Source organism: Anomaloglossus baeobatrachus, chromosome 1, assembly GCF_048569485.1.
Source record: "Anomaloglossus baeobatrachus isolate aAnoBae1 chromosome 1, aAnoBae1.hap1, whole genome shotgun sequence".
Classification (NCBI taxonomy): Eukaryota; Metazoa; Chordata; class Amphibia; order Anura; family Aromobatidae; genus Anomaloglossus; species Anomaloglossus baeobatrachus.
Window position 1 is genome coordinate 944,965,609 of NC_134353.1, and position 71,909 is coordinate 945,037,517.

Sequence of the window (71,909 nt, forward strand, 5' to 3'; positions counted from 1 at the left end):
AATGGCTCCTCTGTCCTCCGCTCATTACCTGTAGTAATGGCTCCTCTGTCCTTCACTCATTACCTGTAGTAATGGCTCCTGTTTGAACTTGTTATTAGTATAAAAGACACCTGTCCACAACCTCAAACAGTCACACTCCAAACTCCATTATGGTGAAGACCAAAGAGCTGCTGAAGGACACCAGAAACAAAACTGTAGCCCTGCACCAGGCTGGGAAGACTGAATCTGCAATAGGCAAGCAGCTTGGTGTGATGAAATCAACTGTGTGAGCAATAATAAGAAATTGGAAGTCATACAAGACCACCGATAACCTCCCTCGGTCTGGGGCTCCACACAAGATCTCACCCTGTGGTGTCAAAATGATCACAAGAACAGTGAGCAAAAATCCCAAAACCACATGGGGCGACCTAGTGAATGACCTGCATAGAGCTGGGACCACCGTAACAAAGGCTACCATCAGTAACACACTACGCTGCCAGGGACTCAGATGCTGCGGTGCCAGACGTGTTCCCCTGCTTAAACCAATACATGTCCAGGTCCGTCTGAAGTTTGCTAGAGAGCATTTGAATTATGCAGAGACTATTGGGAGAATGTCATATGGTCTGATGAAAGCAAAGTAGAACTGTTTGGTAGAAACTCAACTCGTCGTGTTTGGAGGAGACAGAATGCTGAGTTGCATCACAAGAACGCCATACCTACTGTGAAGCATGGGGGTGGCAATATCATGCTTTGGGGATGTTTCTCTGCGAAGTGACCAGGGCGACTGATCCGTGTACATGAAAGAATGAATGGGGCCATGTATGGTGAGATTTTGAGTGCAAACCTCCTTCCATCAGCAAGGGCATTGAGGATGAAACGTGGCTGGGTCTTTCAGCATGATAATGAGCCCAAGCACACCGCCAGGGCAACGAAGGAGAGGCTTCATAACAAGCATATCAAGTTCTGCAGTGGCCTAGCCAGTCTCCAGATCTCAATCCCATAGAAAACCTTCGGAGGGAGTTGAAAGTCTGTATTTTCCACCATAATTTGCAAAAAAAAATCTTCAAATCAGACGCGGTGATTTTCTGGATTTGTTTTCTCATTTTGTCTCTCATAGTTGTGGTCACCTGTGATGTCAATTACAGGCAAATCTCATCTTTATAAGGGGGAGAATTTGCACAATTGGTGGCTGACTAAATACTTTTTTCCCCACTGTATTATTTGCTGCTGACTGTTGTTGACCCAATAAACTCTTGCCGGAGCATTGTAACCTCACCTTGTGTTGTCTATGTAGTGTTCTGCCCACGGGAAAGTAGTACGAGCATTGAGTGGGTTGAGCCCTGGTTTGTGTGGTCTTCCTAAAGACTGCAAGGCCAGCGGAAGAGAGCACCCACTGACCCTCAGGTCTCCACTCATTACAGACAGATTTATACAGTCACCACTAGGGAGAGCTCCCTGTATACAGAGATACATGATGTGGTGACTGCAGACAGGATCTTATCATGTGTCTCTGTATACAGGGAGCTCCCCCTAGTGGTGGCTGCAGACAGAATCTTATCATGTATCTCTGTATACAGGGAGCTCCCCCTAGTGGTGGCTGCAGACAGAATCTTATCATGTATCTCTGTATACAGGGAGCTCCCCCTAGTGGTGACTACAGACAGCTCCCTGTATACAGGATCTTATGTATCTCTGTATAATTGCCCATTTTTCTTTACATGTGAAGCTGTAATACATTTTTTTTGGGAGAAATTCTTAATTTTCTGGAACAATATCAAGGGTACCAACACTTTCAGCCATGACTGTATACCACAAGCAGAGATGCATAAGTTTCTTTGTATACAGGGAGCTCCCCCTAGTGGTGGCTGTAGACAGGATCTTATCATGTATCTCTGTATACAGGGAGCTCCCCCTAGTGGTGGCTGCAGACAGGATCTTATGTATCTCTGTATACAGGGAGCTCCCCCTAGTGGTGGCTGCAGACAGGATCTTATGTATCTCTGTATACAGGGAGCTCCCCCTAGTGGTGACTGCAGACAGGATCTTATCATGTATCTCTGTATACAGGGAGCTCCCCCTAGTGGTGGCTGCAGACAGGATCTTATCATGTATCTCTGTATACAGGGAGCTCCGCCTAGTGGTGGCTGCAGACAGGATCTTATGTATCTCTGTATACAGGGAGCTCCCCCTAGTGGTGGCTGCAGACAGGATCTTATGTATCTCTGTATACAGGGAGCTCCCCCTAGTGGTGACTGCAGAGAGGATCTTATCATGTATCTCTGTATACAGGGAGCTCCTCCTAGTGGTGGCTGCAGACAGGATCTTATCATGTATCTCTGTATACAGGGAGCTCCCACTAGTGGTGGCTGTAGACAGGATCTTATGTATCTCTGTATACAGTGAGCTCCCCCTAGTGGTGCCTGCAGACAGGATCCTATCATGTATCTCTGTATACAGGGAGCTCCCCCTAGTGGTAGCTGCAGACAGGATCTTATCATGTATCTCTGTATACAGGGAGCTCCCCCTAGTGGTGGCTGCAGACAGGATCTTATCATGTATCTCTGTATACAGGGAGCTCCCCCTAGTGGTGGCTGCAGACAGGATCTTATCATGTATCTCTGTATACAGGGAGCTCCCCCTAGTGGTGGCTGCAGACAGGATCTTATCATGTATCTCTGTATACAGTGAGCTCCCCCTAGTGGTGCCTGCAGACAGGATCTTATCATGTATCTCTGTATACAGGGAGCTCCCCCTAGTGGTGGCTGCAGACAAGATCTTATGTATCTCTGTATACAGGGAGCTCCCCCTAGTGGTGGCTGCAGACATGTTTGTCTATACAGGGAATTTGAACCTGGTCCTACGAAGATGCAGGAAATTTTAGAAAATCTGTCCAGAATTTTCTTATTATCAAGGCTGTATGTCAGAGTTGGGGAATCCGGTGTATTATGACTATAGCCCTTACATAGCTCCTAGCCCTGAACTTGAAGATTTACCATCTCAGACCAGTATTATAAATCAGTGTTTATTTTCACCTCCCACATAACATCCTGCAATAAACCAAACAGATTAAACTGTATAAACAAAAAAAGAAAAAAAAAAAATATTCCATTCATTAGACACCAGATTTGCAGATACAGTAAATTCCGGAGATTTCCCTATATGCAAAATTAAAGAAAAAAAAAAAAAAATAATAAGCGGTGAATCGAGAGAAGCGTCATAGCCCAGTGCTCAGTAAAATGTGCAATTAAGAGTTTGTCAACCTGAAGAGAACATTATATACATTAGACTTCTGCTGACGAGGGTCCCCAGAGGACGAGGGTCCCCAGAGGACGAGGGTCCCCAGAGGACGAGGGTCACTGCTGACGAGGGTCTCCAGAGGACGAGGGTCACTGCTGACGAGGGTCTCCAGAGGACGAGGGTCTCCAGAGGACGAGGGTCACTGCTGACGAGGGTCCCCAGAGGACGAGGGTCACTGCTGACGAGGGTCCCCAGAGGACGAGGGTCACACATTAAGCTTAAACTTCTATGTGCAAATAGCATTGTTGTGATGTGGCTTTCAGCTCTGGTATTTTGGGACTGGATTAAGACTGGAAGCATTTGGCTACAAGTTACTGCATGTTTATTGCTGGATATGGCGTCGTCGCGTCCCCGTCTACCGCGCCAGGATCTTTATCAAGTTTGCACACATCTCAAAGAACTCTATGGTATGGCTTCCGGGCCGGGGGAGGGAGTCATTGCTGGAGGAGTCTGCGGAGGAGGTCAGCGAGGAGGGCACGGAGCCATCAGACGACTTGGCCGCGGGTTCCGCCTCGCTGTCGCTTTTCTGGCCGGGGCGGACGTTGCTCGCGGATCCAGAGCGTCTTCGGGGGGCGGCTTCAGGCTTGGTCTCAGTCACTTCATCTGTTTAGGGAAAGGAAAACCATTAGTGACAGGCAGGAAAGAATCTCCCGGCCCCGGGACTGAGAATGCAGCCTGTGGCTGGAGCATCACATTGTTCTAGGAAAAGGAAGTGGGGGAGGGGAGGGGGAGGAGTGGGGGAGGGAGGGGGGAGGGGGAGGGGGGGGGGGTGACCTGCCCGGGGTAACATCAGAACTATGAGAAATGGGGGAAAACTGCAATTACACCATTTCATTTTTTTTTATACCCTTCCTCAAAGAACTTCATTTTGGCATTGACAGCCATATGGGCTGCTACAAAAGCTCCCCCTACACCCCCCTTCCTGGGCCCTGCTTACACCCCTCACTATAACTCCTTATGCCCTTCATTACAAACCCCTTCACTCCTCCCCCTAATGCCCCTAAATGCGCCCCCTTGACCCCTCGAATGTTCTCAGCCATGCCCTTTACCCCTCCCCCTAATACTCCTCCCCCTTAGCTGTGCCCCTTCACCACTCCCCTAATGTCCCTCACCTCCTCAACCCTTCCCCACTATGCTCCTCACCACTCCACTTATGCCCCTCACGCCCACTCCCCAGTTTGCTCCTTGCCACGCCTCCTACACCCCTCCCGCTCATGTTCTGCCTTCCACTATTCTCCTCGCCGCTCCCCCTACTCCCTTATGCCCCCTTCCCCACCATGCTCCTCAGTGCACCCACCTACACTCCTCCCTCTTCTGTCCCTTGCCATCCCCCCCCTCTACCCTTCCCCACTATGCTCCTCACTGCACCCACCTATACTCCTCCCTTATCTCCCTTGCCATTCCCCCCACCTCCCCTCTACCCTTCCCCCACTACACCCCCCCCCACACTCCTTCCCCTTATGTCCCTTGCCGTGCCCCCCTCCACCCCTTCCCCTTGTGTCCCTTGCCGTGCCCCCCCCCCCTCCACCCCTTCCCCTTGTGTCCCTTGCCGTGCCCCCCCCTCCACCCCTTCCCCTTGTGTCCCTTGCCGTGCCCCCCCCCCTCCACCCCTTCCCCTTGTGTCCCTTGCCGTGCCCCCCCCCTCCACCCCTTCCCCTTATGTCCCTTGCCGGTCCCCCCCTCCACCCCTTCCCCTTATGTCCCTTGCCGTGCCCCCCCTCCACCCCTTCCCCTTATGTCCCTTGCCGTGACCCCCCTCCACCCCTTCCCCTTATGTCCCTTGCCGGGCCCCCACCTCCACCCCTTCCCCTTATGTCCCTTGCCATGCCCCCCCTCCACCCCTTCCCCTTATGTCCCTTGCCATGCTCCCCCTTCACCCCTTCCCCTTATGTCCCTTGCCATGCCCCCCCTTCACCTTATGTCCCTTGCCAAACAAACACACTCCTCTCTACGATCCCCACCCCCCCCCATGCCTACCGTCAATGCTGCGGAAGTCGAGCAGGAAGGTCCTGCTGTCCACCTGGTACAGCTGCAGGCTCATCTTGGTGTACATACTGGTCACTGGGTTTTTTCTCCTGACCCTTAGATAATATGGATTCACCACCTGCAGGAACCAAGCATCAGACACAAGCTCCATCAGAGGCAGAAGTACCAGGAGCATCCGCAGTGCAGGGCCCGGAGATGTGTGCACCGTCATTATATGTGCTGTGTAGATCATGCAGCTGGTAGGTACATACCGTAGCATTAGTCTAGTGCCACCTGGTGTTCAGTGTATAGCAATGCGCACAGTCACTGAGGTGCTGCTGGTCGCACGGGCTGATTTTCCTCCCTGCAACCAAGTCTGTCAGTGATCGTCTGAGGAGAGTTGCAGGAATGACTTGAGTGCTTTCTGTCACTGCTCCAGGCTTAATAGTACAGTTATTTTACCTGCTTGTGAACTTGCTGCCAGAGGGGGAAGGACACCAACAAGAAATTTACAGTGGCCTATATTATTTCCAGAGGGAGATCACTACCAGCAAGAACTATATATGGCTGCCAGAGGGGCATTTCTCACATCTGGCAGCTGGGAATAGAGACTTCCCACGGCCTATATTTATTGCTGCCAGAGGGGGAAGGAGCCTGATCTTTGTATGCAAGTCATTAGGAGGTGCTCAGTAGGAGGAGACATCATATTCATTAAGAGGCATTTTCCTCTAATGGGATTGTCCACAACTTGGATCAAGGAGGGGTTGTCCCAGCAGTGCACCGCCCCATGAATTTGGAGAACATTTCTTGCAGTGGTGCACAACTAAGATGCCCCATCCAGGGTTGGAGGATATAACTGGGGTAATTTATGCCACTTTAGTAAGCGGCGAGTTCTCCGCCCGCACTCGGCCATGCTGCCTTCCGGCTGAACTCTGGACTCCCCACTACAAGTTGTGCAAGTCTTTTGCAACATTTCAAACTGTTTTATGACAGATTTCTGCGAACAGATGAAGAATCCGCCCCTATAATTCCAGCTGACAAGAGAAGACTATGGAAGACTTGTCCAGGTTTGGCACGCACTGTCAGCACTCTGCGATGTGCATTCACCTGGCCACATGCAGACTAGACGTGCCCTGTGTTGCGCAATAGTAGTCAATTACGTGAGGTTGTGCACAACCATACTTGCAGTCACAGGACTGCCCGCTCCCTTCACCAGTACTTCAGAATTCACACAGCACACGATGGGAGGATTGACGGCACACTGTGCCAAACCTGAACAACCCCCTTTATCTTGGGAACCTGACTGGGAACTTACTGGAGCCTATGTTTTTGGTTGCCAGAGGTAAAACATACCTAGTCAGTGTCCTTCCCCTTCTAGCAACTTTTTTTGGGTCTATATGTATTGCTGCCATTGGGGTAGGAAACTGACTGGGGACTTATGGCAGTTCGATTTACAGCTGTAGCTCATCCTCCAAGTTCCCAAAGGTAGAATGACACTGCCTGAGAACTATATTTCCAGCTACCAGATGGGGAAGGAGACAGACTGCATTGTATTTTCCCATAAAACAGTTTAAAAAAAAAAAAAAAAACACACAAACTGACTGATACTCTTGAGAGATTATGTGACCTTTATGAGATGGACCAGAAAACTTCTGCCTGCAATAACCCACAAGGGGAGCTTACAGAGAGGGAGCTCATTATCGCAGTAGTAAAAGACGTTACGAGAGCGCCCCCATAGTGGAGTGGTGGCTGGCCAAGCCAGCGAGCGCCCCCCATAAAGGAGTGGTGGCTGGCCAAGCCAGCGAGCGCCCCCATAGTGGAGTGGTGGCTGTGCAAGCCAGCGAGCGCCCCCCATAAAGGAGTGGTGGCTGTGCAAGCCAGCGAGCGCCCCCATAGTGGAGTGGTGGCTGTGCAAGCCAGCGAGCGCCCCCATAGTGGAGTGGTGGCTGGCCATGCCAGCGAGCGCCCCCCCCATAGTGGAGTGGTGGCTGGCCAAGCCAGCGAGCGCCCCCCCATAGTGGAGTGGTGGCTGGCCAAGCCAGCGAGCGCCCCCCCCCCCCCCCCAGTGGTGGCTGTGCAAGTCAGTGTTCAGCGAGCACCCCCTAGTGGTGGCTGTAGGTAAACCATCATTTCTCTCTGAGAAGGTATCTCTGTAGCACAAGTCTTGGACCCCTCGAGAACACACCCTCTTTCTGGTGCGGTCGCAGATCTCTCGCACTCACCTTCCACTCGTAGTCCAGCTGTTTCATTGCTCGGCACACCTCGGCCATGATATCGTTCGGCCGGCTCTGACTTCTAATACCAAGATGCCATTTAGCTCTTCTCACCCCCCACCTGGTGTTTAGATTTTTGGGGGTTCAGCTCATCCAGAGTGTGTCTCTGCCGAGGGGACTCCGCTACCAGGAACGGGACCCTTTCCGGATGGGGACGGGGCGTGTGAGGTTCTTCTACAAAGGAATCCGGGGGGCTGGTGGCCAGATAGAAATCTTTGGCCTCATTCATTATGCGTCGGTTGTCTATGATCAGGTGGTACGCCACCGCCAGCGGGTCCTGGTGATTGCGGCTGTACAGGCAGCTCAGCACCTCCTCCTCCGTGCACTCGCACTTCTCACACACTTCCTTTAAGGCTTCGTCGTCAATCATGTTTGTACTGTAGGTGGGGTCCTCCGGGAACAGGTACTTGGGGAGGTCCTGCTTAAACCATTCGTGCTCCCTAAATTAACAGAGAAACAATAATCCAATCACAGAGGAGAAAAAGAAGGGGAAGGAGAGGAGACTATGGGGTCCGTCTCTTAATCCGGTGCTGCCTTACCAAGGGGGGGGGGGGGGGGTGGGGGTAGCGAGGTCACAGGAGGCAGGGGCGGTGGTGGAGTAGGGCAATGCCCCAGGTGTACCAAATGCTCGCTGAGGGCGCTGTAAGGCAGGAGGAGCAGTCAGTCGGCGGTGCAGGCTTTAAAGAAAATGCGCCCAGTCGGCGCATGCGCAGATTGAGCTCTTAGCTCAATGACAAGCAGAGATCTCATCTGCGCACGGGCCACCTCCGGGTGCCATATTCCTTGTCCGCTGCTGGGAGATCAGTGGGCCAGAGGCGGCGCGTGCACAGATGAGGTCTTGAGCCAAGAGCTCCATCCGCGCACGCGCCACTTCTGGGCGCCATTATTTGAAGCCCTCACTGCCGACATTTCCAGAATGGTGGCCCCTGCCTCACCGCCCCGCAGCACAGCGCCCCGCATCGCCCAGCAGCACAGCGCCCCGCATCGCCCAGCAGCACAGCGCCCCGCATCGCCCAGCAGCACAGCGCCCAGCAGCACAGCGCCCCGCATCGCCCAGCAGCACAGCGCCCCGCATCGCCCAGCAGCACAGCGCCCCGCATCGCCCAGCAGCACAGCGCCCCGCATGGGACCCCTCTCCACCTCCCCTAGTAAGATACATTTGGATTATAAGACAACCCTCATTTTCTTCCCAAAAATTTGGGAGGAAAAGTGTCTTCTCTGAAAAATACGGTACATAAGATTGTTAACCCTGAAAAGCACTGGTATACCACCCAACATTTCACTCAGTGGGAAGTCACCATGCACGGCTACCGTACCATGTATCCAGTCCAGCCGCCTGGTGCACCCACTTTCTTCCATTGAGGGGTGCAGCTGATCACTGGCGTCCATCATGTGGCAAATAAGCCACAAGGTTTGCGGACGTCAGTGAACAGTGGGGGTTATTGGTAAATTAAAGGGGTTGCCCGGTACCTTTATATCGGTGGCTTATTCTTCGGGTAGACCATCAATATTCGATCGCTTGAGGTGAACACCCAGCACTCGCGCCGAGGAGCTGCTCCCAATGCCAATGGCTGGGCTTTGTTGGAAAACTCTTCTCAAATGTATAGTGGTCGTAGCAGGGTACTGCAGATCTACCCCTATTCAGACAGGAGCAGGTGTGCTGTGCCATGGACACTATGCAGTGACCGCTGTGCAGCTCCGCAACCAGTGACATCCGGCTGCCGCCAGTTGCAGCTGATCGGCAGGGTGCAGTCACACCATTACCCAAGGAGAAGCCATCAATATAAAAAGTACAGGACAGCCCCTTTAAGGGGAGATTGTAGGTCCCTTTTAAAGATTCACGCTGGTACTGTGGATTGGATCTGCCGGAGCATCTCCACTGAGGGATTTCCCAAACATTTCTAATTCAAGCCGCCCTGGAACAAACTGCAGGAGGCGCCATCACAGAATTGTGAAAGGAAAAGGAGCCCTACACAGGGGGGACAGGTACGAGGCCCCCCCCCCCCCCCCCCGGATGAGCGCAGGGGGGACTGGTACGAGTCTTCCCCCCCCCCCCCCCCCCAGATGAGCGCAGGGGGGACTGGTACGAGTCTTCCCCCCCCCCCCCCCCCCAGATGAGCACAGGGGGGACAGGTACGAGTCTCCCCCCCCCCCCCCCCCCAGATGAGCACAGGCGGGACAGGTACGAGGCCCCCCCCCCCCCAGATGAGCACAGGGGGGACAGGAACGAGGTCCCCCCCCCCCCAGATGAGCACAGGGGGGACAGGAACGAGGTCCCCCCCCCCCCCCCGGATGAGCACAGGGGGGACAGGAACGAGGCCCCCCCCCCCCGGATGAGCACAGGGGGACAGGTACGAGCCCCCCCCCCCCGGATGAGCACAGGGGGGACAGGTACGAGTCCCCCCCCCCCGATGAGCACAGGGGGGACTGGTACGAGTCCCCCCCCCCCCCAGATGAGCAGCACAGGGGGGACAGGTACGAGGCCCCCCCCCCGGATGAGCACAGGGGGACTGGTACGAGTCCCCCCCCCCCCAGATGAGCACAGGGGGGACAGGTACGAGGCCCCCCCCCCCCCCGGATGAGCACAGGGGGGACAGGTACGAGCCCCCCCCCCCGGATGAGCACAGGGGGGACAGGTACGAGCCCCCCCCTGGATGAGCACAGGGGGGACAGGTACGAGCCCCCCCCTGGATGAGCACAGGGGGGACAGGTACGAGGCCCCCCCCCGGATGAGCACAGGGGGGACAGGTACGAGGCCCCCCCCCCCCGGATGAGCACAGGGGGGACAGGTACGAGGCCCCCCCCCCCCGGATGAGCACAGGGGGGACAGGTACGAGGCCCCCCCCCCCCGGATGAGCACAGGGGGGACAGGTACGAGGCCCCCCCCCCCCGGATGAGCACAGGGGGGACAGGTACGAGGCCCCCCCCCCCCCGGATGAGCACAGGGGGGACAGGTACGAGTCCCCCCCCCCCCCCCCCGGATGAGCACAGGGGGACTGGTACGAGTCCCCCCCCCCCAGATGAGCACAGGGGGGACAGGTACGAGCCCCCCCCCCCCCCGGATGAGCACAGGCACGAGCCCGCCCCCCCCCCCAGATGAGCACAGGGGGGACAGGTACGAGGCCCCCCCCCCCCCCGGATGAGCACAGGGGGGACAGGTACGAGGCCCCCCCCCCCCCCCGGATGAGCACAGGGGGGACAGGTACGAGGCCCCCCCCCCCCCGGATGAGCACAGGGGGGACAGGTACGAGGCCCCCCCCCCCCCCCCCCGGATGAGCACAGGGGGGACAGGTACGAGGCCCCCCCCCCCCCCCCGGATGAGCACAGGGGGGACAGGTACGAGGCCCCCCCCCCCCCCGGATGAGCACAGGGGGGACAGGTACGAGGCCCCCCCCCCCCCCGGATGAGCACAGGGGGGACAGGTACGAGCCCCCTCCTGGATGAGCACAGGGGGGACAGGTACGAGGCCTCACTATCGGCCTCTCCGGGGGAGGTCGCTGCAGTCAGTAGTTACCGGATATCCTTGATGGTCGCCCTCTTCATGGGATCCACTTGCAGCATGTGCTTCAGCAGGCTGATGACCGGGGGATTCAGGTACTGAGGGGTGTAGAAGATCCCGTCACAGATCTTCTTAAAGAGCGTTGGCACGTGGTCATCGTCGAACGGGAGGGTCCCGCACAGCAATGCATAGAGAATGACCCCGCTGCTCCATATGTCCACCTCCGGACCAGCGTACAGCCTGGGGCACAAGACAAGGAGACGTTACAGGGTCTGAGCATTTGGGAGTTCATTTTTAACCCTTGCCCAAGCTGCGTTATCAGCAGAGACTTGTTTTACAGCAGCAGCATGGACAATAGGAACCTGCAGAAGTTACACAAGACTGGAGGCAGATGGGGAAAGCTCACCTCCTCCCCCACCCTGCACAATGACCTCTGCATACAAACCTCTCAAATACAAGTCAATAGGTGATATCACAGCTCACCTTCTCCCCACAGCTCACCTTCTCCCCATCCCTGCACAGGCGACAGAACATTAACACAACCCTCTCCCATACAAGTGTGTTCCTTTCCATCCTCCTTACCGTCCTGATATAACCTCGGGTGCAGCATAATTAGGAGAGCCGCAGCTCGTCCTCAGGAACTCGCCATCTGCCATCATATTGGAGAGACCTGTGGAGCAAGGGGACGACATATCCATCACCAGACCCTGCCGGCTCCATAACCACAACCATAAAGGACAAAAACTGCAAAACCTGACCGCTGAACATAGCCTCACTGATCAGAAGCCCCTCTAAAGTGGAGAAGTGGTATGCCAGGAGCAATCCGCCCACAGTGGCCGGTATGCCAGGAGCAATCCGCCCACAGTGGCCGGTATGCCAGGAGCAATCCGCCCACAGTGGCCGGTATGCCAGGAGCAATCCGCCCACAGTGGCCGGTATGCCAGGAGCAATCCGCCCACAGTGGCCGGTATGCCAGGAGCAATCCGCCCACAGTGGCCGGTATGCCAGGAGCAATCCGCCCACAGTGGCCGGTATGCCAGGAGCAATCCGCCCACAGTGGCCGGTATGCCAGGAGCAATCCGCCCACAGTGGCCGGTATGCCAGGAGCAATCCGCCCACAGTGGCCGGTATGCCAGGAGCAATCCGCCCACAGTGGCCGGTATGCCAGGAGCAATCCGCCCACAGTGGCCGGTATGCCAGGAGCAATCCGCCCACAGTGGCCGGTATGCCAGGAGCAATCCGTTCCCTGGGGACACCGCTCCCCCCAGGGGTGGTGTAAGGGTGGCATATGGGCCCTCCTGCCCGATCACCCAGTGAAAGTCTTCCCCATGGCAATACAGCTGGGGTAAGGGGGCGATGCAGCTCCAGGACTTACCAAAGTCAGCTATCTTTGCATTCATGTGAGCATCCAGAAGAACATTTTCGGGTTTCAGGTCTCGGTGCACCACCATGTGCCTGTGGCAATAGTCAACACCAGAAAGGATTTGCTGGAATAAACGTCGGGATTCCTTCTCATCCAACTGCAGGGAAAAAAAGAAGGGAATTTTGTTACTTACCGTAAATTCCTTTTCTTCTAGCTCTTATTGGGAGACCCAGACGATTGGGGTATAGCTACTGCCCTCTGGAGGCCACACAAAGCACTACATTAAAAGTGCAAGGCCCCTCCCCCTCTGGCTATACCCCCCCGTGGTATCACGGGTTCTCCAGTTTTAGTGCCAAAGCAAGAAGGAGGAAGCCAATAACTGGTTTAAACAAATTAACTCCGAATAACATCGGAGAACTGAAAAACCGTTCAACATGAACAACATGTGTACCCGCAAACAACAAAAAAACATCCCGAAGGACAACAGGGCGGGTGCTGGGTCTCCCAATAAGAGCTAGAAGAAAAGGAATTTACGGTAAGTAACAAAATTCCCTTCTTCTTCAGCGCTCTATTGGGAGACCCAGACGATTGGGACGTCCAAAAGCTGTCCCTGGGTGGGTAAATAAATACCTCATGTTAGAGCTGCAAAACAGCCCTCCCCTACGGGGGTGTCACTGCCGCCTGCAGGACTCTTCTACCTAAGCTGGCATCCGCCGAAGCATAGGTATGCACCTGATAATGCTTGGTGAAAGTGTGCAGACTGGACCAGGTAGCTGCCTGGCACACCTGTTGAGCCGAAGCCTGGTGACGTAATGCCCAGGACGCACCCACGGCTCTGGTGGAGTGGGCTTTTAGCCCCGAAGGAACCGGAAGCCCCGCAGAACGGTAGTCCTCTAGAATTGGTTCTTTGATCCATCGAGCCAGGGTGGCTTTAGAAGCCTGCAACCCCTTGCGCGGACCAGCGACAAGGACGAAAAGTGCATCGGCACGGCGTATGGGCGCCGTGCGGGAAATGTAGATTCTGAGTGCTCTCACCAGATCTAGCAAACGTAAGGCCTTTTCATACCGGTGAACCGGATGAGGGCAAAAAGAAGGCAAGGAAATATCCTGATTAAGATGAAAAGAGGATACGACCTTAGGGAGAAACTCCGGAATGGGGCGCAGCACAACCTTGTCCTGGTGGAACACCAGGAAGGGAGCCTTAGATGACAGAGCTGCCAGCTCAGACACTCGCCGAAGCGATGTGATTGCAACAAGAAACGCCACTTTCTGCGACAGCCGAGAAAAGGAAACTTCCTTCAGAGGCTCGAAGGGCGGCTTCTGGAGAGCAACTAGTACCCTGTTCAGATCCCATGGATCTAACGGTCGCTTGTACGGGGGCACAATATGACAGACCCCCCTGCAAGAACGTGCGCACCTTAGGAAGACGTGCTAGACGCTTCTGAAAAAACACGGATAGTGCCGAAACTTGCCCTTTAAGGGAACTGAGCGACAAGCCCTTTTCTAACCCCGATTGCAGGAAGGAAAGAAACTTGGGCAATGCAAATGGCCAGGGAGACACTCCCTGAGCAGAGCACCAGGACAAGAAAATCTTCCACGTTCTGTGGTAGATCTTAGCCGAATTCGACTTTCTAGCTTGTCTCATTGTGGCAATGACTCCCTGAGATAATCCAGCAGATGCTAGGATCCAGGACTCAATGGCCACACAGTCAGGTTCAGGGCCGCAGAATTCTGATGGAAAAACGGCCCTTGGGACAGTAAGTCTGGTCGGTCTGGCAGTGACCACGGTCGACCGATCGTGAGATGCCACAGATCCGGATACCACGACCTCCTCGGCCAGTCTGGAGCGACGAGTATGACGCGGCTGCACTCGGATCTGATCTTGCGTAGCACTCTGGGCAAGAGCGCCAGAGGCGGAAACACGTATGGGAGCTGAAACTGCGACCAATCTTGAACCAAGGCGTCTGCCGCCAGAGCTCTTTGATCGCGCGACCTCGCCATGAATGCCGGGACCTTGTTGTTGTGCCGGGATGCCATTAGGTCGACGTCCGGCACTCCCCAGCGGCGACAGATTTCCTGAAACACGTCCGGGTGAAGGGACCATTCCCCTGCGTCCATGCCCTGGCGACTGAGGAAGTCTGCTTCCCAGTTTTCTACGCCTGGGATGTGAACCGCGGATATGGTGGATGCTCTGTCCTCCACCCACATTAGAATGCGCCGGACTTCTTGGAAGGCTTGCCGACTGCGCGTCCCTCCTTGGTGGTTGATGTATGCCACCGCTGTGGAGTTGTCCGATTGGATTCGGATCTGCTTTCCTTCCAGCCACTGTTGGAAGGCCAGTAGAGCAAGATACACTGCTCTGATCTCCAGAACATTGATCTGAAGGGTGGACTCCTGCGGAGTCCACGTCCCCTGAGCCCTGTGGTGGAGAAATACTGCTCCCCACCCTGACAGACTCGCATCTGTCGTGACTACTGCCCAGGATGGGGGCAGGAAGGATCTTCCCTGAGACAATGATGTGGGAAGGAGCCACCATTGTAGAGAGTCTTTGGCCGTCTGGGAAAGCGAGACTTTCCTGTCCAGGGACGTTGACTTCCCGTCCCATTGGCGGAGAATGTCCCATTGAAGTGGGCGCAGATGAAACTGCGCAAAGGGAACTGCTTCCATGGCTGCCACCATCTTCCCTAGGAAATGCATGAGGCGCCGCAAGGGATGCAACTGGCCCTGCAGGAAAGATTGCACCCCTGTCTGTAGTGACCGCTGCTTGTCCAGCGGAAGCTTCACTATCGCTGCTAGAGTATGAAACTCCATGCCAAGATACGTTAGTGACTGAGTCGGTGATAGGATAGACTTTGGAAAGTTGATGATCCATCCGAAAGACTGTAGAGTCTCCAGCGTAACATTCAGACTGAGTTGGCATTTCCAAGTAAGGGGGACCTGAGGACAGAGGCCTCACCGTGCCCAGAGACTGAGCCCCATGCATAGATTGCAAGGTCTCAAGGATTTTTGCCATAGATACAGACATATTATCTGCAAAAACTGCAAAGTCCGTCCCTGTCACCGGGGCAGAACTTACAAGCGTCTCAGCCTGGGTCGCCACCTCTCCTGACTCCAGCTGGCGAAGCAGCACCGGGTCGGAGCATTGCACACAATGGGGGTCATCAGAGCCTGCTGGTAGATTAGCCCCACATGCAGCACACGCAGTATACACAGCCCTTTTTGCCTTGGCCGCCTTGCGTTTTGAGGATGACATGTTGCTGCTTCCACAGAGCGATCTGGGATATGCAGCCAGAAGCGACCTCACAGTGCAAGAAATACAATATCTATATAACTGTACAGTACACCGATACACAGTGAGGCACTAGAGGGACCAGCACAGAAAAATCGCTTACCGCCCGCTTAAAAAGCGGGTGTGTGGTCGCCAGATAGCCCCTAGTCCAGGTCTCCCAGAGCCTTGCGTCCTTCCTCCAGCCAGGCATGCATGTAATGGCTGCCGGCGTCTCGAGAGAGGAAGGGGGGCGGGCCCTGGGCGTTCCTGGCCAAGAGTGGGAAGCCTGCTTCCCTCTGTGCATAGTGTGAGGGCTGGAGCATGTAAATCAGGCTCCAGCCCTCGTCGCTGCTTGCGAACAGCGTCTCTCCCCTACCCTGAATGACAGGGTGGGGGCGGGAACGAAACGGAGCTGCCGGCGTCCTAGGCCCAAAAAGCCACAGCAGCGCCGCCCGGTCCAGAGGGGGTCGGCGCTGCGTTCCCAAACACAAACAATCCCCCAGTAATCTGTAGGGACACCAACTCCACGTTGCGGTCCCCGGCGCACTATAACACCCAGCCAGCCCGGAGTGTGTCTGTGCCTGCCGGGGACACAGAGTACCTGTAAGATGCAGGGCCCTGTCCCTGATCGTACTCCTGCTCCGTCTCCATCAGGTTCTAATGGGTCTGTGGATGGAGCCCGGCATCAGAGCTGAGAGGCCGGCAGGATCCCACTTCCACAGAGCCCTACAAGGGGATGTGGAAGGAAAACAGCATGTCAGGCTCCAGCCCTGTACCAGCAATAGGTACCTCAACCTTACAACACCATCCAGGGGTGAGAAGGGAGCATGCTGGGGACACTATATGTGTCCTCTTTTCTTCCATCCGAAACAGTCAGCAGCTACTGCTGACTAAAATCTGTGGAGCTATGCATGGAATGTCTGACCTCCTTCGCACACAAAGCTAAAACTGGAGAACCCGTGATACCACGGGGGGGTATAGCCAGAGGGGGAGGGGCCTTGCACTTTTAATGTAGTGCTTTGTGTGGCCTCCAGAGGGCAGTAGCTATACCCCAATCGTCTGGGTCTCCCAATAGAGCGCTGAAGAAAAAAAAAAAAAAAAAAAAAAACATGTCCAGAGGTCAGGAGTGAAAACCCCAATAACAACCCGATCCAGTCAAAGCAATGGACGGTCGTAGTGCCCCCTATGGGCTCAGAAGTGCTGAGCAGCCACTGCCTCTATATAAGCCGCGTCCTTAGCAGACGGCACTGACCGCCGACACACCGGAGCCACTCACCTTCCCATTCTTACATATATAATCAAACAGCTCTCCACCGGCAACATACTCCATCACCATGAAGATATCAGTCGGCGTGCTGATCACCTGGTACCTGAGAAAGAAGAACGGAGAAGACATGAGTGCACGGCCAGTACAGAATAACTGCATTTGGGGAGCTCACTACACAGCCACCACTAGAGGGAGCTCACTACATACAGATTTATACAGCCACCACTAGAGGGAGCTCTCTACATACAGATTTATACAGCCACCACTAGAGGGAGCTCTCTACATACAGATTTATACAGCCACCACTAGAGGGAGCTCACTACATACAGATTTATACAGTCACCACTAGAGGGAGCTCTACATACAGATTTATACAGCCACCACTAGAGGCAGCTCACTACATACAGATTTATACAGCCACCACTAGAGGGAGCTCACTACAGATTTATACAGCCACCACTAGAGGGAGCTCTCTACATACAGATTTATACAGCCACCACTAGAGGCAGCTCACTACATACAGATTTATACAGACACCACTAGAGGGAGTTCACTACATACAGATTTATACAGCCACCGCTAGAGGGAGCTCTCTACATACAGATTTATACAGCCACCACTAGAGGGAGCTCACTACATACAGATTTATACAGTCACCACTAGAAGGAGGTCACTACATACAGATTTATACAGTCACCACTAGAGGGAGCTCACTACATACAGATTTATACAGTCACCACTAGAGGGAGCTCACTACATACAGATTTATACAGTCACCACTAGAGGGAGCTCACTACATACAGATTTATACAGCCACCACTAGAGGGAGCTCACTACATACAGATTTATACAGCCACCACTAGGAGGAGCTCACTACATACAGATTTATACAGTCACCACTAGAGGAGGTCACTACATACAGATTTATACAGTCACCACTAGATGGAGCTCACTACATACAGATTTATACAGTCACCACTAGAGGGAGCTCACTACATACAGATTTATATAGTCACCACTAGAGGGAGCTCACTACATACAGATTTATACAGACACCACTAGAGTGAGATCACTACATACAGATTTATACAGCCACCACTAGAGGGAGCTCACTACATACAGATTTATACAGTCACCACTAGAGGGAGCTCACTACATACAGATTTATATAGTCACCACTAGAAGGAGGTCACTACATACAGATTTATACAGTCACCACTAGAGGGAGCTCACTACATACAGATTTATACAGCCACCACTAGAGGGAGCTCACTACATACAGATTTATACAGCCACCACTAGAGGGAGCTCACTACATACAGATTTATACAGTCACCACTAGGAGGAGCTCTCTACATACAGATTTATACAGCCACCACTAGAGGGAGCTCACTACATACAGATTTATACAGTCACCACTAGGAGGAGCTCTCTACATACAGATTTATACAGTCACCACTAGGAGGAGCTCTCTACATACAGATTTATACAGTCACCACTAGAGGAGGTCACTACATACAGATTTATACAGTCACCACTAGGGGGAGCTCACTACATACAGATTTATACAGTCACCACTAGAGGGAGCTCACTACATACAGATTTATACAGTCACCACTAGAGGGAGCTCACTACATACAGATTTATACAGTCACCACTAGAGGGAGCTCACTACATACAGATTTATACAGACACCACTAGAGGGAGCTCACTACATACAGATTTATACAGACACCACTAGAGGGAGCTCTCTACATACAGATTTATACAGCCACCACTAGAGGTAGCTCACTACATACAGATATATACAGACACCACTAGAGGGAGATCACTACATACAGATTTATACAGCCACCACTAGAGGGAGCTCACTATATACAGATTTATACAGCCACCACTAGGAGGAGCTCACTACATACAGATATATACAGACACCACTAGAGGGAGATCACTACATACAGATTTATACAGTCACCACTAGAGGGAGCTCTCTACATACAGATTTATACAGTCACCACTAGAGGGAGCTCACTACATACAGATTTATACAGTCACCACTAGAGGGAGCTCACTACATACAGATTTATATAGTCACCACTAGGAGGTCACTACATACAGATTTATACAGCCACCACTAGAGGGAGCTCACTACATACAGATTTATACAGTCACCACTAGAGTGAGATCACTACATACAGATTTATACAGCCACCACTAGAGGGAGCTCACTACATACAGATTTATACAGACACCACCAGAGGGAGATCACTACATACAGATTTATACAGCCACCACTACATACAGATTTATACAGACACCACTAGAGGGAGCTCACTACATACAGATTTATACAGTCACCACTAGAAGGAGCTCACTACATACAGATTTATACAGTCACAACTAGGGGGAGCTCACTACATACAGATATATACAGTCACCACTACAGGGAGATCACTACATACAGATATATACAGTCACCACTACAGGGAGATCACTACATACAGATTTATACAGCCACCACTAGAGGGCGCTCACTACATACAGATTTATACAGTCACCACTAGAGGGAGCTCACTACATACAGATTTATACAGTCACCACTAGAGGGAGCTCACTACATACAGATTTATACAGTCACCACTAGGGGGAGCTCACTACATACAGATTTATACAGCCCCCACTAGAGGGCGCTCACTACATACAGATTTATACAGTCACCACTAGAGGGAGATCACTACATACAGATTTATACAGCCACCACTAGAGGGAGCTCACTACATACAGATTTATACAGCCACCACTAGAGGAAGCTCACTACATACAGATTTATACAGCCACCACTAGAGGGAGCTCACTACATACAGATTTATACAGTCACCACTAGAGGGAGCTCACTACATACAGATTTATACAGCCACCACTAGAGGGAGCTCACTACATACAGATTTATACAGTCACCACTAGAGGGAGCTCATTACATACAGATCTATACAGCCACCACTAGGGGGAGCTCACTATATACATTTTTCTAGTGCTGCCACAGAAAATGTTAAACAATAGGTTCCCACCTAGTGGCATTATACCCCATTGATATGTAATTTATTAGATTGAAAAAGTCACAATCATCCTTTAGTACTAACATTTCTGCACAGATACACCACTGCTGAGTTAGAATATCTTCACAGAATGATAGCATCCAATTCCAGATTTTAAAGGGGAGTCTCTAACCCCCCCCCCTCCCCAACACACCTATTGCCCCCTTGCTGGTCATCTGTACCAGGTCCCCTGCTGATCTCCTTACCTCCTCCCCAAGCAGGTGGGTCAAGTCACCGCTGCAGCCAATCAGAGGCCACTAATTAACAGTCATGTTCCTCCTGAGCTGGAAGATAGTCTTCTAGCTCTTTAAGCATAGGAATCAGGTGACCACTGCAGCTAATCAGTGGCCGCTCACTGGCTGCAGTGCTCACCTACATCAACCAGCGGATGAAGCCAGGCAATCGTCTGGGGGACACAGACTTACTGAGGAGCAATGGGATCAAGTAGGTGAATGTTTAATGTTAGGTCCATCACGGGCCCACTTTTGGAGTAGAAAACCCCCTCTAAGTGCCATGTGTTGATTATCCAAAAACAGGACGGTGCAAAGACTTATATTTACATTGTGCATTAGTGTCAGGGTATAAGAAGTTCTATAAAACAGGTGCCATAGTGACAGGTGAGGAGCTTGGATCAGGCAGGTATCCACATCCCTCAGCTCGGCTGGCCCTGCAATAGAGAGGATAGCAAGGAACGGACTCTGGATGGGCTTGTGCAGCGCCCTGCCCACATGGGTCAGCAGAATACACAGAGGTGCTGTGTCTGCAGCTCGGCTGGCCCTGCAATAGAGAGGATAGCAAGGAACGGACTCTGGATGGGCCTGTGCAGTGCCCTGCCCACATGGGTCAGCAGAATACACAGAGGTGCTGTGTCTGCAGCTCGGCTGGACGTCTCTGTAGATGGACAGTCCTGTCCGGATGACGAAACCTTCCACATTGCTGCACAATGGTCACTACATCCCTAGTCAGGAGGTGACGTGACCCCCCGTGCTCCAGGGTGCAGTCCTGTCCCCCCCTGGCCCTGCCCTGCAGCTTTTATAGAGGCTCTATCGTTTTGGACTGGGCTTTCTATAGAACCATTCTGACAAAAACTGCACATAAAAACACGTGTTCTGGCAGGAAAAAAACAAGACTAACGCATGGTTTTTTTTTTGTATTTCAGTTTTTTCACTTTTTTTTTTTAAATCATGGAGAATGCATGGGTTTAGGGGCTCAGGCGCTGTACCCCCCCAAAAAAACTGCTCCCAGCAGCTTACCCCCTTGAATGATTTGGTCAGTACGATTTCAGCATTCAGGAGGCAGGGAGAGAGGAATAGTCTACTACTCCCTGTCAATCAGGTCCCTGGAATGCAATCACAAGGACCCAATCGCTGCCATAGTGACCTTGGGATGTAACCATGACGACCCTGGGTTACTGAGCTACAGACAGCCTCACACACCATGCTGTATGCACGGTGTATGAGGCGAAGTGCTGCAACATAATCTCCTGTAGTGATAAAACATTGCAGGGAATTATAGAAGCACAGGAAATAAATGTGGAGACAATTGACACTTTCTTCTGCAAAATAAAAAAATCTGCAAGGAAAAAAGCAGCAACATGTGCACAGCAATTCTCAGACTTTACTGGGATGTTTTTTTCTGGCTTTTTTGTCAACAAAAAACACCAAGGAAAACTGCATTAAAAAAACGCAGAACAAAAAAAAAAAAAAAAAAAAAAAACACTGCCACGTGGACAGAAGGCCTAGAATGTAGAGCGCAAAACAAGACAATAAAAGACTACAGGGAGCGGCGCTCACAGCTTAATGATATGGGGGTGTCTGAAGAGCTTCAGGTTCTGGATCTCCCTCCGGATCTTCCCCACCACGTCCAGGCTCCGGATCTTCTGTCTGTTCAGAATCTTCACCGCCACTTTGTGCCCCGTCAGCTCGTGCTTCCCGACTATCGGAGAAAGGGGATAAACAAAAACAATCAGAAATGTTTTTTCTCCAACCAGAACCTGCACTCTGGTCAGATTATACTGTAGAGCGGGTAAAACGCTCGAATCTGGAGGACCCGTCCTCTATTACACACAGACAGTAATATGAATAGACTTCATATAACTAGTATAGACAATAGAATAGTGTGTAATACTTCCTCTCCCCTGCGGAGGAGCTGTAGAGAAACTGAACACTTACTGACCGCTAAGTAAAGTCTCAGTCTTTGTTGATGACACCAAACTATGTAGGCTATGAAAAACTGACCTTGATAATGCAATATTACAAAAACATCTGGATAAGATGTCAGAATGGGCAGATACTTGGCAAATGAGATTTAATGTTGATAAATGTAAAGTAATGCACCTAGGACGGAGTAATCCTATAGCTGCGTATACATTAAATGGAAGTAAACTCGGGACTACAGAACAGGAGAAGGACTGGGGTATTCTCATTACAAATAAGCTGAGCAGCAGCACTCAATGTCAGGCAGCAGCTGCTAAAGCAAACAAGATTCTAGGGTGTATAAAAAGAGAGATTAGATCCCGGGATCCCAACGTATTGTTACCCCTCTATAAATCACTTGTAAGGCCACATCTGGAATATGGGATCCAGTTTTGGGCTCCACATTTTAAAAAGGACATTCAGAGGTTAGAGTCAGTTCAAAGGCGGCTAACTAGACTATTACAAGGAATGGCATGACGAGGAACGGAGGCCGCCCGTATGACTAGGAACGGAGGCCGCCCGTATGACTAGGAACGGAGGCCGCCCGTATGACTAGGAACGGAGGCCGCCCGTATGACTAGGAACGGAGGCCGCCCGTATGACTAGGAACGGAGGCCGCCCGTATGACTAGGAACGGAGGCCGCCCGTATGACTAGGAACGGAGGCCGCCCGTATGACTAGGAACGGAGGCCGCCCGTATGACTAGGAACGGAGGCCGCCCGTATGACTAGGAACGGAGGCCGCCCGTATGACTAGGAACGGAGGCCGCCCGTATGACTAGGAACGGAGGCCGCCCGTATGACTAGGAACGGAGGCCGCCCGTATGACTAGGAACGGAGGCCGCCCGTATGACTAGGAACGGAGGCCGCCCGTATGACTAGGAACGGAGGCCGCCCGTATGACTAGGAACGGAGGCCGCCCGTATGACTAGGAACGGAGGCCGCCCGTATGACTAGGAACGGAGGCCGCCCGTATGACTAGGAACGGAGGCCGCCCGTATGACTAGGAACGGAGGCCGCCCGTATGACTAGGAACGGAGGCCGCCCGTATGACTAGGAACGGAGGCCGCCCGTATGACTAGGAACGGAGGCCGCCCGTATGACTAGGAACGGAGGCCGCCCGTATGACTAGGAACGGAGGCCGCCCGTATGACTAGGAACGGAGGCCGCCCGTATGACTAGGAACGGAGGCCGCCCGTATGACTAGGAACGGAGGCAGCCCGTATGACTAGGAACGGAGGCCGCCCGTATGACTAGGAACGGAGGCCGCCCGTATGACTAGGAACGGAGGCCGCCCGTATGACTAGGAACGGAGGCCGCCCGTATGACTAGGAACGGAGGCCGCCCGTATGACTAGGAACGGAGGCCGCCCGTATGACTAGGAACGGAGGCCGCCCGTATGACTAGGAACGGAGGCCGCCCGTATGACTAGGAACGGAGGCCGCCTGTATGATGAGAGGAGGAAAAAGCCGTCTCAGAGGAGATCTCATTTATATGTATAAATACATGTGTGGTCAATATAAAGGACTGGCACATGACTTATTTCTTCCAAAGACAGTACTAAGGACCAGGGGGCACTCACTGCGAGTGGAAGAAAAGCGATTCCGGCAGCTAAATAGGAAAGGGTTCTTTACAGTTAGAGCAGTCAGACTGTGGAATGCGACCACAAGAGGTAGTAATGGCAGATACTATAACAGCTTTTATATCAGGGCTGGAGGATTTCCTCACTACACAACATTGTTGGTTATAATAATTTAGTGACTAAATATATAATAGATGGAGGGAGGGTGAACTAGATGGACAGGGCTTTTTTTCAACCTCTGAGCACTAGTAAGAATAACCCAATGTGGAAAAGCCCTTTAAATTCATTCATTTTAATGGTCAAATGGTAGTTGAGGGCGGGGGGGGGGCTAAAATATGATCCTGCACTTTAATTGTGGGTCTGATCTGGAGGAACCACAGTAAACAGGGAGCGGAGCAGATTGTGGCAGAAACATCACATTTTGTAGTCTAGTCCAGTGGGCGGGGTGAATCAGTGATTGACAGCCAGTCCCACCTGCTGTATGAATGGGCATGTCATCACTGATTGGGACCGCCCACTGGACTAGCCCAGAATGAGCAGAGGTTCCTTGCTGTTATTTTCTGGGAGTTGTCTGGTATCAGGACATGTACAGGGCGTGGGGTGTGTGCACGGTACATAGGGGTAAGAGCTGAAAACTGCAGGGAGATTAGACACCACGAATGTGTCACTGTCCCATCAACCTTGCCTGGCCATTATATCACAAAAAATTAAACAATTAATGTGTCATAGTAGACGCTGGTCCTCCAGCCCATGGTGGGGGAGGGGAAGTTTTATATTCTCCATATTGGGAGAAGTGTGACCTAACTACCTGGTGTCTGTAGTAGTCCAGTGGGCGGTCCTAGTAGTGACTGACCGCCGTCTCTGCATGCACAGACCTACAGGGAACTCTGTCAATCATAGATTAGAGCCGCCCACCGGACTCCGATCTACAGACACTAAGGATCCTGATGAATAAAATGCAAGTTACAGAGACTTTTCCCTGCAAAAATGGTCTAATCGATCCAACTGCCGGCAGATCAGACGCCCAACTGCCGGCAGATCAGACGCCCAACTGCCGGCAGATCAGACGCCCAACTGCCGGCAGATCAGACGCCCAACTGCCGGCAGATCAGACGCCCAACTGCCGGCAGATCAGACGCCCAACTGCCGGCAGATCAGACGCCCAACTGCCGGCAGATCAGACGCCCAACTGCCGGCAGATCAGACGCCCAACTGCCGGCAGATCAGACGCCCAACTGCCGGCAGATCAGACGCCCAACTGCCGGCAGATCAGACGCCCAACTGCCGGCAGATCAGACGCCCAACTGCCGGCAGATCAGACGCCCAACTGCCGGCAGATCAGACGCCCAACTGCCGGCAGATCAGACGCCCAACTGCCGGCAGATCAGACGCCCAACTGCCGGCAGATCAGACGCCCAACTGCCGGCAGATCAGACGCCCAACTGCCGGCAGATCAGACGCCCAACTGCCGGCAGATCAGACGCCCAACTGCCGGCAGATCAGACGCCCAACTGCCGGCAGATCAGACGCCCAACTGCCGGCAGATCAGACGCCCAACTGCCGGCAGATCAGACGCCCAACTGCCGGCAGATCAGACGCCCAACTGCCGGCAGATCAGACGCCCAACTGCCGGCAGATCAGACGCCCAACTGCCGGCAGATCAGACGCCCAACTGCCGGCAGATCAGACGCCCAACTGCCGGCAGATCAGACGCCCAACTGCCGGCAGATCAGACGCCCAACTGCCGGCAGATCAGACGCCCAACTGCCGGCAGATCAGACGCCCAACTGCCGGCAGATCAGACGCCCAACTGCCGGCAGATCAGACGCCCAACTGCCGGCAGATCAGACGCCCAACTGCCGGCAGATCAGACGCCCAACTGCCGGCAGATCAGACGCCCAACTGCCGGCAGATCAGACGCCCAACTGCCGGCAGATCAGACGCCCAACTGCCGGCAGATCAGACGCCCAACTGCCGGCAGATCAGACGCCCAACTGCCGGCAGATCAGACGCCGTACTGCCGGCAGATCAGACGCCGTACTGCCGGCAGATCAGACGCCGTACTGCCGGCAGATCAGACGCCGTACTGCCGGCAGATCAGACGCCGTACTGCCGGCAGATCAGACGCCGTACTGCCGGCAGATCAGACGCCGTACTGCCGGCAGATCAGACGCCGTACTGCCGGCAGATCAGACGCCCGTCTCAACACTGTCCCTTTAAGCAGGTCCAAAAGTCTCCAAAGGACAGAACAAAACGAAAAACATTTATAGGAGAGAAATCTGCACAACAAAGCCAAAAATAAATCTCAAAATCCAGCGACAAATTTATACATTTTAAGTAAATTGTAAGAAACTTTATGGTAAAAGGAACGTGGACGGAGAAATAGCGGGGTCTCCTGGAAGCAGAGAGCAGAAGATATAAAGGCTCATCAGTGGGAGGAAGCCGCTCTGTCATCTTGGTCTGAGATGGCCGCTCTCCGGCCGACCTGCTCTGTACACACCAATATGGCAGCCACAGAAAACACCTAACCAGATCACAGCGAGACCCTCCATCCCTACCAAGGGGGCTCATGGCTTGTTCCGAGCCCCAGGAATCTCAGCGCAGGAAGTAGCTAACTGCTAGAAGCATCAAGAACCGGGATGTCCAACACAAATGAACAGAGGGCCAAATCTAAAAACTTAAACATGAAAAAAAATCGCGGCCCTCCATACAGAATACGCGGGCCCCACGCGGCCCTCCATACAGAATACGCGGGCCCCACGCGGCCCTCCATACAGAATACGCGGGCCCCACGCGGCCCTCCATACAGAATACGCGGGCCCCACGCGGCCCTCCATACAGAATACGCGGGCCCCACGCGGCCCTCCATACAGAATACGCGGGCCCCACGCGGCCCTCCATACAGAATACGCGGGCCCCACGCGGCCCTCCATACAGAATACGCGGGCCCCACGCGGCCCTCCATACAGAATACGCGGGCCCCACGCGGCCCTCCATACAGAATACGCGGGCCCCACGCGGCCCTCCATACAGAATACGCGGGCCCCACGCGGCCCTCCATACAGAATACGCGGGCCCCACGCGGCCCTCCATACAGAATACGCGGGCCCCACGCGGCCCTCCATACAGAATACGCGGGCCCCACGCGGCCCTCCATACAGAATACGCGGGCCCCACGCGGCCCTCCATACAGAATACATGGGCCCCACGCGGCCCTCCATACAGAATACATGGGCAGTCTACACCTCCTGCAGGCGCCATCCCCGCCTCTATCGTGCAGGTGCAGCTCCGATTGCTTCATGGATCTATACAGACAGTGATAAGGAGTCCAGGACACAAGGTCACCAACAATAAAGCCACAAGCATTAACTCTATAAGCTCCAGGCAATTGCAAGACTTAAGGGGTTTTATTTTAAAAAATAAAAAATTTAGTAAATTAATTCTTTATTACAATGAGAAAACAGGATAAAATTGCAGAAGGAGCAGAGCGGCTTTCCTGTGCACACAACTAGTGGATCACACTAGATCCAGCCTGAACAAGGACAGACTGGATCCTGCCTCAGGCCGAAGACGTATGGAAGGTGTAGGAATGTCTCGGGGTTAATGTTTCAGGAAGGCGGCTGCCTCCAGTCCTCACACATTTATGATGTCTTCTCAAGGGGAACCTGCTGAAGGTGAATGGAGCGGGCCCGGCCGCCCCACAGGACAGAGCGAGCGAGCGGCCCGGCCGCCCCACAGGACAGAGCGAGCGAGCGGCCCGGCCGCCCCACAGGACAGAGCGAGCGAGCGGCCCGGCCGCCCCACAGGACAGAGCGAGCGAGCGGCCCGGCCGCCCCACAGGACAGAGCGAGCGAGCGGCCCGGCCGCCCCACAGGACAGAGCGAGCGAGCGGCCCGGCCGCCCCACAGGACAGAGCGAGCGAGCGGCCCGGCCGCCCCACAGGACAGAGCGAGCGAGCGGCCCGGCCGCCCCACAGGACAGAGCGAGCGAGCGGCCCGGCCGCCCCACAGGACAGAGCGAGCGAGCGGCCCGGCCGCCCCACAGGACAGAGCGAGCGAGCGGCCCGGCCGCCCCACAGGACAGAGCGAGCGAGCGGCCCGGCCGCCCCACAGGACAGAGCGAGCGAGCGGCCCGGCCGCCCCACAGGACAGAGCGAGCGAGCGGCCCGGCCGCCCCACAGGACAGAGCGAGCGAGCGGCCCGGCCGCCCCACAGGACAGAGCGAGCGAGCGGCCCGGCCGCCCCACAGGACAGAGCGAGCGAGCGGCCCGGCCGCCCCACAGGACAGAGCGAGCGAGCGGCCCGGCCGCCCCACAGGACAGAGCGAGCGAGCGGCCCGGCCGCCCCACAGGACAGAGCGAGCGAGCGGCCCGGCCGCCCCACAGGACAGAGCGAGCGAGGGCCCGGCCGCCCCACAGGACAGAGCGAGCGAGGACCCGGCCGCCCCACAGGACAGAGCGAGCGAGGACCCGGCCGCCCCACAGGACAGAGCGCGAGCGAGGGCAGCCCAGATGAAGCCATAGAGACCTATGAGGTGACATAATGACTGAGGAGAGGAAGCCGTAGAGTCCTACGACACAGCCCAACGACATACCGCAATGACCGCAGAAACCTATGAGACAGTGCAAAGATGGCTGAAAGGAAGCCATAGAGACCTACAATGCAACATAATGGCGGCTTATAAAGCCGTAGAGACCTACTAAATGGTGGAATGACGGCTGACCGGAGTCCATAGAGACTAATGACGCGGTGTAGTGACGGCCATTGCGATGCGCCCACCTCCTGCTGATCCGGACCCCGCAGCTCTGCCGTCTGATTCTGTAGCACATGAAGCTTTGGTAGTTGGCAGGTTCAGGGTGTAAAAAGTTGGTGCAGCAGCATGGCCGCCATCAGATCATACTACAGCAAGGAGCCTCATCCACCAGCAATCAGGACCCCAAAACAGACCAGAGGCCGATGAGAGCCCCAGCAGTGATCCTGGCACCACCAGTGTCAGCCGGGGCAGATAGACGCGCCTGTGCCCTCCCCTCCCCCACAGTCCTCCAGGCCATCTTTCAATCATCGCCTTTTTGTGCTCTGGCATTTGGGCAGGAAATAAAGGCCGCGCTGCGGGAAGTCTCCATCCTTCTGACCGCAGCGAAGACAAGTGGCTCCAGCAGCAGCTTATTCCCATCACCCTAGACAACATGGACGCTCGGCTGAACTGAGCATGCATGTGTATTACAGGGAACACGATGGGCAAACGCAACGAGCAGTCAGCCACGATCAAGGATAGAATATGATGGAGGAGTCATCCTCAAAAGCCGGGAGAGGGATTTATTAGCGTTTTCCCTGTTCGGAGGCGAGCGGCAATAATCAGGAGAATCCGGGGCAGCGGGGAGAGATCTGCCGATCAGTTATCGGCTGCAGCGGGGAGAGATCTGTCACTAGGAAAAAGGGAAACGGCACAAAGCGGACAAGCGGCACAACGTGACCCTACACCAGAAACCGGCACAAAGCTGACGAGCGGCACAACGTGACCCTACACCAGAAACCGGCACAAAGCTGACGAGCGGCACAACGTGACCCTACACCAGAAACCGGCACAAAGCTGACGAGCGGCACAACGTGACCCTACACCAGAAACCGGCACAAAGCTGACGAGCGGCACAACGTGACCCTACACCAGAAACCGGCACAAAGCTGACGAGCGGCACAACATGATCCTACACCAGAAATCGGCACAAAGCGGACGAGCGGCACAGCGTGACCCTATACCAGAAACCGGCACAAAGCGGACGAGCGGCACAACGTGACCCTACACCAGAAACCGGCACAAAGCTGACGAGCGGCACAGCGTGACCCTACACCAGAAACCGGCACAAAGCGGACGAGCGGCACAACGTGACCCTACACCAGAAACCAGCACAAAGATGACGAGCGGCACAGCGTGACCCTACACCAGAACCCGGCACAAAGCTGACGAGCGGCACAGCGTGACCCTACACCAGAACCCGGCACAAAGCTGACGAGCGGCACAGCGTGACCCTACACCAGAAACCGGCACAAAGCGGACAAGTGACCCTGCACCAGAAACCTGACAAAGGGAACAAGGCTAATAGAAGCCTCCCAGCTCAGTGATCGGCTGCAGCGGCACCGAGGACATCAGAGGCAGGAGGGGTTTTGTTTTTTTTCCTCAAATCAGTGAATTTAAAAGCCGATTTTTTTTGCAGTTGGGTTACTGCAGTTTTTGCAGGTTTTTATTTCTTCGACTGATAAAGGGTCATCTAGTTCTGTGCGACCCCCCCGGCCTAATACAGGTCATGTGTATCCTCGCCCCGCAGCGCTGCTAGAGGTGATTGACAGGAGAAATATGCCGGGCCAGTCTGCTCCCCGTCTGGAACCTCCGGGATGTCAGAGCATTTCTGAGATTATACCTGGATGCAATCATGCACAAGTCACCGTGTACCCCAGCCATAGGGCACGACGTGCCCCATATTGGTAGGGGGTACAATGACGGTGGGGGGGGGGGGCAGAATCAGTCTGGAGACACTAGGTTCAGCCTTTTTTTCATTACATGTGAAGGAGGCTGAGGATCCTCATCCTGTTCTTAGCTCTGACACAGACACAGCACCAAAACCTGTATCGGATACAGAACCAGGGTCTTAAAAGGGACAGCCACAAAAATCAGGAAACCAATGGGAGAAAAGAAAGGCAACACAGGAGGTGACAACCAACATGGCTGCATTTCCTGTTGTAATTATTGCAGAAATAGTGATGAAAGTGACCAGCTCCAGATTTAGAGCCTGTGGCCCCTTAACTGGAGCAGAGCAGAGGGAATTGCAGGAACAGAGCCCTACGAGCCTCTGACCACCAGGAGCCGGGCGGTCAGCGGCGGGGTCTTTCATTTCAGGGATTGGTTCCAGTGGCTACAGATGTGGCTAGTGCACCAGGGTCCTAGAAATAGCAGCGGCCAGGGTGTACGGGGCAGGGCGGGTGCCGACTGTCATACTGCCATGATCTGAGTGCACCGGGCATTACGGTACAGGGCGGGTGCCAGCTGTGTCATACTGCCATGATCTGAGTGTATCGGGCATTACGGTGCAGGGCGGGTGCCAGCTGTGTCATACTGCCATGATCTGAGTGCACCGGGCATTACGGTGCAGGGCGGGTGCCAGCTGTGTCATACTGCCATGATCTGAGTGTAGCGGGCATTACGGTGCACGGCGGATGCCGGCTGTGTCATACTGCTGTGATCTGAGTGCACTGGGCATTACGGTGCAGGGCGGGTGCCGGCTGTGTCATTCTGCCATGATCTGAGTGTATCGGGCATTACAGTACAGGGCGGGTGCCGGCTGTGTCATTCTGCCATGATCTGAGCGCACCGGGCATTACAGTACAGGGCAGGTGCCGGCTGTGTCATACTGCCATGATCTGAGTGCACCGGTCATTACGGGGCGGGGCAGGGCAGGTGCCGGCTGTGTCATACTGCCATGATCTAAGCGCACCGGGCATTACAGTACAGGGCAGGTGCCGGCTGTGTCATACTGCCGTGATCTGAGTGTATCGGGCATTACGGTGCAGGGCGGGTGCCGGCTGTGTCATTCTGCCATGATCTGAGCGCACCGGGCATTACAGTACAGGGCGGGTGCCGGCTGTGTCATTCTGCCATGATCTGAGCGCACCGGGCATTACAGTACAGGGCAGGTGCCGGCTGTGTCATACTGCCATGATCTGAGTGCACCGGTCATTACGGGGCGGGGCAGGGCAGGTGCCGGCTGTGTCATACTGCCATGATCTAAGCGCACCGGGCATTACAGTACAGGGCAGGTGCCGGCTGTGTCATACTGCCATGATCTGAGTGCACCAGTCACTACCATTCATTTCAACTGCAACATCCTTCACTCTGGACACCCATCACTTTCCCAGTGATGACATCACAGGGTGTCAAGGAGTTGCCATGGCAGCCAAGGCCCCATATAGCACAATGACATGACAGGTCACAGACAGTGATGCCTTCAGGTGACAAATGACATCAGACTGAAGTCCGGGCCAATAAGGACGGCCGGTCTATGGTGGGCGTACAGCGCCACAATGGCATCATTCAATATGGCCACCCCCACAGCGGACAGAGGTAATAAGCCAGTGACAGAAGGTGCACAGCCAGCGCCGGTCATTACAAGTTCTCCCCTCCCCCTCCGTCACCTCCTCACCCCCCGCCCACAGCCTCACCCTTCACTTTGCCGAACGTGCCGACCCCCAGCGTGTCCCCCAGGATGTAGTGGCCGATCTTCACCCGGCTATCGTGATGCTTCGGTTTATCGGCCGCCATCTTCAGCGAGGAACTGCGCGCGCTCCCGGCGACTGAGAGGCCGCGGCGTCGAGGGCAGGGAACGAGGCGGAGCCAGGGACGAGCGTACAGGGGCGGGGCTACAGGGACGCAAACGTTATTTATCGTACGCACGGAGAGGTGCTGATTGGATGATGAAGAGAGGAGGGCGGGGCTAGCGGAGGTTCCCGGTAAAGCTAACGTGAGGTGATTGGATGATTAGGACATATGGGCGGGGTTAGCGGTGTTTCCTGGTAAACAAACGTCAGTTCTGTGCGGTGTGAGGCGCAGTGAGGAGCGGGCAGCGCGCGGGCTCTCTCCGGCCTCTCTCCGGCCTCAGCTGGAGGCCGCCGGCCCTGCTCACATCCGCTCCCTGCTGGTATCGCGTATATACAGATGTATATAGCGCATATGCCGTATGGGGGGGCTCAGCCCCTGCCCTGAGTCCATAGATGGGGAATGTCAAAGAGAGGTTAACCCCTTAGATGCCAATAGCGCCCGCAGCACGTGAGGTTTTGCAGAGGAGGGGGCTGGCTGGAGAGGTGTGGCAATTGGAGGATACGTGATCACCCCTCTATTCAATTTTATGACCCGTGCAGAGAACACGTGATAAAAGGGGACACAAGACCCTGGACCTCCCATTAGTCACACAATACATGCTCCTTCTTCAGGTCCCATTTCATCAGGAGCCACCTGCGCCTTGTTCTTTCTTCAGGTCCCATTTCATCAGGAGCCATCTGCGCCTTGTTCTTTCCTCAGGTCCCATTTCATCAGGAGCCACCTGCACCTTGTTCTTTCCTCAGTTCCCATTTCATCAGGAGCCACCTGCACTTGGTTCCTTCCTCAGATCACATTTCATCAGGAGCCACCTGCACTTGGTTCTTTCCTCAGATCACATTTCATCAGGAGCCACCTGCACTTGGTTCCTTCCTCAGGTCCCATTTCATCAGGAGCCACCTGCACCTGGTTCCCTCCTCAGGTCCCATTTCATCAGGAGCCACCTGCGCCTTGTTCTTTCTTCAGGTCCCATTTCATCAGGAGCCATCTGCGCCTTGTTCTTTCCTCAGGTCCCATTTCATCAGGAGCCACCTGCACCTGATTCCTTCCTCAGGTCCCATTTCATCAGGAACCACCTGCACTTGGTTCCTTCCTCAGGTCCCATTTCATCAGGAGCCACCTGCACTTGGTTCTTTCCTCAGATCACATTTCATCAGGAGCCACCTGCACTTGGTTCTTTCCTCAGATCACATTTCATCAGGAGCCACCTGCACTTGGTTCCTTCCTCAGGTCCCATTTCACATTTCATCAGGAGCCACCTGCACCTGGTTCCTTCCTCAGGTCCTATTTCATCAGGAGCCACCTGCGCCTTGTTCTTTCTTCAGGTCCCATTTCATCAGGAGCCACCTGCACTTGGTTCCTTCCTCAGGTCCCATTTCATCAGGAGCCACCTGCACCTGGTTCCTTCCTCAGGTCCCATTTCATCAGGAGCCACCTGCGCCTTGTTCTTTCCTCAGGTCCCATTTCATCAGGAGCCACCTGCACTTGGTTCCTTCCTCAGGTCCCATTTCATCAGGAGCCACCTGCACCTGGTTCCTTCCTCAGGTCCCATTTCATCAGGAGCCACCTGCGCCTTGTTCTTTCCTCAGGTCCTATTTCATCAGGAGCCACCTGCGCCTTGTTCTTTCTTCAGGTCCCATTTCATCAGGAGCCACCTGCACTTGGTTCCTTCCTCAGGTCCCATTTCATCAGGAGCCACCTGCACCTGGTTCCTTCCTCAGGTCCCATTTCATCAGGAGCCACCTGCGCCTTGTTCTTTCCTCAGGTCCCATTTCATCAGGAGCCACCTGCACTTGGTTCCTTCCTCAGGTCCCATTTCATCAGGAGCCACCTGCACCTGGTTCCGTCCTCAGGTCCCATTTCATCAGGAGCCACCTGCACTTGGTTCCTTCCTCAGGTCCCATTTCATCAGGAGCCACCTGCACCTGGTTCCTTCCTCAGGTCCCATTTCATCAGGAGCCACCTGCGCCTTGTTCTTTCTTCAGGTCCCATTTCATCAGGAGCCATCTGCGCCTTGTTCTTTCCTCAGGTCCCATTTCATCAGGAGCCACCTGCACCTGATTCCTTCCTCAGGTCCCATTTCATCAGGAACCACCTGCACTTGGTTCCTTCCTCAGGTCCCATTTCATCAGGAGCCACCTGCACCTGGTTCCTTCCTCAGGTCCCATTTCATCAGGAGCCACCTGCACTTGGTTCCTTCCTCAGGTCCCATTTCATCAGGAGCCACCTGCACCTGGTTCCGTCCTCAGGGCCCATTTCATCAGGAGCCACCTGTACTTGGTTCCTTCCTCAAGTCCCATTTCATCAGGAGCCACCTGCACCTGGTTCCTTCCTTAGGTCCCATTTCATCAGGAGCCACCTGCACTTTGTTCCTTCCTCAGGTCCCATTTCATCAGGAGCCACCTGCACCTGGTTCCTTCCTTAGGTCCCATTTCATCAGGAGCCACCTGCACCTGGTTCCATCCTCAGGTCCCATTTCATCAGGAGCCACCTGCACCTGGTTCCTTCCTCAGGTCCCGTTTCATAAGGCGCCACCTGCGCCTTGTTCTTTTCTGCGGTCCCATTTGATCACACTTCACCAGAGCCTGGTTCTTTTTTCGTATTATCACACTCCACCTGCGTCTTGTTCCTTCCACACGTCTCATTTCATCAGGAGCTACCTGCACCTGGTTCCTTCCTCAAGTCCCAATTGATCAGGAGCCACCTGCGCCTGCTAGCTTCCTCAGGTCCCGTTTCATAAGGAGCCACCTGCGCCTTGTTCTTTTCTGCAGTCTCATTTGATCAAAGAGCCTGGTTCCTTTCTCCTATTATCACATTCCACCTGCGTATTGTTCCTTCCTTAGGTCTTATTTCATCAGGAGCCACCTGCAACTGGTTCCTTCCTCAGGTCCTATCTCATCAGGAGCCCTCTGCGCTTGGTTCCTTCCGCAAGTCCCATTTGATCAGGAACCACCTCGCCTGCTACCTTCCTCAGGTCCCGTTTCATAAGGAGCCACCTGCACCTGGTTCCTTCTTTAGGTCCATTTTCATCAAGAACCACCTGCGCTTGGTTCCTTCCTCAGGTCCCATTCAATCACACTCCATCTGAACCTGGTTCCTTACTCAGTTCCCGTTTGATCACGCACCACTGAGCCTGATTCCTTCCTGAGATCCCGTTTGATCAGGAGCAGCCAGATCTGGTTGCTTCTTCAGATCCCATTTCATCAGAAGCCACCTATGCCTGATTCCTTCCTCATGCCCCGCTTCATCAGGAGCCAACTGTGAATAGTTCCTTCCTCAAGTCCCATGTGATCACACACCACCTACACCTGCTTCCTTCCTCTGGTCGCATATGTAACGCAGGTGCCGGCACCTGGGCACTGTCCTGCCCCCCTCCCCTGGGGGGGACGCCAGCACACCTATTCTCACAACCTCTCAGCGGTGACTGATTCGTCCATAGTCCCTGCCACCGGCTCCCAGGGCCTGCGCGTCCCGCTCATTCCTCCTGGGAGCACAGTTAGGGCGCGCACGCTCCTATTCTTAAAGAGTCAGTGGGTCCTAATTCTGAAGTGCCTCTCAGCCTATGTCTGAGAGGCACTAGGTATTTAAGGCACCTTCTTCTCATGGTAGGTGCCTGGGCAATGTGGCCTATACCTTGCTTGTTGTCAGGTCCTTTCTGCTGCTGCTTTATTGCTATGTACTGTATTGCTAACACCCATCTGTGGGTGCCTGCCTGGGAGTAATCCTAGACTCTGATCTCTTTCAAGCCACACATCCAAGCCCTCTTCACCTCCTGCTGCCTCCAACTCAAAAATATTTCCCGGATCCGTACATTCCTTTCCCAAGAAGCTGCAAAAACCCTAGTACATGCCCTTATTATCTCCCGCCTGAATTATTGCAACCTCCTGCTCTGTGGCCTCCCTTCTAACGGTCTCGCACCCCTACAATCTATTTTAAACTATGCTGCCTGGCTAATTCACCTCTCCCCCCGTTATTCCCCGACCTCTCCTCTCTGCCAATCCCTTCACTGGCTTCCCATTGCCCAACGACTCCAGTTCAAAACCCTAACCATGACCTACAAAGCCATCCACAACCTGTCTCCTGCCTACATCTCTGACCTAAACTCCCGGTACTTACCTGCACGTAACCTCAGATCCTCACAAGATCTCCTTCTCTGCTCCCCTCTCATCTCCTCTTCCTACAATCACATCCCAGATTTCTCCCGTGCCTCCCCCATACTCTGGAACGCTCTGCCACAACATTTCAGACTCTCGTCTACCTTGACAAGCTTCAAAAGGAACCTGAAGACCCATCTCTTCCGACAAGCCTACAACCTGCCGTAACCCTCAGTCTGATACAGCGCCGCACTATTAGCTCTACCCTAACCTACCGTATCCTCACCTATCCCTGTAGACTGTGAGCCCTCGCGGGCAGGGTCCTCTCTCCTCCTGTACCTGTCTGTGTCTTGTATTGTTTACGATTATTGTACTTGTCCTTATTATGTATACCCCTTTCACATGTAAAGCGCCATGGAAATGATGGCGCTATAATAATAAATACCGTAATAATAATAATCTGTGTTCCAGTACCTGATGTATCCACTGCTGCACCCATTCATACCAGCTATACCTGCCTTACCCACTGCTGCATCTAACCTTACAATCTGCATCTGCTGTACTCATTGCTGCACCAATGCATACCAGCTGCTACCAGGAAGGAGGACAGTGTTACAGGAAGGGACCTAGGAGGGGGAACATTATTACAGGAAGGGGCCCAGGATGGCGGACACTATTACAAGGGGCCCAGCATATGGGACATTATTCCTGGAAGGAGTCAAGATAGGGGACATTATTACAGGAGGCAGGATGGAGGATGTTATTACAGGATGGGGTCATTACTATAGGAAGAGCCCAGTATGAAGGACATTATAGGATGGGCCTAGGATGGCAGACATTACTATGAGATGGGGCCAGGATAGGGGATATTACAAGAAGGGGGCAGGATGGGGGTCATTATTATAGGAAGGGCCCAAGATGGAGGACATTATTTTAGGAAGGGCCCAGGATGGGAAACATTATGAAATGGAGCCAGAATGGGGACATTTTTACAGGATGGGGTCTAGGATGTAGGACATTATTATAGGAAGGAGCACAGGAAGGATGACATTATCACAGGAAGAGGAGTAGGATGGACATTATTACAGAAAGGGGCCAGGATGGAGGACATTATTACAGGCAAAGGACTAGGATGAAGGACATTATTACAGTAAGGGGCCCAGGTAGGAGGACATTATTACAGGAAGAGAAGTAGGATGAGGAACCTTATTACAGGAAGTAGCCAAGGAATGAGGACATTATTACAGAGAGGTGGCCCAGGAAGGAGGACATTATTACAGGGAGGTGGCCCAGAAAGGAGGACATTATTACAGGAAGAGTAGTGGGATGAATGACATTATTATAGAAAGGGGCCCAGGATGGGGAAATTATTACAGGAAGGGGCACAGGATGGAGGACATTATTATAGGAAGGGGCCAGTATGGGAGACATTATTACAGGAAGGCTCCTAGGAGGGGGAGCATTATTACAGGAAGGGGCCCAGGATGGAGGAAATTATTATAGAAAGGGGACAGTATGGGGGACAGTATTACAGGAAGGGGTCAGGATGGAGGGCATTATTACAAGAAGAGGCCAGTATGGGGGACATTATTACAGGAAGGGGCCCATGATGGAGGACATTATTACAGAAAGGGGCCCAGGATGGGGGACGTTATTACAGGAAGGGGCCCAGGATGAATTACATTATTATAGGAAGGGGCCAGGATGGAGGACATTATTATAGGAAGGGGCCAGGATGAAGAACATTATTATAGGAAGGGCCCAGGCTGAAGGACATTATTATAGGAAGGGGCCTAGGATAGAGGACATTATTATAGGAAGGGGCCTAGGATGGAGGACATTATTATAGGAAGGGGCCTGGATGGAGGACATTATTATAGGAAGGGGCCTAGGATGGAGGACATTATTATAGGAAGGGGCCTGGATGGAGGACATTATTATAGGAAGGGGCCTAGGATGGAGGACATTATTATAGTAAGTGAGATAGCAGCTGAAGAGCTTGGTTTCTTCTGGATATTAGTTACCATAATGCTACAGTATGTGCTTGTTATAACAAACACACTTCACATTTTTAAGGGGTCTGCCTCGGCCCCTTAGTTCCAGTGACAGATCTTGGACAACTGTAGCTTCCAGCTTTGTGGGATGTTTGGGGAAGACCCTCTTCTGTTCCCCATAGCTGTGCCCAGTGCACACGCTCCATATAGACATGGGGAGGGAGTATATTTTGCAGACCCTCTTCTGGTTTGGTTGATATAAACATTCCACTCATAGCGATACACCTGGGAATCTTACATCACTGGCGGTGGTCTCACCACGTCTCTATGTTTGGTGTATGCGCACTATTATTGTGTGATTGCATTGCCCTATGTGGGCACTTGTCCATTACCTTGTGGGTCGGGCTTGTATGTCATGTGTTGCTTCTTTGCGGATATCACTCCAATATCGACATATTTTATATTCTTCTATGGCGCATGGTTACATAAGCACAGCCTGTGCCACCTGCATAGAGCCCCTGAGGAAGCCGTGTGCGGCGATACACACCGGGCATCACTCCCACTGCCCCTCTCCAGATATGGAGTCACGTTTTGATGACTATGTCGTTGCTGCATTGAGGCTGACGTCTGCTCCGTTCATTTCCCGTTCTCTCCTTACAGGTTCACACCAGTGTTATTGTGATTGGTCGCTACTTGTAGATTTAGACAGAATTGTATTTAATGTTATTGATTATTGGCCTTTTTAGGTGCATTATGTTGCGAGAACGTTGTTGACCTTGTCCATTACACTGGACCCTAGTGTATTGGTCCATATCCTCCGGTTGGTGTTTTTATCGGACATGTTCTTTATTTTTGGGTGCACGGTTTCTTTTTTTTGCATGTCCCCTCCTTCTTGCTTGGTTCATGCTTCAATGATGGAGGAGTCGGGGGTTTGGTGACCGGACTGCCCTGGTGAGCGCATGTTCTTCGGAGACAAGCTGGTATAGCAGCATTATAGGACCATGTTATAGCCGCACTCACTCATGTTTATGTGTAATTTACCTGCCCCCTAGTGGTGGACACATTTACCACATCACTCACAATACTTACTCTCCATGAGCCGCACACAGATTCCTGATCTCTGAATATTTTTCTTACGAAATCTGGGTCCTTCCAGTGAGAATTGGTGCGGATGAGAAGACTGGAGCTGGACGAAGAATATCGGGAGCAACCTGATCAGACTGCCTGCTGGTGCGGCTTACGTGTAGACCCGGGAATCAGACTGCCTGCTGGTGCGGCTTACGTGTAGACCCGGGAATCAGACTGCCTGCTGGTGCGGCTTACATGCAGACCCAGGAATCAGATTGCCTGCTGGTGCGGCTTACGTGTAGACCCGGGAATCAGACTATCAGACTACCTGCTGGTGCGGCTTACGTGTAGAGCCGGGAATCAGATTGCCTGCTGGTGCGGCTTACGTGTAGAGCCGGGAATCAGATTGCCTGCTGGTGCGGCTTACGTGTAGACCCAGGAATCAGATTGCCTGCTGGTGCGGCTTACATGTAGACCCGGGAATCAGACTGCCTGCTGGTGCGACTTACGTGTATAACCGGGAATCAGATTTCCTGCTGGTGCGGCTTACATGTAGACCCGGGAATCAGACTGCCTGCTGGTGCAGCTTACGTGTAGACCCAGGAATCAGATTGCCTGCTGGTGCGGCTTACGTGTAGACCCGGGAATCAGACTGCCTGCTGGTGCGGCTTACGTGTAGACCCGGGAATCAGACTGCCTGCTGGTGTGGCTTACATGCAGACCCAGGAATCAGATTGCCTGCTGGTGCGGCTTACGTGTAGACCCGGGAATCAGATTGCCTGCTGGTGCGGCTTACGTGTAGACCCGGGAATCAGACTGGGAACCTATATAACAAGAAAAAACAGCATAAAAACAACCTCCACTCAAAAATATTATGTATTGCAAAGTGTGCACAGTACCAACATTCCAAGCTGTACTATTGAAAAAATGAGATTTTTGGCAAAAAATTGCAATTTTTCGAGCTACCCCGCCAACGTCACGGCAAATCTCCTGGGGCAGTCCTAACACTAAAATATTTTTATTTAAAGTGTGCCATGCGGCCTCACATATGCAAAAATAGGACTGCACAGCACGTACCTTGTGCTTTTCAGTCACCGTCTCCATGACTGATTCATGGTTGTGGGCGGGACAGGCCAGAGCACGTGCTGCTTAGAATAAATAGCCAGTGGACGGGGCTGGATGGCAAGTGTGAACAGCCACCAACCGCCAAAAATCAGGACAGATGGAAAAATAAACATGAGGTGCACTGCAAGATGAGAACCAACTGGGAACCTATATAACAAGAAAAAACAGCATAAAAACAACCTCCACTCAAAAATATTATGTATTGCAAAGTGTGCACAGTACCAACATTCCAAGCTGTACTATTGAAAAAATGAGATTTTTGGCAAAAAATTGCAATTTTTCGAGCTACCCCGCCAACGTCACGGCAAATCTCTTGGGGCAGTCCTAACACTAAAATATTTTTATTTAAAGTGTGCCATGCGGCCTCACATATGCAAAAATAGGACTGCACAACCATGAATCAGTCATGGAGACGGTGACTGAAAAGCACAAGGTACGTGCTGTGCAGTCCTATTTTTGCATATGTGAGGCCGCATGGCACACTTTAAATAAAAATATTTTAGTGTTAGGACTGCCCCAAGAGATTTGCCGTGACGTTGCCGGGAATCAGACTGCCTGCTGGTGCGGCTTACGTGTAGACCCGGGAATCGGATTGCCTGCTGGTGCGGCTTACGTGTAGACCCGGGAATCAGACTGCCTGCTGGTGCGGCTTACGTGTAGACCCGGGAATCAGACTACCTGCTGGTGCGGCTTACGTGTAGACCCAGGAATCAGACTGCCTGCTGGTGCAGCTTACGTGTAGACCCGGGAATCAGACTGCCTGCTGGTGCGGCTTACGTGTAGACCCGGGAATCGGATTGCCTGCTGGTGCGGCTTACGTGTAGACCCGGGAATCAGACTGCCTGCTGGTGTGGCTTACATGCAGACCCAGGAATCAGATTGCCTGCTGGTGCGGCTTACGTGTAGAGCCGGGAATCAGATTGCCTGCTGGTGCGGCTTACGTGTAGACCCAGGAATCAGATTGCCTGCTGGTGCGGCTTACGTGTAGACCCGGGAATCAGACTGCCTGCTGGTGCGGCTTACGTGTAGACCCGGGAATCAGACTGCCTGCTGGTGTGGCTTACATGCAGACCCAGGAATCAGATTGCCTGCTGGTGCGGCTTACGTGTAGACCCGGGAATCAGATTGCCTGCTGGTGCGGCTTACGTGTAGACCCGGGAATCAGACTGCCTGCTGGTGCGGCTTACGTGTAGACCCGGGAATCAGACTGCCTGCTGGTGTGGCTTACATGCAGACCCAGGAATCAGATTGCCTGCTGGTGCGGCTTACGTGTAGATCCGGGAATCAGATTGCCTGCTGGTGCGGCTTACGTGTAGACCCGGGAATCAGACTGCCTGCTGGTGCGGCTTACGTGTAGACCCGGGAATCAGACTGCCTGCTGGTGCGGCTTACGTGTAGACCCGGGAATCGGATTGCCTGCTGGTGCGGCTTACGTGTAGACCCGGGAATCAGACTGCCTGCTGGTGCGGCTTACGTGTAGACCCGGGAATCAGACTACCTGCTGGTGCGGCTTACGTGTAGACCCAGGAATCAGACTGCCTGCTGGTGCAGCTTACGTGTAGACCCGGGAATCAGACTGCCTGCTGGTGCGGCTTACGTGTAGACCCGGGAATCGGATTGCCTGCTGGTGCGGCTTACGTGTAGACCCAGGAATCAGATTGCCTGCTGGTGCGGCTTACGTGTAGACCCGGGAATCAGACTGCCTGCTGGTGCGGCTTACGTGTAGACCCGGGAATCAGACTGCCTGCTGGTGTGGCTTACATGCAGACCCAGGAATCAGATTGCCTGCTGGTGCGGCTTACGTGTAGACCCGGGAATCAGATTGCCTGCTGGTGCGGCTTACGTGTAGACCCGGGAATCAGACTGCCTGCTGGTGCGGCTTACGTGTAGACCCGGGAATCAGACTGCCTGCTGGTGCGGCTTACGTGTAGACCCGGGAATCGGATTGCCTGCTGGTGCGGCTTACGTGTAGACCCGGGAATCAGACTGCCTGCTGGTGCGGCTTACGTGTAGACCCGGGAATCAGACTACCTGCTGGTGCGGCTTACGTGTAGACCCAGGAATCAGACTGCCTGCTGGTGCAGCTTACGTGTAGACCCGGGAATCAGACTGCCTGCTGGTGCGGCTTACGTGTAGACCCGGGAATCGGATTGCCTGCTGGTGCGGCTTACGTGTAGACCCGGGAATCAGACTGCCTGCTGGTGTGGCTTACATGCAGACCCAGGAATCAGATTGCCTGCTGGTGCGGCTTACGTGTAGAGCCGGGAATCAGATTGCCTGCTGGTGCGGCTTACGTGTAGACCCAGGAATCAGATTGCCTGCTGGTGCGGCTTACGTGTAGACCCGGGAATCAGACTGCCTGCTGGTGCGGCTTACGTGTAGACCCGGGAATCAGACTGCCTGCTGGTGTGGCTTACATGCAGACCCAGGAATCAGATTGCCTGCTGGTGCGGCTTACGTGTAGACCCGGGAATCAGATTGCCTGCTGGTGCGGCTTACGTGTAGACCCGGGAATCAGACTGCCTGCTGGTGCGGCTTACGTGTAGACCCGGGAATCAGACTGCCTGCTGGTGTGGCTTACATGCAGACCCAGGAATCAGATTGCCTGCTGGTGCGGCTTACGTGTAGATCCGGGAATCAGATTGCCTGCTGGTGCGGCTTACGTGTAGACCCGGGAATCAGACTGCCTGCTGGTGCGGCTTACGTGTAGACCCGGGAATCAGACTGCCTGCTGGTGCGGCTTACGTGTAGACCCGGGAATCGGATTGCCTGCTGGTGCGGCTTACGTGTAGACCCGGGAATCAGACTGCCTGCTGGTGCGGCTTACGTGTAGACCCGGGAATCAGACTACCTGCTGGTGCGGCTTACGTGTAGACCCGGGAATCAGACTGCCTGCTGGTGCGGCTTACGTGTAGACCCGGGTATCAGACTGCCTGCTGGTGCGGCTTACGTGTAGACCTGGGAATCAGATTGCCTGCTGGTGCGGCTTACGTGTAGACCCGGGTATCAGACTGCCTGCTGGTGCGGCTTACGTGTAGACCCGGGAATCAGACTGCCTGCTGGTGCGGCTTACGTGTAGACCCGGGAATCAGATTGCCTGCTGGTGCGGCTTACGTGTAGACCCGGGTATCAGACTGCCTGCTGGTGCGGCTTACGTGTAGACCCGGGAATCAGATTGCCTGCTGGTGCGGCTTACGTGTAGACCCGGGAATCAGATTGCCTGCTGGTGCGGCTTACGTGTAGACCCGGGTATCAGATTGCCTGCTGGTGCGGCTTACGTGTAGACCCGGGAATCAGATTGCCTGCTGGTGCGGCTTACGTGTAGACCCGGGTATCAGACTGCCTGCTAGTGCGGCTTACGTGTATAACCGGGACGGCTGACCCGGGATAGAGGAAGCCACGTTAACTACTAGATAATATTGATGACCCATTCTTGGTATCAATCTCAGATCAGTAAAGCCCGGCGCCCCCTCTGCTGAGCGCAGGATCTCACCCCTCCAGCAGGGTAGTGACTGTTCTGCAGTATTGCTAACCTGCTCCTATTAGAGGTGGTGGTAACTGGTCATTGGTGGTGCCAGATGGGAGACCCACAGCCTTCTCTTTTTATAGCAGAGGAAAATCCCTTTAAAACAGTGCAGGGCGCAGACATCACTGCTGCCCTGAATATTTAGCGGTAATAATTACAGTCTACCAGAGATATCCTATCCACCGCCATTATCTTGAGAACGGCGGCAGCTATAGGCATAGAAGTGGTGTCTAGGTATAGTAAAGTAGCCATGCGCTACACAATGAAACCACCTATAGCACCACCTGGTGGAAAACAACGGAATTAGCATTTTTATTTCGAAATCGGACCGAGATAGAAATAAAAAGTGAATTACAAAGTTGTAGGGCATCATCAATTCAATAGGAATCGACACCTTGCATACAGAAATGCTATGATTAGAAGGTGTAAAGCTCACAAGGCTGCGGATGTGAAGCTATACCTCATGGAGACCTTCCTACAAGTCATTGGGTATGGTGGCTGTGTGGAGTGGCCTCCGCTCACCTGACCTGACCCCATTGGACTTCTTTCTGTGAGGTCACATCAAACAGCAGGTGTATGCGACCCCTCCACCAACATTGCAGGATCTACGACGACGTATCACAGATGCTTGTGCAAACGTGTCACCTACCATATTGCACAACGTGCAGCAAGATACAGTATGCTGTGCAGAGTCCAGATGTGCATTGCAGCTGACGGGGGACACTTTGAGCATCAAAGTTAAATGAGCGCCGTATGCGTGACCAGCATTCAGTGTTTTTGGGGGGGGGGGTCATGGGTTTCATATCATAGCATTTCTGTATGCAAGGTGTCGATTCATATTGAATTGATGATGCCCTACAATTTTATAATTCACTTTTTTTCTCTCTCTCGTTCCGTTTTCGAGATATAAATGCTAACTCCGTTCTTTTCCAGCAGGTGGCGCTATAGGTGGTTTCATTGCGTAGCACATGGCTACTTTACTATACCTAGACACCTCTTCTATGCCTATAGCTGCCGCCGTTCTCAAGTTAATGGCGGTGGACAGGATATGGGTGGACACACTGTATACCGGTATCCAGACCCAGAAAACATGCCGCTATCGGAAAAGGGGAAGTTTCACTTTTTTTCTGCATATCAAAGAAAAACGTTGCGTGTGTCGCAGTCTCGGTCAGGACCTCATATATATATTATAGATAGATTATATATATATATATTTATTTTCGATCTATATCTATGTCAGCCAGTTAAGATTGGGCAGCACACCTGCAGTTAATCCAAGCACTACAGCCGTACCCTGATCCCAGTCTTTGATGACACAGCTACAGTGGGAATGTGGATGTGACCGCTGCAGCCCAATGCGATTGGCAGCAACCATGTCAACAAAGACCAGCAAGGAGGTCTTTGTGGCATCTTAGACCTGGTGTGAATAATCCCCAGCTGGGAAATACACTGTGATATTTATATGCATAGGTGACAACGACGAGCTTTCACATCCTTCGCCTTCTCTCCAGTCCACCTGTCAGTGCCGACGCTCAGCAAGCAGCAAAGTGACAGCAGCGGCGCTGCCCCGGAGGGGACAGAATGTTTTAATCTCACCCTTGGCCCATTGAGAATAACTTTAAAAAGTGACCTCAGCACTTTATACCCTGGACAAACATCAGCGGACATGTTGACGTCTGTTTCTCCGTTTTCTAGGAACCCATCAATGAATTGCATTGCAGGAGCCTCTCCAGCTTCTTTCTTCTGTGACCTGTGCCCCTGGCACACTTTTTGCAGACGCAGATGATCCAGCTCTTATCAGGACCTTGCTGCACATGCGCCATCCTGAGGACTGTGGAAGAGCAAGTCATAGAAAAAGCTCTGCTCGAATCTATACCTGTGTATTAGAAGATCTATGCAATGAACCCTTCAGATGCTGTACATAGATGACCTTCATTTGGGGTCTTAATCTTCTGACAGGTTCCCCTTAAGCTTACAGCCTCTTGACTTCAATCAGCATTGCCTTGTACAGCGCCTCCACAGGGGAATGAAGGAACGTGACCACCTGCTGCAGAGGACGGCGGATGCTTCTTTCCAGGAGACGCTCCTGCATCTTCACACGATGGCAGCTCATTCTTCAGTAGAGTGTACAGCGATCAGGAAGGAGGAGACGGTGATGGAGGCGTCCGGCCGTGCTCCCCATATATAACATATATACCTGGAAGGCGACATCCTCCTAGAGGGCCACTCTCGGGCATACACACCCCCCCCCCCCCCCCATAGATGCACCCAGGAGGGCCACAATTGCAGTGTGCACGGAACCTTACCGGATCCTGCGGATTATCACTGCCCAGAATAGAACTCCCACCGGATTCACAACAAGACGGAAGAACCAGACAGCGACCAAACACAGACCACGTTTACATATAACGGGGGCAGATTCTTAATTTTTTTTTTTTCCACCACATTTATTTTAACAAATTTGTGTCCTTAGGATGAGCTGGAAGCCGCCACTGCGGCCCTCTTGGGTTTGGGGGTTGTGCCTTCACGGAATCCATTCCTGTAAGGGAGGAAACAGACACAGGTCAGAGGAGACGTCACAGACGGGCGAGGAGCGGAGGCTGCGAGACGCTTATCTCAGGCAGAAGAGGAAATCATTAGATGTCATATGTTCAGACATTTATTGTGAGACATCATAGATAAGCATCACATGGGGAGCATAGACACACCCCCCCCCCACCAGAGCGCGCAGAGACCCCCCCCACCAGAGCGCGCAGAGACCCCCCCCCACCAGAGCGCGCAGAGACCCCCCCCACCAGAGCGCGCAGAGACCCCCCCCCCCACCAGAGCGCGCAGAGACCCCCCCCCCCACCAGAGCGCGCAGAGACCCCCCCCCACCAGAGCGCGCAGAGACCCCCCCCCCCACCAGAGCGCGCAGAGACCCCCCCCACCAGAGCGCGCAGAGACCCCCCCCCACCAAAGCGCGCAGAGACCCCCCCCACCAGAGCGCGCAGAGACCCCCCCCACCAGAGCGCACAGAGACCCCCCCCCACCAGAGCGCGCAGAGACACCCCCCCCCACCAGAGCGCGTAGAGAGCCGCCCCCACCACCAGAGCGCGTGAGACCCCCCCACCAAAGCGCGCAAAGACCCCCCCCCCACCAAAGCGCGCAGAGACCCCCCCCACCAAAGCGCGCAGAGACCCCCCCCCCCACCAAAGCGCGCAGAGACCCCCCCCCACCAAAGCGCGCAGAGACACCCCCCCCCACCAGAGCGCGCAGAGACACCCCCCCCCCACCAGAGCGCGTAGAGAGCCGCCCCCACCACCAGAGCGCGTGAGACCCCCCCCACCAAAGCGCGCAAAGACCCCCCCCCACCAAAGCGCGCAGAGACCCCCCCCCCCACCAGAGCGCGCAGAGACCCCCCCCCCCACCAGAGTGCGCAGAGTTTAGTGGCGGCGATGTGCTGCTATTAACTCGCTATTACCCCGAATTGCCACCGCATCGCGGCAATCGGGAAGAGTCGGGGACACTCTGGGACTGTTGCATAATGGATGCGACAGTCCCGGGGCAGCTGCGGGCTGATATTCTTGGCTGCGGGGGAAGGGGGAGCACTAACCCTGACCCTTGCCCTCCTCAGCCTGAGAATACCGGGCCGCCGCTGTGTGTTTACCTCAGCTGGATGGTAAAAATACGGCGGAGCCCACGTTTTGTATTTTTTTTTTGTAATATGTACTTTTGCTTTCTATGCGTATTCTGTGTGATCTGTGTGTGTGTGTGTGATCTGTGTGTGTGTGTGATCTGTGTGTGTGTGTGATCTGTGTGTGTGTGTGATCTGTGTGTGTGTGTGATCTGTGTGTGTGTGATGTGTGTGTGTGTGTGATGTGTGTGTGTGTGTGATGTGTGTGTGATCTGTGTGTGTGTGTGTGTGATCTGTGTGTGTGTGTGTGTGTGATCTGTGTGTGTGTGTGATCTGTGTGTGTGTGTGTGTGATCTGTGTGTGTGTGTGTGATCTGTGTGTGTGTGTGTGTGTGTGTGTGTGTTGATCTGTGTGTGTGTGTGTGTGTGTGTGTGTGTGATCTGTGTGTGTGTGATCTGTGTGTGTGTGATCTGTGTGTGTGTGTGATCTGTGTGTGTGTGATCTGTGTGTGTGTGATCTGTGTGTGTGTGATCTGTGTGTGTGTGTGTGTGTGATCTGTGTGTGTGTGTGTGTGTGATCTGTGTGTGTGTGTGTGTGTGATCTGTGTGTGTGTGTGTGTGTGATCTGTGTGTGTGTGTGATCTGTGTGTGTGTGTGTGATCTGTGTGTGTGTGTGTGTGTGATCTGTGTGTGTGTGTGTGATCTGTGTGTGTGTGTGATCTGTGTGTGTGTGTGATCTGTGTGTGTGTGTGATCTGTGTGTGTGATCTGTGTGTGTGTGATGTGTGTGTGATCTGTGTGTGTGTGATCTGTGTGTGTGTGATCTGTGTGTGTGTGATCTGTGTGTGTGTGATCTGTGTGTGTGTGTGTGTGATCTGTGTGTGTGTGTGATCTGTGTGTGTGTGTGATCTGTGTGTGTGTGTGATCTGTGTGTGTGTGTGTGTGATCTGTGTGTGTGTGTGTGTGTGTGATCTGTGTGTGTGTGATCTGTGTGTGTGTGATCTGTGTGTGTGTGTGTGTGTGATCTGTGTGTGTGTGTGATCTGTGTGTGTGTGTGATCTGTGTGTGTGTGTGATATCTGTGTGTGTGTGTGTGTGATCTGTGTGTGTGTGTGTGTGATCTGTGTGTGTGTGTGATCTGTGTGTGTGTGTGTGTGATCTGTGTGTGTGTGTGATCTGTGTGTGTGTGTGATCTGTGTGTGTGTGTGTGTGATCTGTGTGTGTGTGTGATCTGTGTGTGTGTGTGTGTGATCTGTGTGTGTGTGTGTGTGTGTGATCTGTGTGTGTGATCTGTGTGTGTGTGTGTGTGTGTGTGATCTGTGTGTGTGATCTGTGTGTGTGTGTGTGTGTGTGTGTGTGTGTGATCTGTGTGTGTGTGTGTGTGTGTGATCTGTGTGTGTGTGATCTGTGTGTGTGATCTGTGTGTGTGTGATCTGTGTGTGTGTGTGTGTGTGATCTGTGTGTGTGTGTGTGATCTGTGTGTGTGTGTGATCTGTGTGTGTGTGATCTGTGTGTGTGTGTGATCTGTGTGTGTGTGTGTGATCTGTGTGTGTGTGTGTGATCTGTGTGTGTGTGTGTGATCTGTGTGTGTGTGATCTGTGTGTGTGTGTGTGTGTGTGATCTGTGTGTGTGTGTGTGATCTGTGTGTGTGTGTGTGTGTGTGTGTGATCTGTGTGTGTGATGTGTGTGTGTGTGTGTGATCTGTGTGTGTGTGTGTGTGATCTGTGTGTGTGTTCTGTGTGTGTGTATGTGATGTGTGTGTGATCTGTGTGTGTGATCTGTGTGTGTGATCTGTGTGTGTGATCTGTGTGTGTGATCTGTGTGTGTGTGTGTGATCTGTGTGTGTGTGTGTGATCTGTGTGTGTGTGTGTGATCTGTGTGTGTGTGTGTGATCTGTGTGTGTGTGTGTGATCTGTGTGTGTGTGTGTGATCTGTGTGTGTGTGTGTGTGTGTGTGTGATCTGTGTGTGTGATCTGTGTGTGTGTGTGTGTGTGTGTGTGATCTGTGTGTGTGATCTGTGTGTGTGTGATCTGTGTGTGTGTGATCTGTGTGTGTGTGATCTGTGTGTGTGTGATCTGTGTGTGTGTGATCTGTGTGTGTGTGTGTGTGTGTGTGATCTGTGTGTGTGATCTGTGTGTGTGATCTGTGTGTGTGTGTGTGTGTGTGTGTGATCTGTGTGTGTGTGATCTGTGTGTGTGTGTGTGTGTGATCTGTGTGTGTGATCTGTGTGTGTGTGTGATCTGTGTGTGTGTGTGTGATCTGTGTGTGTGTGATCTGTGTGTGTGTGTGTGTGATCTGTGTGTGTGTGATCTGTGTGTGTGTGTGTGTGTGTGTGTGTGTGTGTGTGTGTGTGTGTGTGTGTGTGTGTGTGTGTGTGTGTGTGTGTGTGTGTGATCTGTGTGAGGTAAATCCGGAGATATGACGATAAATCATGATATTCAAGTATGTCAGGAAGCCCTCTCCTGGTGTCACCCCCCCTTTCCTTCACACAACTGGTTTAGCAACAAATCCCATGGCCATGTCCTGTGATATGGAAATTAGGTGATGTGGGAACAAAGGACACAGGATGACTCCCTGCCGTCACCCTGTAACAAGAGTTGTATCTCATTACAAGGCTATGGAAATAGCCAGACAGAACGACTCCAGTAAAAAATGGTTCATATCTCGCAAGCCATATTTCCGATAAATATGGCAACCATAAAAATGGTGTCTCCGCATGCGGACGATGCCGGCACACCCTTTTTATGGGAGCAGGACATTGGGAAATGCCCCAGGCGTGATATCAGCCAATGGGGAACTGGCAGACAGGTCATGAGTCCCCTCGTTCTGTAGCTAAATTCATAACTGTCACAATGAGAGCATTGGCGTCCGCCTACGACGCTCCCAGGCAAAGTTATGGCCAATATCCCCTTTGCTGGATAATTCTGATCCATGCAGGGGGAGTGGCAGTGCTTCCCTGTGAGGTCACTAAGGTAGGAGGGGACCTGGATCTGCCCAGGTTGATAACCCTACTTCGGCCATTTTCCAGTGTTCTTCTGCTCGGGGGCCTGGTTGGGAAAGACCTGTGAGGGAGTTCCTGGAAACCTGGTCTACAGCGCCCCCCTGTGGCCAGACGCAACAAGGTAACTGCTGGAACTGTGTATGCCTGTTTGTAAACCATGCTTTATCTGTAACTGTACTCTGACATATGTATATCCTGTAGATTCCCTATTGTATATATTGTATTTTCTAGTGTGGCTTTAGGCTGATTAAATTATATAATTAATCTTGGGCTGTTCTGTTATCTCGATCTTGAATCCCACGTCTGTGTGTTCGGCTAATAGTTACCGTGAAGCGGTTGGTGGCAGCGAATTGTGCCAAGGATTATTGTGGGGAGGCCAGTGAGATTCGGGGAGATTTTATATATTCCGCCCGCGGAGGTCGGGGGAATATATACCTTACTCTCACCGGGGACCCTTCAATAATCGGCATAAGTAGTATAGCGGCCTCCTTGCTTATGGTCGGGCAATTCCATAATTGGCCTGACTATAAGAGGGGCGCTAGAGAGCGCGTCACGTGCTCTGTCTGTCGGTCGGGAGGTATAAAGGAGGGGTGACCCCCCACTTGTTACACCCCGATTGTGACGTACTGGTAGCCAGCGCGGGGGATTTCTGAGTGACCCCCCCGGTGGTTTGTGACAATCTGTGTGTGTGATCTGTGTGTGTGTGATCTGTGTGTGTGTGTGATCTGTGTGTGTGATCTGTGTGTGTGTGTGATCTGTGTGTGTGTGTGATCTGTGTGTGTGTGTGATGTGTGTGTGTGTGTGTGATCTGTGTGTGTGTGTGATCTGTGTGTGTGTGTGATCTGTGTGTGTGTGTGATCTGTGTGTGTGTGTGATCTGTGTGTGTGTGTGATCTGTGTGTGTGTGTGATCTGTGTGTGTGTGTGATCTGTGTGTGTGTGTGTGATCTGTGTGTGTGTGTGTGTGTGTGTGATCTGTGTGTGTGTGTGATCTGTGTGTGTGTGTGTGTGTGATCTGTGTGTGTGTGTGTGTGTGATCTGTGTGTGTGTGTGTGATCTGTGTGTGTGTGTGTGATCTGTGTGTGTGTGATCTGTGTGTGTGTGTGATCTGTGTGTGTGTGTGTGATCTGTGTGTGTGTGTGTGATCTGTGTGTGTGATCTGTGTGTGTGATCTGTGTGTGTGATCTGTGTGTGTGTGTGTGTGTGATCTGTGTGTGTGTGTGTGTGTGATCTGTGTGTGTGTGTGTGTGTGATCTGTGTGTGTGTGTGATCTGTGTGTGTGTGATCTGTGTGTGTGTGATCTGTGTGTGTGTGATCTGTGTGTGTGTGATCTGTGTGTGTGTGTGATCTGTGTGTGTGTGTGATCTGTGTGTGTGTGTGTGATCTGTGTGTGTGTGTGATCTGTGTGTGTGTGTGTGATCTGTGTGTGTGTGTGATCTGTGTGTGTGTGATCTGTGTGTGTGTGATCTGTGTGTGTGTGATCTGTGTGTGTGTGATCTGTGTGTGTGTGATCTGTGTGTGTGTGATCTGTGTGTGTGTGATCTGTGTGTGTGTGATCTGTGTGTGTGATCTGTGTGTGTGTGTGATCTGTGTGTGTGTGTGATCTGTGTGTGTGTGTGTGTGTGATCTGTGTGTGTGTGTGTGTGTGATCTGTGTGTGTGTGTGATCTGTGTGTGTGTGTGATCTGTGTGTGTGATCTGTGTGATGTGTGTGTGTGTGATCTGTGTGTGTGTGTGATCTGTGTGTGATCTGTGTGTGATCTGTGTGTGATCTGTGTGTGATCTGTGTGTGATCTGTGTGTGATCTGTGTGTGATCTGTGTGTGATCTGTGTGTGTGTGTGATCTGTGTGTGATCTGTGTGTGTGTGTGTGATCTGTGTGTGTGTGATCTGTGTGTGTGTGTGTGATCTGTGTGTGTGTGTGATCTGTGTGTGTGTGTGTGATCTGTGTGTGTGATCTGTGTGTGTGTGATCTGTGTGTGTGTGTGATCTGTGTGTGTGTGTGTGTGATCTGTGTGTGTGTGTGTGTGATCTGTGTGTGTGTGTGATCTGTGTGTGTGTGTGTGTGTGATCTGTGTGTGTGTGTGTGTGATCTGTGTGTGTGTATGTGATCTGTGTGTGTGTGTGTGTGATCTGTGTGTGTGATCTGTGTGTGTGATCTGTGTGTGTGTGTGATCTGTGTGTGTGTGTGTGATCTGTGTGTGTGTGTGTGATCTGTGTGTGTGTGTGTGATCTGTGTGTGTGTGTGTGATCTGTGTGTGTGTGTGTGATCTGTGTGTGTGTGTGTGATCTGTGTGTGTGTGTGTGTGTGTGTGTGTGATCTGTGTGTGTGATCTGTGTGTGTGTGTGTGTGTGTGTGTGTGTGTGTGTGTGATCTGTGTGTGTGATCTGTGTGTGTGTGATCTGTGTGTGTGTGATCTGTGTGTGTGTGTGTGTGTGTGTGATCTGTGTGTGTGATCTGTGTGTGTGATCTGTGTGTGTGTGTGTGTGTGATCTGTGTGTGTGTGTGTGTGATATCTGTGTGTGTGTGTGTGTGATGTGTGTGATGTGTGTGTGTGTGTGTGTGAGTGTGATCTGTGTGTGAGTGTGATCTGTGTGTGTGTGTGATCTGTGTGTGTGTGTGATCTGTGTGTGTGTGTGATCTGTGTGTGTGTGTGATCTGTGTGTGTGATCTGTGTGTGTGTGTGATCTGTGTGTGTGTGATCTGTGTGTGTGATCTGTGTGTGTGTGATCTGTGTGTGTGTGATCTGTGTGTGTGTGATCTGTGTGTGTGTGATCTGTGTGTGTGATCTGTGTGTGTGTGTGATCTGTGTGTGTGTGTGATCTGTGTGTGTGTGTGTGTGTGATCTGTGTGTGTGTGTGATCTGTGTGTGTGTGTGTGTGATCTGTGTGTGTGTGTGATCTGTGTGTGTGATCTGTGTGATGTGTGTGTGTGTGATCTGTGTGTGTGTGTGATCTGTGTGTGTGTGTGATCTGTGTGTGATCTGTGTGTGATCTGTGTGTGATCTGTGTGTGATCTGTGTGTGATCTGTGTGTGATCTGTGTGTGATCTGTGTGTGTGTGTGATCTGTGTGTGATCTGTGTGTGTGTGTGATCTGTGTGTGATCTGTGTGTGTGTGTGTGATCTGTGTGTGTGTGTGTGATCTGTGTGTGTGTGTGATCTGTGTGTGTGTGTGTGATCTGTGTGTGTGATCTGTGTGTGTGTGATCTGTGTGTGTGTGTGATCTGTGTGTGTGTGTGATCTGTGTGTGTGTGTGATCTGTGTGTGTGTGTGTGTGTGATATCTGTGTGTGTGTGTGTGTGATGTGTGTGTGTGTGTGTGATGTGTGTGATGTGTGTGTGTGTGTGAGTGTGATCTGTGTGTGTGTGTGATCTGTGTGTGTGTGTGATCTGTGTGTGTGTGTGATCTGTGTGTGTGTGTGATCTGTGTGTGTGTGTGATCTGTGTGTGTGTGTGATCTGTGTGTGTGTGTGATCTGTGTGTGTGTGTGATCTGTGTGTGTGTGTGATCTGTGTGTGTGTGTGATCTGTGTGTGTGTGTGATCTGTGTGTGTGTGTGATCTGTGTGTGTGTGTGATCTGTGTGTGTGATCTGTGTGTGTGTGTGATCTGTGTGTGTGTGTGATCTGTGTGTGTGTGTGTGATCTGTGTGTGTGATGTGTGTTCTGTGTGAGTGTGATGTGTGTATTCTATATGTCTGTGATGTCTGTGTCTATAATGTGTGTTTACTCTCTGCTCGGCTTCCTCTTCCTGTCATAATGACATCATTTCCCTGCAAAACGCAGGCAGTGATGAACATTATGTCCCGAAACCGCAAAATACCGCAGGGAATAACGCAGGAAAACGCAGTGAACCGCACAGAATTTGCTGCCTGCGTTATTCCCTGCGTGATTTCCCGATTACATTACAGTCAATGGCGTGAAATCCCGCAGCGACCTGCGGAAAAGAAGTGACATGCAATTGTTTTCGCTGCGGGAATCCCGCAGCAAAACATGCAGTTGTCAAAATCCGCATAGTGCACACAGCATTTTTTTGTTCCCATAGGTTTTGCTGATGAATCCCTGCAGAGATGTTATGAACATTTTCTGCAGCGAAACATGCAGCAAATCCGCGGCAAAAAACGGTAAGTGCGCACAGGGCCTTATAGTGAAGAGGGTGGAGATGCGGAATGCGCAGGTGGGAAAAACAAAATAAAGGCCAGACGGTCAGCAGTGGGGCGGCTGGAGGAGCGAGCGATAGCGCCTTTATTAACATTGTACATTTTTAGGTAGGAGTCGTAAATAAGTAGGAGGCTGCATGTAAATAGCAAGGCCACAAACGCACAAAGTAAACCTGAAGGTGTAAACCGGTCTCCTATGTAGTATGTCAATGGGCGTCAGGTACAATAGTGATGACACCATGTATTTGTTCCCAAAAATAAGTGTCACACCCCCAGAGCAAGGATCTGATTGTTTTGCAACCACACACGCACTGTCGCACGAGTTCCAAAACACTAATGTCACACGAGGCAGATTTGTATACAGAAAACCTGCAGCTCAAGGCAGCGCCAACTAAGCAATCGTGGCTGTTTTCTGCAGGCACAGTAACGGGCGATGCGGATTGTCACCACCAGAGGTGTCCGCTCTTTGTGTGGAATCAGCGCAGATTTCAAGGCTTGCATTTGAAGCGTGAAATCTGCAACAAATCCGCATGCCGGATTATTCTGCTGCAACGGTGGGAAAACGCAGCACTGGTGAGGAGTGAGCACCCACACTGGGAAAGGTCAGGGTTCATCCTGGAGATAGGCTGTCCAGGGCTCGTACATCAACACAAAAAAAGTCTCTGTCCGAGTTCAGGTCCTGTTTGGATGCTAATAAAAGTTTGGTGAAAGGTTGCAGGGCGACCAATCAACAAGCTTTAATGCACAGGGAAGATGACTGTCCGCTGCTGTGAACAATAAAAAAAAAAAAAAAAAAATTGTGTGGTCCACCCTATCAGCTTGCTTTTACCTTGGCTACTTATCAAAAACAGAGGGGCTCTCACACAATTTTTCTTCAATTATTTATTTAAAGAAATAAATAAAGAATGGCATGGGCTTCACCCTATTTTTGATAACCGGCAAGAGGTACAGCAGACAGCTGGGGGCTGTAATTAGTAGGGTGGGAAGGCCCATGGTTATTTGGTCCTTCCATGCCTAAAAATATCAGCCCACAGCCACCCTAGAAGTGACACATCCATTAGATGCTCCAATTCTGATGCGTTGACCAGATCTTTCCAATTGCCCTGGTGAAGTGGCAATTGGTGAAATACTTTCGGGGTTGACGTCAATCAAGTCAACATCAAGCCCAGGGGTTAAGGCCACTTTGCACATGGAGATAAATCTGCGGCAGATCTGTGGTTGCAGTGAAATTGTGGACAATCAGTGCCAGGTTTGTGGCTGTGTACAAATGGAACAATATGTCCATGATTTCACTGCAACCACAGATCTGCCAAAGATTTATCTCTGTGTAAAGTGGCCTTTAGTTACAGAGAGGTGTCTATCTGTAAAATGTGGGTGCAGCTACTGCACAAGACACAGCTCTCCACCTGTTCACTGCCTATACATTTAGGCTTCAGATTTCACCTGTACAGCTCTGGTGCCAACAATGTGCACCACTGACTGAAAAAAATAAGTCTACAGTCAATACCATTAGAGACGTCAGTACATGGGATCTCTCATTCAGGAGACTCCTCCGTCCAGACTCTTGCTTTGCACTTTGTAACATCTCAGGTACCAATGAAAACCAAGTAAGTTTTATTTTCCCGTAGAAATGCTGGAGAATACGCACTGGATTCCCCACATCCGCCTGAGACCATTTCCATAAAAGACTAGACGCCTGTAGTAAGAATAGGGTGGCACGGTGGCTCAGTGGTTAGCACTGCAGTCTTGCAGAGCTGGGGTCGTGGGTTCAAATCGCACCAAGGACACCATCTGCAAGGAGTCTGTATGTTCTCCCCATGTTTGCGTGGGTTTCCTCCCACACTCCAAAGACATACAGATAGGGAATTTACATTGTGAGCCCCAATGGGGACAGTGTTCCTGATGTATGTAAAGCGCTGCGGAATAGGTTAGCGCTATATAAAAATAAAGACTTATTTATTTTATTTATTAAATAGCTGCTGTTCGCCAGGTTTGCTCATGCACTCACTTGAATCTGCGATTCACAACCTTCAGATGTCGCATGCGGCCGGTGCCGGTGGTGTTGCGTCTCTTCGCCTTGGCACTCCAGTTGTCTATAAAATGAAAGATTAAAAAAAAAAATCATGGGATTGTGCAAGTGATAACTCACATATCAAGTAAAGAGGGAGGACAAAGGACCAAACCCGCAGCTGCGACCAACATTGAGGGCCACAACCAGAAGAGTAGAAGTGAACAGCACCTCTAATTTATCATCGGGGTCAGATGATACTCCCATCATCCTCACAAAGGATGGAAGCTGGGACATTAATGAGGAACTGTCCAACAGTCACCAACATCCACCCACTCCAAATGCCTGGATTAAAGGGGAGCTCTATAAAAGTATAGTCTGAGCTTAGAGGACCGTGTCAATCTGTCCTTATTTTAGGAATGTGGTGCAGAGACGTCACCAGGCATCACGTGAAAAGCACGGATTGCCAGTCATGTGACACTAGAAGTGAAAAGTGCAGCAGATGTAGGAGAGGATGTCCCGAAATTACAGGAGAGCCCAGTGGGGACAGGACAAGCCCGGATGGGCCGGGGAGACACTTACACTTTCTCTTGCGCTTGGCTGGGTATCCGCACTTTCCACAGGTGGACTTCTGGAGATGGTAGGCCTTGGAGCCGCAGCGACGGCACAGAGTGTGCGTCTTATTGCGGCGCTTTCCGAATGACGATGTTCCCTTCGTCTAAAGAAAAACACAATACACATTGTTAGGTGGCTGAAAGCAGAGAGCACAACCGTCGGCAGCAGAGCGCAGCATTTATCTCAGTAACAAAGCAAAATCATTGGATGTCATATGTTCAGACATTTATGTTAAGACATCATTGATAAATGCGCGAGGTGGACAGAAGCGGGCACATTGCGGCAAAACACAGCTATCTCTGGGGTCTACATCTCTTGAGAGTCTTGGAAGTCTGATCCAAAGCCTCTCACAGCTTAAGGATTGCTCCTTTCATTCCCTCCGGAGCTGCACTCAGCCCATCGGAAATAAAAGATGAGACGGTTGCGATGACCTGCTGCTCCATGTTGTGCAAAATGGCGCGGTGTGACACCTAAGGATGAGCTATCGCTTCTTTTCACCAAACCATTTATAGTCACTTCCCTCCAGCCAAAAATCACAACATAGAATAAAAGGGATCAGAGAAGTGTCATCTACCCGAAAGTGGTGACAATGAAAACAAGCCCCGATACAGCTCTACTGACCGGCCAATAAAGTGTTAACACCAAACAGGGGTGGTCAGCCTAGAGTAGGGGGGAGACCCCCAGCCGAGGACAGTCAGCCTAGAGTAGGGGGGAGACCCCCAGCCGAGGACAGTCAGCCTAGAATAGGGGGGAGACCCCCAGCCGAGGACAGTCAGCCTAGAATAGGGGGGAGACCCCCAGCCGAGGACAGTCAGCCTAGAATAGGGGGGAGACCCCCAGCCGAGGACAGTCAGCCTAGAGTAGGGGGGAGACCCCCAGCCGAGGACAGTCAGCCTAGAGTAGGGGGGAGACCCCCAGCCGAGGACAGTCAGCCTAGAGTAGGGGGGAGACCCCCAGCCGAGGACAGTCAGCCTAGAGTAGGGGGGAGACCCCCAGCCGAGGACAGTCAGCCTAGAGTAGGGGGGAGACCCCCAGCCGAGGACAGTCAGCCTAGAGTAGGGGGGAGACCCCCAGCCGAGGACAGTCAGCCTAGAGTAGGGGGGAGAACCCCAGCCGAGGACAGTCAGCCTAGAGTAGGGGGGAGAACCCCAGCCGAGGACAGTCAGCCTAGAGTAGGGGGGAGAACCCCAGCCGAGGACAGTCAGCCTAGAGTAGGGGGGAGAACCCCAGCCGAGGACAGTCAGCCTAGAGTAGGGGGGGGGGGGGGGGGGAGACCCCACCTGCTGGAGATGGTCAGCCTAGAGTAGAGGGGAGCCCACCTGCCAGAGACTGTCAGCCCAAAGGGGCCACAAACCTCAAGCCGCCCCAGTGTGCACAGGTCACAATTGTAGCAACCTCCTCAGGTTATTAATTATCTACCTTTCACTAGAAACGTTCATTGACAACAAGCAGAGCTCCTAGAAATGGCGCAGAGGTGGGAAATCCTGCAGAAGAGCGGCCTCTAATCACGTGAAATACAGCGACACTGAGCAGATCCAGGCAGCCTCCACAGCGGCTCCGGGGCCTCCGCACCAGCCGCCCATAAAGCCGCCATCCGCCGCAGTCCCGCTCCAATACCGCGCCCCCCGTCCCCGCCGCCTCCATCCCTCCCCGCCGCCGCAGTCAGGGCGCCCCGCCATCACAGGATGGAGGCAGATGCGGGCGGATTCCGCGGCACAGACACCATGACACTCACCATCTTCCCCTACGGCCGATACGATAGAGACCGGAAAAAGGGAAGGACTTCCGCTATATCACCAGCAAGTACTTCCGGGCCGGCGCGGCGATATGACGTCAGAGGACGCGCTCACAACGCGCCATCTTTGAAAAGGGCAAAATTACTCAAAATCCCTCATTACTAGCATCTGGCAGATAAAATGTCATCTCTATCCTCTCTCCCCTGTTATTTACAAACGCATTCACCTCAAATAAAAGATCAAATGCTTGAAAAATACATCCAAACACAATCATAGCCATATCATGGGTTCATGTATGCCATTGTATTTAGAAATAGTGCGTATGACCCCATGAATGTTAAAGGGATTGTCCAGCACATTGGGAGATATCGCATCATCGATACTTGCTGGGACAAGTGCAGCCATTCCTATAGGCCTCTGCTATCAGCGACGCTCATCTACTAATGTGGAATGTGTGGAGCAATAAAAATCCCCTAACATTGTTATTCCCGCTGTCATAAATGGATATTGTTGGACAGAGCCGGTTAATAAAAGCAATTTTGCAATTTACTGCTTGTTAAAATTTTCAGAGATATTAATTTTTCTTTAGTTTACAGCTCATTGCTATGGAAACCGACCATCTCTGCTGGATAGCAGAACACCAGGAGCATTTATAAGCTCTTTTCTATCGAGCTTGTAAGCGCGGGCTTGAAGCCGGACAGTATTGTTACTCCGCGCTGTTATTGCCTAATCGCGGCCAGCTTCGGCGCAGTGCCTGCATGATAGACCGTAGCAGTGGTCAGTCTCCTAGGCAACGAGCTGTAAACAAAACAAAAGTGCTGTAAATCTTAATAAGCAGTAAATTGAAAAAGTGTCTCAAATTTCTTTGGAGTTTATGGTATTTTTTTAATGCACCGCATAGCACAAATTTAAAAAAAAAATCTTACCGCAATTGGAGGAGATAAAAAATAAATACAGCCTGATATTATGTCTGCAGAGCCGTCCTTCAGCGTCAGTGATGGGCTGCAGCGGTCAGGTGACAAACTCAGCATCATAGGACGTTTTCTGCTTAAAGGGGTAGCCAAGTGATAAGTTACGGATTAGTTGGGGTCCGATTGTTGGGACTGGAATAACAAGTTCTACTGATCGTTGCTTAAAGGGGTTTTCCCATGTACAAGATCCAATCCCAATATGTAGTAGGTGTAATAATAAAAATATTAGCAACCCCCTCCAATTGGAAACTTAGTATAGTTCTCTTGATTCACTATGTCGCTTACCTCATGTTCAGGGCATTGGAGGACTTTAGGTATCCATGGTTACAACTTGCGCGTATAGTTACAGTTAGTTGCAAAGGATCATATCATTGGATACTTAAGGTCCTGCAATGCCCTGCACATGAGGAAAGGGACATAACTACAGTGCCTTGCGAAAGTATTCAGCCCCCTTGAATTTTCAACCTTTTCCCACATTTCAGGCTTCAAACATAAAGATAAAATGTTAATGTTCTGGTGAAGAATCAGCAACAAGTGGACACAATTGTGAAGTTCAATGAAATTTATTGCTTATTTTAAACTTTTTAAAAAAATAAATAACTGACAATTGTGGCGTGCAATATTATTCATCTCCTGTAAGTTAATACTTTGTAGCGCCCCCTTTTGCTGTGATTACAGCTGCAGTCTCTTGGGGTATGTGTATCAGTTTTGCACATGGAGAGGTGAAATTCTCGCCCATTCTTCCTTTGTAAACAGCTGGAGCTGAGTGAGGTTGGATGGAGGCGTTTGTGAACAGCAGTTTTCAGCTCTTTCCACAGATTCTCGATTGGGTTCAGGTCTGGACTGTGACTTGGCCATTCTAACACCTGGATACGGTTATTTGTGAACCATTCCATTGTAGATTTTGCTTTATGTTTTGGATCATTGTCTTGTTGGAAGACAAATCTCCGTCCCAGTCTCAGGTCTTTTGAAGACTCCAACAGGTTTTCTTCAAGAATGGTCCTGTATTTGGCTCCATCCATCTTCCCATCAATTTTAAGCATCTTCACTGTCCCTACTGAAAAAAGCAGGCCCAAACCATGATGCTGCCACCACCATGTTTGACAGTGGGGATGGTGTGGTCAGGGTGATGAGCTGTGTTGCTTTCACGCCAAACATATCGTTTGGCATTGTGCCCAAATAGTTTGATTTTGGTTTCATCTGACCAGAGCACCTTCTTCCACATGTTTGGTGTCTCCAGGTGGCTTGTAGTAAACTTTAAACAACACTTTTTATGGATATCTTTGAGAAATGGCTTTCTTCTTGCCACTCTTCCATAAAGGCCAGATTTGTGCAGTGTACGACTGATTGTTGTCCTATGGACAGACTCTCCCACCTCTGCTGTAGATCTCTGCAGATCATCCAGAGGGATCATGGGCCTCTTGGCTGCATCTCTGATCAGTCTTCTCCTTGTGTGAGATGATAGTTTGGATGGACGGCCGGGTCTTGGTAGATTTGCAGTGGTATGATGCTCCTTCCATTTCAATATGATCGCTTGCACAGTGCTCCTTGGGATGTTTAAAGTTTTGGAAATCTTTTTGTAACCAAATCCGGCTTTAAACTTCTCCACAACAGTATCACGGACCTGCCTGTTGTGTTCCTTGGTCTTCATGATGCTCTCTGCGCTTTACACAGAACCCTGAGACTATCACAGAGCAGGGGCATTTATACGGAGACTTGATTACACACGGGGGATTATATTTATCATCATCAGTCATTTAGGACAACATTGGATCATTCAGAGATCCTCAATCAACTCCTGGAGTGAGTTTGCTGCACTGAAAGTAAAGGGGATGAATAATATTGCACGCCCCAATTTTCAGTTATTTATTTTCTAAAAAAGTTTAAAATAAGCAATAAATGTCGTTCACCTTCACAATTGTGTCACTTGTTGATTCTTCACCAGAACATTAACATTTTTATCTTTATGTTTGAAGCCTGAAAAGTGGGAAAAGGTTGAAAAATTCAAGGGGCTGAATACTTTCGCAAGGCACTGTATATCAGGAGAACTATCCTACATTTGTAATTGGAAGTATTAGCTAATATTATTAATATTACATACACTAGATATTGGGATACAATCTTGGAGATGACCAACAGAGGGCGCTGTAACAGAGCAAATATATGGGACTGGATTATTATTATAAGGCTATGTGCGCACGTGTGCGTAATTCATGCAGTTACGCTGCGCTTTGTAGCGCAGCGTAACTGCATGCGTCCTGCGTCCCCTGCACAATCTATGGAGATTGTGCAGGGGCCGTGCGCACGTGGCATATTAGAACGCAGCGCTTCGGCTACTGCCCGAATCGATGCGTTCTAAGAAGTGACATGTCACTTCTTCCGTGCGCTTTGCCGGCAACCCCTGCTCTGTCTATGGCAGGAGCTGCAGGCAGAGCACACGTTCTCGCCGGCACCATGCGCTTCAGAACGGAGGTTTTCAGCTGCGCTCTGAAGCGCACCTTTTCGGTGCAGTGCAGAGCGCACACGTGCGCACATAGCCTTAGAATGTCTAGATTTATGTGTAGGAATCAATATAATAGAGACATAGAGATGTTGTATAGGGGATTATTCACTGATTGCCGGGGATCCCCAGTGATCACAAGGACAAGGCTCTAGATCCCAGGATCAGGTCCTGTAAGGCCCCACTGTATGCTCGTGTGGAGGGCCCAAGGCGGTAGGCAAAACCGAAATATATACAGTGAGGTTAGCGCCAATCCATATTTTAGGAGAAGAAGGTTGGTAAAAAATAAATTGGTAAAAAAAAAATCAACATTTTACCAACAAACTTGAGGTACAATAAAAATATTTTAAAAATGTTTCCGTGTACAACGCGTTTCAGCTGAAAGAACCTTCATCAGGTCCATACAGGTATTCTTTCCCTATGATCTCAGGTGGAGGTTCCAGTATTGTGGGGCTGTAGTTGAGGGTGAGGAGTTGACTCTGGACGCCCTGGCACGGTACATGAAATACCTGGTCCTGGGTGGGTGTGTGTACTTCACCTGTGTGGGCTAGGAACCCCGCTGGTGTCGGCTATCCAGGACTGGATGACGACTCACTCGGACAATGAGGCCAACAGGTCAATTTAAACCCCACTCTTTACTGGATGGTTCATTCATTTTCGCAGCTTCACGTTCCATTTTCAGTAACAGTTCACCTTCCCTCTGGGCTGTGTCCCAGCCCAGTCCAGCGTTACAGGAAACACCATGATGGTCACCTTCCCCTCCTGCAGTCCCACGTCCGGTCTCCTCAGGGGTCCTATAATGACTGGAGTAAAGCTTTACACTCCCGGATGTCTAATCGGTTGGATGACTACGTCATATGCAAGTTTGATGTTAACCTGGTATCTTGACCCTTAAGGGGTCTGGCATCTAGAGTCTTGCACCAGTAGAAGTCCAAGGGAGGTCTAGTCCAAACACTTAACTGTTTCTGTCCCTGCGGTTTGTTGCTGGGCAAATGTTCCTTTCACCTACCTAAACATTCTAATATAAATACTATACATTTCACAATCAAGACATTATACCTTAAACTACATAGGAACGTATCACATTATATTAATACATTCATCTTCACGAGACACAACATTTACAAAGGACGCAAAACAGTATTCACATTAAACAACTTTGACACAATTAGTGTCTTCAGGGACAGGAACGCGACCTCCATTGTCCACCACTCCTACACAAGGTCACAATGGCTCGATTAATTCTCTAAAGGAAATGTTGGAAAAATCCGAGTATAGCACCCTCGGGGCAGGGGTTAAATGTACTCGTCGCCGGGCCGGTGATGTCGGGTCCGGGATGTCATGGGTGGCCCTGCCCGGCTTCGTGGCCCCGAGGTGTACAATAAAAGGAAAGGAGGATGGAGGGATGGGATGATGGCGATGAAGGATGTTGGTGGTAGTAGTTGTCTTGTGACGCCACCTGTGGTACGCAGCCAGGGATTATTCGCCGCTGCGGTCGCTGTTCTCTAGGATGGATGGTGTCGCAGCTAGGATAGTTCAGTTTCACGTAGGAGTAATACTATTGTATGTACTGAGGATTTCGATTGCGTTAGGGCAATGACAATCAGAGACGAGTTCTTGGTGCAGAAATGTTTATAACAGGTAACCAACGATATGTACATAAACGGAACAAAACACAGTAGAACAATAAACACCGGAAATACCTTCCAGGATCGGAGCGAAAGGGAATTCCCGGGGCCACGCACCGGACTCCCCCAGGGAGACCACCAAGAGCGAACCCCTATACAGGGACTGTCTGGCAATCACCCCAGAAGGTCTAAATGCGCAGCAGCCGGGACACAAAGGGCCAGAGGTATAGTCCAAAAATGTCCGCACGAGATGAGAGTCCAGAGTGGTTACGAACCGGAAGGAACAGGGCAGAAGTGCTGACCAAAGACGGCAGACGGAGTCCGGGCACAGCTTGATGAGTCCGAGTGAAGTCCAAAGTCGGTGTCGGTTGTTTTTCGGGAGGATCCAAAATGTCAATCAGGAACCAAGAGCAGCAAAGCAGGAGTACACAGCAAGCAGTATACTCAGGCACTGGACTAAGCTTAGAGGCGGCCTTTTAAACCGCTGGACAGGAAGTAGGGCAACAGAACAGCAAACTCCATGTTAACCGAGGGCAAGCTCTTTCAAAAGAGAACTGGAAATCCCGGAAGTCTGACAGTACTCCCCCCCCCCAGAAACGGCCTCAGGACGGATCAGGGCCTGGCTTGTCCGGGTACCGCCGATGAAACTGAGCAACCTTCCGGGGCGCACGAATGTTACCCACGGGTTCCCAGGAATCGTCCTCGGGGGAGTACCCCTGCCAACGTACCAGATACTGAAGCCGATGACGATGGAGCCGGGAGTCAATAATGTCCTCAACCACGAACTGCTCCTCGCCGTCAACCATCACAGGCGGAGGAGGAGGCACGACACGACCATGAAACGTATTAGGGGAAACGGGTTTGAGGAGAGAAACATGAAAGACCGGGTGTACCTTTAAATGGTGCGGCAACCGCAGCCGACAGGCCACAGGGCTCACGATCCCGGTGATCTTAAACGGACCGATGAATTTCTGTCCCAGCTTCTGCGAAGGAACACCCAATCTCAGGTTTTTGGTGGATAACCACACCGAGTCCCCTACCTTATATATGGGTGCCTGTTTCCGGTGAGTGTCTGCCGACCTCTTGTAACGCTCCTGAGCCGAAGCCACAGTGTCCTTTAGAACCTCCAGATTCTGTCGTAGCTCCGTCAATCTGTCCTCCACCGCTGGCACCGAAACCGCAACCGGTGACCTAGGCAAAACATTCGGATGGTAACCCAAGTTAGCGAAAAAGGGCGTTACCTTAGTGGAGCTGCTCTGAGTGTTGTTATACGAGAACTCCGCCAAAGGAAGCATCTTCAACCAATCGTCCTGCAGATGGCTGACATAACATCGGAGGTACTGTTCCAGGGTTTGATTAGTCCGTTCGGTTTGCCCATTTGTCTGAGGATGGTATGCAGAAGATAAACAGACATCAATCTGGAGTGCCGAACAAAACCCCTTCCAGAACTTAGACGTGAACTGCACGCCCCGGTCAGAGATGATCTCATCTGGTACCCCATGCAATCGGAATATGTTCTGGATAACCAAATCCACTGTCTCTGCGGCTGAGGGAAGACCGGTACACGGAATAAAGTGAGCAGCTTTTGTCAACCGATCCACCACCACTAAAATGGTATTGTGACCGCCTGAGACTGGCAACTCCACAATAAAATCCATTGAGATGGATCCCCAAGGGCGAGATGGAACGGGTAACGGTTGGAGGAGTCCCGTAGGAGCCACACGAGGGACCTTGCACCGGGCACAAACCACACATGAGTGGACATAGTCTTTTACATCCTTTAAACAGGTAGGCCACCAGAAAAAACGACTCAGAAATTCCTGCGTCTTCTGTACCCCCCTATGACCAGCTGTTATGGTTAATATTTTATATTAAGTTTGATTATCATTTAAGCAATTTATATATCTATATATCTTTGATAATTTTGTACTTTTATATTAGCTTCATAAGTGTTATTCATAAAAGCAATAACACAGGGTGTACTCTTTGTTATAAAGATGCTTTTGTCTCAAATGTCTTTGTTAATGAATGTCCAGAAAACTGGACAGAACTAGACTTTTAGGAATGCAGCAGGATCCATAATTTACGATCTTGTTATTGTCAACCTATATACCCATTTAAGGTAATCTATTAGGTCATGCCCCTTTCTTTGTGACAGTAATAAAACTAGTGTCTTGGGCATCTGAGGTTCAGACAAAGCCTGGTACACGGACATTGACTGTGTGTTCTTGTGTTTGTCTCCGATGCATCGCTATTAATTGGACCAACATTGGCAGATCTGGAGATCCCTTGCATCTCACCCTAAATTAGCTCTCCCGGGAAAGTGGTTTCCACGACAGAACATGGTGCCGAAACCCGGGATGGTTACTGGACCTCTCTGTGACCCGACTACAAAGACCTTCCCAGGAACCACTGAACAAAATCCGCGGTGAGTAACCCATTGTGTTACAAATGTTTCAGTGCTTTCTGGAGGTCCGAGACGGGTACGTAGTGGTCCAACAAGACCATTCTTATCAAACCTCTGCCAGTGTTTGGATTTTGTGTGTATGATTGAAATAATAGAGATATGCCATCTGTGATCTGTTATATGTATCAATGTGTTTTTAAATGTGCGAATGATTGTTGAAGGAAATTGAATGAAGAGTATATCATCTCAGCAGTTGAAAGATATGTTGTCCTGTGTTTTCTATATGACTGTTATGTCTGGAATTATATGTTAAGCTATGAGGATCCTTTAATGTGGGACTGATTGATCTTTGAGTGATGGATGTATTGTAAAAATCTGATAAACCATTGTGCTGGCGTTTATGTTCTCTTGCATTTGCATTTAAGATGGGAATTGGCTTAATAGGAGTTGTAGTTTGTAATCATCCAGTTTATCCAGACAAAGAAACATATAGCCAGAGAGGGAAAACTTATTGTAGATTTATTTTTGGAGCTGCGCCCTCTACAGGACAAGAAAGGGAACGTGTTTGAATAGTTGAAATCTGCTCTGCTCTGGTCTGGATACACTGTCTCTTTTGTGTTTAATGTAATCTGTTTGAGTCAGAGGAAGATGGAGATTTTGTAGGACATTAGCTTAGTCTCCCATGATATATTATATTGAGAAGTAGAAGTAATCCCAATAACTGTTGGTAGTAGAGTTTATGAATTGTTATTTGTTTGGTTCTGTCTCAGAATTGTACGGGTACAGAGGGCTGGTAACCTGATGCTTCCTAGAAATTCTTCTCTTGCGAGAACAGTGGTTCTGGGAGTAGAAATCCTTCTCTTGCGAGCAAATTGGTGCTGGGAGAAGAGTAGAGTCTTCTGCGGTTAAGACTATGGCCCATTTCAGTTCTACGGTTAACTGTGGGCATTGAAGTTGCAGTCAGAGGACTGGCAGCTATAGGACGTAATCAGCCTCAGAGGTACCACCCATGTCCCTACAAAGGATATAGAAGAAAGACGAAAAGGGAATGAAGCAATGGATTGATGCAACATGTTATTGGAATTTTTTTTTGTTTTGGGAGACGTTTTTCTGCAAATGTGAAGACTGTTTGAAAGATAAAAACAAACAGGTTAGAATGTGGTAAAGTATCCAAGCGTCTCTCACTGAGTGACCATAAATCAGATTAAACCATTCATGGTGGTGTATATGTAATCTGTGATAGTATAAAGGCCCAGGGAACGCTGCAGTCTCTATAACTGATGTAAAACCTGCGCTGCCTCCCCCCTTCAGCACCCCTGCCATATGCAGGATCATTGGGATAGACCTGCAGACACTGTGGCCAACACAGTCCCTCTGGAGCTAATATTGCGTGTCCTGTGTTTCCCCATGCCCAGGTATATTGTCCTTGCTACCTACATCCTGAATCTCCTGTAAAATTACCCTTACATTTAGAACATATCACCAGGGTATTCAGAAGGTATATCTGGCCACAGGAAAACCTAATCTTGGTAGCTTTCCAGAGAATGGAGTTTAACAGAGGATTAGACACTGGTTTTAGGCAGAATAAGCGACAAGATCTGTTGCAGATTGTAGCATAGGACCATGCTCAGTTTTGGGTATGAACATAATGATAAGAATCATGGACTATTGCTGCGGTGTGTTCTAAATGCCCATAGACCTACAGTCCAGGGCGCTGTACCAGTCTCCCAAAGTGGAGCAATATGAAATGGATGTATTTTGTATTTGAGGGAAATATCCCCTGGGGAGCTGAACTAGAAAGGAAAGCGTTAATTTGGCCCCCCTGCAGCCAAGTAGAAGAAAAGGGAGGGTTAGAGGGGGAATCCACCACAAGAAGGAGATAAGAGACTAAACTACAGGAATACACAAAAGAGTGAGGAAAAAAAAAATAGCCCATATGTAACCATTATAGAGGAGAAATAACACCATAATGTTTATTGATAACAAGTAAAATGGTGCAGTGGGTACAACCGAGAAAGGGCAGCATCACAACAATCAAAATATGTAAAAGGAATATTTATAATGTTGGATTATAAAGGAATGTTTATAATGATGACCACAAGCAGCAATGTGAATAGACCCGTATTGACCTATAATGATACAAAAAGCAGCATGAGTTATAAAAAGTAACATGCTGCGTGTGTATGTAAGGCAATGAGTTTATAGAACAGGATGGAATGATGGTGAAGTATATTACAGCAGCAATGTATGAAGAACCATACAAAAGTAACATGCTGCGTGTGTATGTAAGGCAATGAGTTTATAGAACAGAATGGAATGATGGTGAAGTATATTACAGCAGCAATGTATGAAGAACCATACAAAAGTAACATGCTGCGTGTGTATGTAAGGCAATGAGGTTATAGAACAGAATGGAATGATGGTGAAGTATATTACAGCAGCAATGTATGAAGAACCATACAAAAGTAACATGCTGCGTGTGTATGTAAGGCAATGAGTTTATAGAACAGGATGGAATGATGGTGAAGTATATTACAGCAGCAATGTATGAAGAACCATACAAAAGTAACATGCTGCGTGTGTATGTAAGGCAATGAGTTTATAGAACAGGATGGAATGATGGTGAGGTATATTACAGCAGCAATGTATGAAGAACCATACAAAAGTACATGGTATAAATGTAAGGTGCTAAAAAAAAAAAAAAAGAGAAAATGTGCAAGCAGTAGCAATGGTAAATGTGTCAGCTACAAAGACTGAAGGTATGTCAGCCATGCTGCATAGGAAGATAGAACAATGTGTGAGAGGATGGTGCCTCGCTACGGACATCTTGTTGATGTGTGATGTCCAGAACCAATGTGTGGTTTTGTGATTAGTGTCACCTTCATCAGGGTGTGGGGTTGTCGCAGCCCTAGAGGCTTTAAAGGCTTAGACTACAGCAATGTAAAAGGTTGGGCTTGTGGGCAAAAAGGTTTTTTTTTGAGGGGACAAATGTCCCAAAAAGGCAACAACTACTATCGTGACCCCCACCACCATAGGAAACTGACAATTCAGATGTCTCCCACAACCCCATTGTCATCCCCCGGGGACTACATTCACTGTTCCTATTTTGTGACCCAGGTTTTAGTTTTCTCATATTCACTTATTAATTTAAGGACAGACGTGTTGCAGAAAATTGGGACCTGCATAGAATTTATCCTAATTGGGCCCAAGGTGACCACCCCCCTTAAAAGAAGGCGCCCTGTGTAGTCTCCGAATCCTGACTGACAATTCCCAAAGCTAGTTGTTTGACTCGAGAATAAACCCAGAGAGTTGTGGTCACATAAGCAAAATAGACGTGGGAAAAACCTTTAACCCTTTACCGCCACAAGCAGGTTGGACATATAGCCGGCGTCCTCACCCAAGAACACGGTGGCAGACAGCACGCTCCAGAGTATTACTCTGGGATACTACATTCAGTTATTACAGTGACCCCTGCTTGTGTAAGAGCTGGGCAGCTGTTTCAGGACTCTATTAGAAAGACAGAGGACATAGTGTTCAGCTGCCCCCTCACTCCAAGCTCCTCATGCTGTATCTGAAAGACTCCAACAGGCTCAGACCCACCATCTTTCAGTATAAAGGCCGGACAAATATTAAGTTTTTCCCTCTTTACATTCCCCCATAATGCTCTCAAACTATAATGGTCTAAATCCAGCTGCATGATTAACAGTGGATTGTAGAAAAGGGAGGAGAATATTTGGATGGGGAAGTGGGAGGAACCGTGAGCCAAGACCTGCCCCTGAGGTAGGGACCATGAGACAAGACATGTCCCTGTGGGAGAGATCGTGAGACAAGACTTGCCCCTGAGGGAGAGACCGTGAGACAAGACCTGCCCCTGAGGTAGAGACCGTGAGACAAGACTTGCCCCTGTTTTTCAAACTAGCAGATGAAGAAGTTCAGTTTGATATGACACGTGACTGTCAGGCATTGGTGGAGGCAGAAACAAAGGACTTGGCAAATATCACTGATGTACCACTCACTAACCCCTCTGCTGAGTATTTTATAGATAGTTCCAGAGCTTTGGACAATGATCAAGGACTGTTCATCACCGGGTATGCAGTAGTCCACAATGGTAAGGCAGTAAGAACCATTCCCTTCGAGCTACTCTGCACAAGAGGTTGAGCTGAAGGCATTCGCTGTAATGTGCAGTCTGGGAGAAGGTAAGAAGAGTAATGTATTTTCTGACTCACAATACGCTTTTGGGGTAGCACACGACTTTGGCGTCATTTGGCGGAGCCGTAATTTCCTGACCTCTGTTGGCAAACCCATAAAGAATGCGTAGGCGGTAGAGCAGCTACTGACAGCACTCACCCTTCCCCGAAGGGCAGCCATAGTCAAAGTATCGGCACACACACGGGAACAAACTCCCCTTGCAGTAGGGAATGCACTGGCCGACAAGGCGGCTAAAGAAGCAGCAAGACTACCTCTGACAGACATACTGGCCATAACAGACATAGCCCTCTCAGGGAGCTTAGTGACCGAGAGTGCGGGGCGCCACCTTTCAGCAAAGGAGGCTGGCACCGTACCGGCCCCAGTGGCCGTTGATCGTGAACTGTTTCAGGTCTTCCAGACCCAGGCCCCCTCAAATGAACAGAATGCAATGCGCTGTACGGTCAAAGTCAGTGGTATGGCAGGTAAACACCCGGATTTGCCTCCCTCGCTGCCTGTTCCCCATGATGGCTGCCCTGGCACATTCCCCGATGCAAAGGTGTGACATGCGCAGTAGTGCTGCAAAACTGATGTGCCCCAGGGTTCCCGAATATGGCTGCAAAGTATGTCTTGTTTGTGCAAAACACAGCCCCGGTAGGCCTATTTGAGTTCCGCAGAAATTCAGCACCAAAACCAGATTACTCATTTCAGAGACTGCAGGTGGACTACATACTGCTGCCTAAGGTGGGTATTTATGAATATGTCCTGGTATGTCTGAAGCTTAGACCGTGATGAAAGATAATACAAAGACTACAATTACCATCAAGAAAGTAATAAGTAAGGTGGTTTGCAGATATGGGTTTCCCAAAACTATAGAAAGTAACAGAGGTGCTTACTTCAATGGAGAATTAAATGAAACAGATCATGGCTACTTTGGGATTAGAACATGCTTTCCACGTTCCCTTTGACCCACAAAGTAGTGGGAAGGTGGAACGCTTTAACGGTACTCTTAAATTAAAGTGCATGGAGGAAACACACTTGTCCTGGGTAGATTGCTTGCCCATCGCATTGCTTTCAGTGAGAACTGCCCGAAGAGGTATAAAGAAGCTGTCCCCATATGAATTAATGTTTGGTAGTAT

General features: G+C 51.3%; 2 protein-coding genes and 2 non-coding genes across 4 annotated transcripts; all 4 read right to left on the bottom strand.

Annotated features, from left to right (window-relative positions):
• Positions 1–2,985: 2,985 nt before the first annotated feature.
• PRKAA1 (protein kinase AMP-activated catalytic subunit alpha 1) lies at positions 2,986–32,156 on the bottom strand. The gene is given in 10 exon segments (XM_075328808.1): positions 2,986–3,879; positions 5,254–5,380; positions 7,464–7,571; positions 7,573–7,954; positions 11,029–11,253; positions 11,596–11,683; positions 12,389–12,533; positions 16,921–17,014; positions 21,800–21,941; positions 31,993–32,156. Coding segments are annotated over 10 exon segments (1,659 nt in total). The 5' UTR covers positions 32,093–32,156; the 3' UTR covers positions 2,986–3,631.
• A 14,195-nt stretch (positions 32,157–46,351) lies between these two features.
• On the bottom strand, positions 46,352–59,149 carry RPL37 (ribosomal protein L37). Its single transcript, XM_075343689.1, has 4 exons — positions 59,079–59,149; positions 57,311–57,446; positions 56,729–56,813; positions 46,352–46,492 (listed from the first exon to the last, which is right to left on the bottom strand). The coding sequence occupies exons 1-4, from the start codon at positions 59,079–59,081 to the stop codon at positions 46,423–46,425; spliced, it is 294 nt and encodes a 97-aa protein (XP_075199804.1). The 5' UTR covers positions 59,082–59,149; the 3' UTR covers positions 46,352–46,422.
• LOC142258883 (small nucleolar RNA SNORD72) lies at positions 46,562–46,638 on the bottom strand. The gene has a single exon (XR_012727898.1). It is a non-coding gene; the product is annotated as a small nucleolar RNA SNORD72 (small nucleolar RNA).
• Positions 57,519–57,595, bottom strand: LOC142258890 (small nucleolar RNA SNORD72). Its single transcript, XR_012727900.1, has one exon. It is a non-coding gene; the product is annotated as a small nucleolar RNA SNORD72 (small nucleolar RNA).
• Positions 59,150–71,909: the final 12,760 nt, after the last annotated feature.

Excerpts from the sequence above, each read along its gene's own strand:
- RPL37 (XM_075343689.1), bottom strand. Across the intron at positions 56,814-57,310 it reads AGCCAAGCGCAAGAGAAAGT|ACAACTGGAGTGCCAAGGCG; the intron begins GTAAGTGTCTCC and ends TTCATTTTATAG. Across the intron at positions 46,493-56,728 it reads GTTGTGAATCGCAGATTCAA|GAATGGATTCCGTGAAGGCA; the intron begins GTGAGTGCATGA and ends CCTCCCTTACAG.